Genomic DNA, 72089 nt, shown 5'->3' with positions numbered 1-72089 from the left:
AAATAAAAGAAATGGATCATAAAAGAAAGAGAGCTATTTGAATTCCATAATTGCTCACTCTATACAAGACACTAGCTTGGTGTACAGGTTACAAAGTTGTATAAGTTATGGACTCTGACCTCATTATCTACCAGAGATGATGACACTTGCACCAAACTATAACACCAGGTAGATAAGCCACAGAAGAGGCATAAAAAGATCTGTAGAAGAGTCAAAAATGGCAAGACTTCATCTGGTGACAGGAGTCAAGAAAAAATTCCTGAAAGAGCTTTCGTTTGAGTTGTTCAGGTCAAGGTGCAGGTATTTGAACATAAGGAATAAATCATATGTAGCATGGAGAGAGGAAATGAGTTCTGTCCAAGGAATACTGAGGCATTTCTTTTGGCTTGCTCAGAGAAATTTGTGTACGTAGAAGGGAAAAATAAGGGTAGAAAGGTAAGTTGGGATTATTTTTGAACAACTTTGAATTACATGAAATTTAAAGTTGGACAAAATAGTGTAAGGAGTTATTGAAAGTTTTTCTAAAGAATATATCAGAATAAAAAAATTAATCTAGAAACGGTACGTAGACACTATTGGAGTTGGGAGAGTTTAGGTATACGGAATCAGAAACATTTATTAAGATAAGTCTGGTTGAAAGGTAATGAGAATCTGCCCTGGATGGCAGTGGGAACTGAAATGAAAACACAGAGGTATTGTGCAAGCAGAATCTATAGGACTTAGGAATTCCCTGGCGGTCCAGTGGTTAGGACTCCACACTTTCACTGCCGAGGGCCCAGGTTCAATCCCTGGTCGGGGAACTAAGATGCCACAAGCCCCATGATGAGGCCAAAAAGAAAAATCTATAGGACTTGACCATTGCTTGTGTGTAGTAATGAGATTGGAGAATTGAAGAGATGGATTTCAACCAAAGATGGATAACAAATGTTGGTGCCAATATTAGTGATACAAAAAAATGAGAAAGTGGGGTTGGTTTGATGGGTTTAGTTAGGTACATTTAAAATTTGGACACTCCAACCCAAAAACTTATACAGCTTAGAAAGTTTAGTAGAAGGGAGATATATTGGGAGTTTAAGAATCAGCTGATGTAGAAAGGAGTGTGAGTCCCTTCCAGCAAGAATTTGGGGTTCTCATTCAACAAATATTTAATGAGCTCTTAATATGTGCCAGGCACTGTGCTGGGCATGATTAGGAAAACTTAACTATATAAAACAGAGGGTGGGCTTCCCTGGTGGCGCAGTGGTTGAGAGTCCGCCTGCCGATGCAGGGGACACGGGTTCGTGCCCTGGTCCGTCCAGGAAGATCCCACATGCCGCGGAGCGGCTGGGCCCGTGAGCCATGGCCGCTGAGCCTGCGCGTCTGGAGCCTGTGCTCCACAACGGAAGAGGCCACAGCAGTGAGAGGCCCGCGTACCGCAAAAAAAAAAAAAAAAACCAAAAACAGAGGGCTTAAAGTGTTCAGAATCTAGTAGTTTCCCACTCTGGTTTTTATCACTTATTTGCTGTATAACCTAAAGCAATTAACATTTCTGCAATACTTTGCTTATTTATATCTTAGGAAGATTGCAATGTACATATTAAACCACTTAGTGGTGGTTGTAGATTTTTAGGAGTCAAATTGTTTAGGATCATGAGGGAGTTAATGGGAAATGCTGTTACGAACAGTCATGAGGGCTAACGGAGGCAAGAGATGAGGTAAAAGCCAAAATCCCTGTCAGAGTGGAGGAGCACGACACATAGGAAATGTTTTAGTGAAGCCCCTGAGGTTAGAACCAAAGCCAAACTTTCCACTAGTGCGTCACTTTCCAACAGCGTGAGCCAGCTGTGGTTCTGAAGCACTCCCACGCCAAGTTCAAGCACTGGATCCAGAAGCCTGAGGAATGATATATAAAATTTCTGAAGAGGGACTCTGTACAGTGGGAGACAGTAGAGGAGTGTGAAGATTGTAGGAGTCTTCTTACAGTGATGGTGTTTAGTCATTCGGTTGATACTTATTGAGCGCCTACTCTGTGCGCTTGGTGCTACTTGCTGAGTGAGCAAAATAGCCATGGTCCTTGACATCATGAGGTTTGTAATCTAGGGAAGGAGACAAATATTAAATCTCTGGGCTGTGATAGGTGCTATATAAAAAGAAGTGCACAGTTCAGTGAACGTCTCTGATGGGAAGCCTTTCATTTAGATTGGGGAATCAAGATGGCTGCTCCAAGGGAATGACATTTGAACAAATGAGGGATAAAGCCAATAAAATCCTTTATTGGGGTGGGAGGTGGACCACTATTCAGACCTATTTCTGTTCCTGACTGGTAGAACATCCAATTGTAGAATCCTGAAAGAATAAAAGAGCAAAAGTTTAAAAACACCAAAGTTGAACCCAGTGACTGCAGTACAGAGAGAACAGGAAATATATAAGGTCTAGCCATGCTCATCACGGAAGCGCTATGTGGTAAAACCAGTGTCTGCCATCAAAATTCATGTGACATGAGGCAACTTATTGAGTCTGTGCGAGCCTCAGCTTCCTCCTCTGTAAGAGAGAAATAGTAAAAGTACATATTCCTGTGGTTGTTATGAGAATTAAATAAACTAATCCATAAAATTCACAGCATAGTCTCTAGCACTACCCCTTAATAAATGTTAGCTATTGGAAAGGATTTTTTTATTGAGATATAATTCACATATCATAAAATTCACCCCTTTAAAGTGTGCAATTTAGTGGTTTCAGTATAGACATATAGTTGTGCAACCATCACCACTATCTAATTCCAGAACATTTTGTCTTCCCGCAAAGAAATCCCATGCCTATTAGGAGTCATTCTCCATTCTTCCTTTCCACAGTCCACGGCAACCACTGATCTACTTTCTGTCTCTACAGATTTGTGTATTCTGGACATTTCATATAAGCAGAATCATATAATATGTGGCCTTCTGTGTCTGACTTCTTTCACTTAACATAATGTTTTCAGATTTCATATATGTTATAGCATGTATCAGTACTTCTTTCCTTTTTATGGCCAAATAGTATTCCATTGTGTGGATATACCATATACATTTTGTTTATCCATTTATCAGTTGATAGATATTTGGATTGTTTATAGTTTTTGGCTTTTATGAATAATGCTGCTATAAATATTAGTGTACAGGTTTTGTATGGACATGTTTCCAGTTCTCTTGAGTATATACCTAGGAGTAGAATTGCTGGAACAAATGTCAACTCTATGTTTAACTTTTTGGGGAACTGCCAAACTGTTTCCTAAAACCATTGCACCATTTTACATTTCCACCAGCAATGCATGAGGATTCCAATTTCCCCACATCCTCACAAACACTTATTATGTGTTTTTTTTTGTTTTCTGGGGTTTTTTTTTTTGCAGTACGCGGGCCTCTCACTGTTGTGGCCTCTCCCATTGTGGAGCACAGGCGTGGGACGCACAGGCTCAGCAGCCATGGCTCACGAGCCCAGCCGCTCCGCGGCATGTGGGATCCTCCCGGACCGGGGCACGAACCTACGTCCCCTGCATTGGCAGGCGGACTCTCAACCACTGCGCCACCAGGGAAGCCCCTTTTTGGGGTTTTTCTAGTTTAGCCATCCTAGTGAGTATGAAGTGGTATCTCATTGTGGTTTTAATTTGCATTTCCATGATGATAATATTGAGCATCTTCTCATGTGTTTAGCCATTAGTGTACTTTCTTAGGAGAACTGTCTAATCACAACACTGCCCATGGTTTAATTGGGTTATTCATCCTTTTGTTGTTGGGTTAGGTAAAGATTTTATTACAAGGTTTTATTCACTCCCATGGATCCTGGAAAAAAATCAGCTCTCTAAGATGGAGCAAGTCATTATTACTTGCTAGCTGCTACAGTAATAATTCTGAAGCAGAAGCTTCAGAATTAGCAGGCATGGAGGTTCTTTCATGGCTAGGAAAAAAAAAAAAAAAAAAGCAGGGTAGACATGTTCTCCTTACTGTTACCTCCCCTTCTCTAAACCCTTGCCCTCCTCCCTCTCCATGTTGAAACTCTATCTTACCCCCTCTTCCCCACCCCTGAGCACTCCCATTTCTGTCTCATGTGACATCTTGAACCATTTCTATATACAAGTATAGTCCAGAGAGGCAGGAAATTAAAGGGTTGCCTGTCTCATGACCCCTTCCAAGCACAGGGCCTGGAAGATGGTAAGAGTAAGATCAAACACCTTTCCTTTTCTGACCTCTTGTACTTAAGTCTGAACCTTGTCATTGCTGAGGCTGGCAGAGGCAGCATGAAGGTGGAGGTGGGGACGAGCGGGAGTCCAAGAACTAGTGACAGAAAGTGAATTCTTCTTCCTTAGGAACTCTGTGTCCTAAGGCAAGTTACTTACCTTCTCCAGAGTTTGGTTTTCCTCACCTGCAAAATAAGATGATATCTTGCAGATAATAAGTTAGGATTTCCTCTGTCTTACAAGAATTTTGTGAAGTTAAAATGAGCTAATGTATGTAAAAATGCCTCGTAAAATGTTATATAAATGAAAATATTATTGCCTAGGAGTGAGAACTCAACTTCTGTATAGTGTCACAATTGTAGTTGAATAAGCTTTAGAAAAGTGAATATCTTTATACAACACTTCTGGGTAGCTTCTGCAACATATAGTTTATATATGGAGTATAGTTTTTCATATGGGAGTTTTGTTTTGTAATTCCTAGTAGTTTGCAAAGGCTTTATTTGAAAATGAACTAAAATCCCCTACATTCAACTTATTCACCCAGAAGCATGTTAAATAAGAACTTATTTCTCTACACAGATATTTTATCTCCAAACTAAATTAAATACCATTATATACTTTAAGTCAAAATCTGAACTAGGATTTTTATCTAATTTAGGTTGAGCACTTATGAAGTTCCCAGTAGTATGATCAGCATTACTTCATTTAATCCTCAAACATTCAAATGGGAAAAAAAATTATTGTCCCCATTTTCAAGATAAGAAAACTGAGACTTCACAAAGTCATGATCACCCATAGTAAAAGACTAACCTGGAATTGGGAGTTTAGTCCATTTGGCCTCAGATCTCAGCCTTCGAACCCCCATGTTTGTGATATACCAAAGAGAAGAAGATTTCTGAAGAATTGGAGGGTGATTCTTCTGCATTCATTTGTTTTATTTATTTTCACATTTCATTAAAGGATTACTTTGGAGAGACTCCACAAAAGAAATCCAAAAAATTGGAGAAGATAATTGATTTATGGACAAAGGCTGATTGATTCCTATTTGAGCTTTAGTTAAGAAATGAGGGAAATTTTACTGAGTCAGAATTGTTAAAGATATGAATTACTAAAGGGAGTGGTAATGGGGTGGAGGTAGGGGGAATAAAGGGAGTTGCAATATCTACTTTTCTGAAGGGCTCCAAGCAGGTTAAATCTCATCTTCTAGAGACTCTACTAAATTCAATTAGGAAACTAGAGTCAAAGGAGTGAAAAAAGCTAGTTAAATGATAGCCGCCACAAGAATACTATAGCTTATGAATGTTTATAAAGGAAAAATTCAAGTACCAAAGAGAAAAAAGAAAAACTAAAAATACCTTAAAAACCAATAATGTTACTAAAAGGACAAAAAAGGACTAAAAAAATGTATGAGTTAAACGTAAATAAACCCACATAAACACACATTCATATACCCACTTTTAATTATATATATTATATATAATTATAAATATATATAAATATATAATTATATATATGTAATTTTAATTAGTTCTCAGCAGTAAGGGTAGAAATTTTGTTGTAGAAATAATCAAATCAATCCAAACTAAGTTCTATAAATGTACTTGCATGTCACATTCACACCATACTAAATCCTACCTCTTACATCTTTTAAAAATTTTGATTTTGGGGCTTCCCTGGTGGCGCAGTGGTTGAGAGTCCACCTGCCAGTGCAGGGGGCACGGGTTCGTGCCCCGGTCCGGGAGGATCCCACATGCCGCGGAGCAGCTGGGCCCGTGAGCCATGGCCGCTGAGCCTGCGCGTCCGGAGCCTGTGCTCCACAACGGGAGAGGCCACAACAGTGAGAGGCCCGCATACCGCAAAAAAAAAAAAAAAAAAAAATCTTGATTTTGTTCTTTTTACTTTATGTATGTCTCATCTTCTTGCCAATTAGAAACTTGCTGTTTTTAAATTGTTCAGTTGGTTCGGCCTTTAAAAGAAAGGACATGAACTATACTTCTACAAAGTATAAAATTAAAATATTTATTGCTTTTAAATTACCAGTTTAAAATAAAGCCCAGCACTGAGGATTTTTAAATTAAAAGCTTCATTCTGTTTCTCTTACTTTTTGCATGTACAATGCTGGACAGAACATAGATTCTAACGTGAACAATGAGTGAATAATGAAGGTAGAATTGAACCTCTAATGAGCAACATAATTCTTTTTCCAGAAGATTAGACTACCAGTTTGCCTAGCAAGCTGTAGAAAGAATTTTTCACAAATCCTGCCAACTCAATACTTCCTTTTTATCAAATGTAGTTTCTTATTTTCATTCCACTTGGAGAATTAAGTTTGAAATACTGTCTGGAGTATTCTGCCTCAAAGTGTGACATGCTACTTTGTTTGATGGATGTCAGGAGCCTATTAAATATCATCACAGAGTAATGTATTTACTATGGAAGCAGTTGAGTTATTCCAGCAGTCTCAACAAACCAAATGCTTCTGTGAATAACAGCTGAGTTCTATCAGTGCTTCAAACGGGCCTAGACTAACTTAGGATGTAAATATACAAGTAACTCCTGACTAATTATCAATGGAGTTTGGCTCAAAGAGTAGCCAACATTTTCATAGATGGTTTTCACTGTACTAAGACATGCACTTTGGGACACATACATGTGCGTGCACACACACACACACACACACACACGCACAAATGTGCACATGCCTGAATCAGGGATAAATCCATTCTAAAATAGTCCATTTTAATCACCCTTCCAGATATTTAGCTGTGGAAAGCTGTATGATGCCAAATTTTACATGGACATATCATTCCCCAAATACATTTTTTTTTAAACTGCAAGTTGTAGACTTTATTTGAACTCTAAGTCAAAGGAGCAAACTGGAAAACAAAATAATACTTATGAAGCAATTGGAAATTTGAGTACTAACTAGATTCTTTTTCTTTTTACATCTTTATTAGAGTATAATTGCTTTACAATGTTGTGTTAGTTACTGCTGTATAACAAAGTGAATCAGCTATATGTATCCATATATCCCCATATCCCCTCCCTCTCGCATCTCCCTCCCACCCTCCCTATCCCACCCCTCTAGGTGGTCACAAAGCACCAAGCTGATCTCCCTGTGCTATGTGGCTGCTTCCCACTAGCTATCTATTTTACATTTGGTAGTGTATATATGTCTATGCTACTCTATCACTTCTTCCCAAATTCCCCTTCCCCCCACCCTGTGCCTTCAAGTCCATTCTCTACGTCTGCATCTATATCCCTGTCCTACCACTAGGTTCATCAGAACCATTTTTTATATATTCCATATGTATATGTGCTAGCATACAGTATTTGCTTTTCTCTTTCTAACTTACTTCACTCTGTATGACAGACTCTAGGTCCATCCACCTCACTACAAATAACTCAATTTCATTTCTTCTTATGGGTGAGTAATAGTCCATTGTATATATGGGCCACATCTTCTTTATCCATTCATCCGTTGATGGACATTTAGGTTGCTTCCATGTCCTGGCTATTGTAAATAGTGCTGCAATGAACACTGTGGTGCATGTCTCTTTCTGAGTAATGGTTTTCTCAGGATATATGCCCAGTAGTGGTATTGCTGGGTCATGTGGTAGTTATATTTGTAGGTTTTTTTGTATTGTTTTTTGCAGTGCATGGGTCTCTCACTGTTGTGGCCTCTCCCATTGCGGAGCACAGGCTCCGGACGCACAGGCTCAGCGGCCATGGCTCACAGGCCTAGCCGCTCCGCGAGATGTGGGATCTTCCTGGACCGGGGCACGAACCTGTGTCCCCTGCATCGGCAGGCAGATTCTCAACCACTGCACCACCAGGGAAGCCCAGATTTTATTCTTTTTGTTACAATTGTAAATGGGAGTGTTTCCTTAATTTCTCTTTCAGATTTTTCATCGTTAGTGTATAGGAATGCAAGAGTTTTCTGTGCATTAATTTTGTATCCTGCTACTTTACCAAATTCATTGATTAGCTCTAGTACTTTTCTGCTAGCATCTTTAGGATTCTCTATGTATAGTATCATGTCATCTGCAAACAGCGACAGTTTTACTTCTTCTATTCCAATTTGGATTCCTTTTATTTCTTTTTCTTCTCTGATTGCTATGGCTAAAATTTCCAAAACTATGTTGAATAATAGTGGTGAGAGTGGGCAACCTTGTCTTGTTCCTGAGCTTAGAGGAAATGGTTTCAGTTTTTCACCATTGAGAATGATGTTGTCTGTGGGTTTGTCATATATGACCTTTATTATGTTGAGGTAGGTTCCCTCTATGCCCACTTTCTGTAGTGTTTTTATCAAAAATGTGTGTTGAATTTTGTCAAAAGCTTTTCCTGCACCTACTGAGATGATCATACGGTTTTTATCCTTCAGTTTGTTAATATGGTGTATCACATTGATTGATTTGCATATATTGAAGAACACTTACATTTCTGAGATAAACCCCACTTGATCATGGTGTATGATCCTTTTAATGTGCTGTTGGATTCTGTTTGCTAGTATTTTGTTGAGGATTTTTGCATCTATGTTCATCAGTGATATTGGCCTGTAGTTTTCTTTTTTATGACATCTTTGTCTGGTTTTGGTATCAGAGTGATGTTGCCCTCGTAGAATGAGTTTGGGAGTGTTTCTCCCTGTGCTATATTTTGGAAGAGTTTGAGAAGGATAGGTGTTTAGCTCTTCTCTAAATGTTTGATAGAATTCACCTGTGAAGCCATCTGCTCCTGGACTTTTGTTTGTTGGAAGATTTTTAATCACAATTTCAATTTCAGTGTTTGTGACTGGTCTGTTTATATTTTCTAATTTTTCCTGATTCAGTCTTGGAAGGTTATACTTTTCTAAGAATTTGTCCATTTCTTCCAGGTTGTCCATTTTTTTGGTATATAGTTGCTTGTAGTAGTCTCTCATGATCCTTTGTATTTCTATAGTGTTGGTTGTTACTTCTCCTTTTTTATTTCTAATTCTGTTAATTTGAGTTTTCTCCCTTTTTTTTTTTGATGAGTTTGGCTAATGGTTTATCAGTTTTGTTTATCTTCTCAGAGAACCAGCTTTTAATTTTATTGATGATTGCTATTGTTTCCTTCATTTCTTTTTCATTTATTTCTGATCTGATCTTTATGATTTCTTTTCTGCTAACTTTGGGATTTTCTTTGTTCTTCTTTTTCTAATTGTTTTAGGTGTAAGGTTAGGTTGTTTACTTGAGATTTTTCTTATTTCTCCGGTAGGATTGTATTGCTATAAACTTCGCTCTTAGAACTAATTTTGCTGCATCCCATAGGTTTTGGGTTGTCTTGTTTTCATTGTCATTTGTTTCTAGGTATTTTATGATTTCCTCTTTGATTTCTTCAGTGATCTCTTGGTTATTTAGTAGCATATTGTTTAGCCTCCATGCATTTGTATTTTTTACAGCTTTTTCCTGTAACTGATATCTAGTCTCAGAGCATTGTGGTCGGAAAAGATACTTGATACAATTTCAATTTTCTTAAACTTACCGAGGTTTGATTTGTGACCCAAGATATGATCTATCCTGGGGAATGTTCCATGGGCATTTGAGAAGAAAGTGTATTCTGTTGTTTTTGGATGGAATGTTCTATAAATATCAATTAAGACCATCTGGTCTAATGTGTCATTTAAAGCTTGTGTTTCCTAATTTATTTTCATTTTGGATGATCTGTCCATTGGTGTAAGTGGGGTGTTATTGTGTTACTGTCAATTTCCCCTTTTATGGCTGTTAGCATTGGCCTTATGTATTGCAGTGCTCCTATATTGGGTGCATAAATATTTACAATTGTTATATCTTCTTCTTGGATTGATCCCTCCATCCTTATGTAGTGTCCTTCTTTGTCTCTTGTAATAGTCTTTATTTTAAAGTCTATTTTGTCTGATATGAGTATTGCTACTCAAGCTTTCTTTTGATTTCCACTTGCATGCAATATCTTTTTCCATCCCCTCACTTTCACTCTGTATGTGTCCCTAGTTCTGAAGTGGGTCTCTTGTAGACAGCATACATACACGTCTTGTTTTTATATCCATTTAGCCAGTCTGTGTCTTTTGCTTGGGGCATTTAATCCATTTACATTTAGGGTAATTATCGATATGTATGTTCCTATTACCATTTTCTTAATTGTTTTGGGTTTGTTTTTGCATTCCTTTCCTTCTCTTATGTTTCCCACCTAGAGAAGTTCCTTTAGCATTTGTTGTAAAGCTGGTTTGGTGTGCTGAATTCTAACTTTTGCTTGTCTGTAAAGGCTTTAATTTCTCCATTGAATCTGAATGAGATCTTTGCTGGTAGAATAATCTTGGTTGTAGGTTTTTCCCTTTCTTCACTTTAAATATGTCCTGCCACTCCTGTCTGACTTTCAGAGTTTCTGCTGAAAGATCAGCTGTTAACCTTATGGGGATTCCCTTGCATGTTATTTATTGCTTTTCCCTTGCTGCTTTTAATATTTTTTCTTTGTATTCAATTTTTGATAGTTTGATTAATATGTGTCTTGGCATGTTTCTCCTTGGATTTATCCTGTATGGGACTCTCTGTGCTTCCTGGACTTGATTGACTATTTCCTTTCCCATGTTAGGGAAGTTTCAAGTATAATCTCTTCAAATATTTTCTCAGACTCTTTCTTTTTCTATTCTTCTTCTGGGACCCCAATAATTCGAATGTTTGTTTGTTTAATGTTGTCCCAGAAGTCTCTGAGACTGTCCTCAATTATTTTCATTCTTTTTTCTTTATTCTGCTCTGTGGCAGAATTTCCACTATTCTATCTTCCAGGTCCCTTATCCGTTCTTCTGCCTCAGTTATTCTGCTATTGAATCCTTCTTGAGTATTTTTAATTTCATTTATTGTGTTGTTCATCATTGTTTGTTTGCTCTTTAGTTCTTCTAAATCCTTGTTAAACATTTCTTGTATTTTCTGCATTCTATTTCCAAAATTTTGGATCATCTTTACTCTCATTACTCTGAATTCTTTTTCAGGTAGACTGCCTATTTCCTCTTCATTTGTTTGGTCTGGTGGGTTTTTACCTGCTGCGTAGTTCTCTGTCTTCCCTTTTTGTTTAACTTACTGTATTTGGGGTCTCCTTTTTGCAGCCTACAAGTTCGTAGTTCCTCTTATTTCTGATATCTGTCCCCAGCAGATGAAGTTGGTTCAATGGCTTGTGTACGCTTCCTGATGGTGGGACTGGTGCCTGTGTTCCACTGGGTGGGACTAGATCTTGTCCCTCTGGTGGGCAGGGCCACATGTGGTGGTGTGTTTTGGGGTGTCTGTGAACTTAGTCTGAGTTTAGGCAGCCTCTCTGCCAATGGGTGGGGTTGTGCTCCTGTCTTGCTAGTTGTTTGGCATGGGGCGTCCGGCAGTGGAGCTTGCTGATGGTTGGGTAGAGCTGGGTCTTAGTGTTGAGACAGAGATCTCTGGGAGAGCTCTTGCCAATTAATATTACATGGGTCCGGGTGTTATTTGGTGGTCCAACGTCCTGGACTCGGCTCTCCCACCTCGGAGGCTGAGGCCCAACACCTGGCCGGAGCACCAAGACCCTTTTTGGAAGTCTGAGGTCTTCTGCCAGCATTCAGTAGGTGTTCTGTAGGAGTTGTTCCATGTGTAGATGTATTTTTGATGTATTTGTGGGGAGGAAGGTGATCTCCATGTCTTACTCCTCTGCCACCTTGAAGGTCACCCCCTAGATTCTCAAGTTGGCTCCACAAGCTTCAGGTTTGTTTAGAAACTCCAGTCCCTCTTTTAGCGCTCCTCCACCCCAGCCTAATTGGCTCTGTAGTCTATGCATGAGAAGGCTCCAAATACATTTTTATAAAATAAAATTGATGCTATTGAAAGCATGGATTTAAATCTAGTACTTTAAGATAGTTTTGAAAAATAATCCATAAATTATTTTAAGAAAATATTTATGTTACCTATGTGTTCTCTATAATTTGGTTTACTCTTCATTTGAGCAGGGGTGGGGGGAGAGTATGTTACTTCAAAAGTATTTGTTAAGCACATGTGCACATGAGCTCCTTGAATAAGGAGAATTTAAGTGCTTTTTGGTGGGAAAATATTATCCTCACTGCTCTTTTCTCTTTCCTCTCCAAGACATGACTCATAGCTATTATAGTTCTCAGTTTCCAATGTGCTCATTTGAAATAAATGATGCTAGAATTCAGAGAATCATTTAGAGCCACTCAAAGCATTTATTAAAAGGGTTAACAAACCAAAATTTGTCATCACAAACTTTAATCAGAAAAAAATGAAACAACAAATGTCTTTGAAGAGACAGGAAGACACAGAGACCTGGAAAATTTGGCTTTGCTGCCTGATCATTTGGCTTTGCTGCTTCATGAGGGAGTGGAAAGAGAACTAGGCTAGCAATCACAGGAGCTGGGTTCTGGTCCTGGCTTCACTGCCTCTTAGTTCAGCAGACTTCAGACAGCCATTCATCCTTCCTAAGCCCCTATTTCTTCATTTGTTAAAAAGAAAAAGGGAGACAATAGTACCTGTTTTCCTTTCCTCTCTATGAATGGTAGTCCATAACCAGCAAACAATCCCCAATCCTGAATCTCTTCTCTCACTGCCCCTTTGCCACAGGCCTTAAATAAAGCCTCGATCTCCAATGAGGACATTTCTCTCAGAGTAGTCTTCCTCCAATCTTATCTTTAAAAAAAAAAAAACTTCTGTCTACTCCTATCTTTGCTCTTTTCATCAATTTTCCCCCTCTCTCACCATTATTCTCCCTCAGTCATCAAAGCTCTGGCCCTAGGCCGCCATGTTGCTCTCCAACTCAAGTCTTCCCATCCTTCAGGTAACTTCAGGTGCTGTATTCAAGAGTCATGCAGGGGCTTCCCTGGTGGCGCAGTGGTTGAGAGTCCACCTGCCGATGCAGGGGATGCGGGTTCGTGCCCCGGTCCGGGAAGACCCCACATGCCGCGGAGTGGCTGGGCCCGTGAGCCATGGCCGCTGAGCCTGCGCGTCCAGAGCCTGTGCTCCGCAATGGGAGAGGCCACAAGAGTGAGAGGCCCGAGTACCGCAAAAATAATAAATAAATAAATAAATAAATAAAAAAGAGTCAGGCAGGGTGGGGTGGGGTGGGGTGGGAGAGGGATACATTAGGGGTTTGGGATGGACATATGCACATTACTACACATAAAACAGATAACCAACAAGGTCCTACTGTATAGCACAGGAAACTCTACTCAATATTTTGTAATAACCTATAAGGGAAAAGAACCTAAAAAAGATTTATAATTTTTATGTATGTAAGAAAAGTTATACATATATATATATATGTATAATGGAATCACTGTGCTGTACACTTGAAACTAAACATTGTAAATCAACTATACTTCACTAATAAAAAAAGAGAAAAAAGAGTCCATTCAACATACTGTCCCCTTAGTTCCTTAATTTCCTCATCTGCAGTCACTTTCTCACAGGATAGCTTTATCATCACCCCTAGCTATCCCACCTCTACAATCTTTAATTCATATATCCCACACTTTAAACACAAATTTCCATTCTCCCAGCACCTTTGTTCAACACCTCCACCAAACCTGCCTCCTGACCTCACTGGAGCCTCAAGCCTTCAAGATGCCTCTACTCTCTTCCAACCCACTAGTCCTTTCCTTTCTTCACTTTCCCCTACATCCAGCTTGGATTGCTTTCTTTATCATTTCAATAACTCTTGTAAAAACCCTTGCCAAATACCTTGCGCTCCCCTATTTTCATCTTACACATTTTGCAACATGCTCATCTTAGATACAACCAATAATCCAGTTTCTCCAGGCCTGCATCTGAGGAGCCACATTTTTTTTTTCCAGAAAACCCCAAAACAGGGCAGATGGAAATGACTGAATTCATGACCACCAACCTCAAGAGGACTTTCAACCCTTCAGGGCAATTCTTTCATATTTCTTAGGCCATTTTTCTTTCCTACTCTCCACAAAGGCTATTTCATACTTCTCTGCTCTCAAGCCCACAACTTTCCTATTCTGAAAAGAGCCTCATCTCTTCCTTCAAAATAATTACAGAAGTTTTCAGCAAGGACTCCCTGATCTACTTTTAACCAAAACATAAGAAGCTACGTATAGGAACCTGACCTCCAGTTACTATATGTAGGGCCTCGATCAGTAGCATCAGCATCATCTATGGAGTTTTAGAAATGCAAATTCTTAGGTCCCACTTCAGACCCTCTGAATAAGAAACTCTGGGAGGGAGAGGGAGAGAAATCTGTATTTTAACAAGCCTTCCAGATGATTCAGGTATAAGCCCAGAGTTGGACTACTACTGTAGCAGAACTATTCCTCATCCTCTTAAAGGCCAACAATCAACCTAAGCTCTAGATCTCTTCCCCTCTTATGTTCTCAGGAATTTTTCACTGTCTAGAATCCCTTCTCTTTCCTGTATATTCAGCATCTCCCTCTCCATCTTTCTTACTGACATGAGACATGTTCAAATCTTCTGTACGAGTGATCACTTTACTGGGGATGTTTTACCGTATTGGCACCTTCCCAAAACAGTTCATGCCCTTGACTTCAAAGACATTATATTCTTTTGGGTTTTTCCCTACCTCTCTGGCTAGTTCTTCTCTTTCTCCTTTGCTGGCTCATCGCTTCTTCTCTGCCATTAAATGTTGGGAGTTTGCCTTTTCATTGTACACTAGCAATTTCACTAAGTAAATTTTTCTACTTTCATTGCTTTGAGTGCCATCTATATACAAATTTATATTAACACTTAATATAGACATTTGCCCAGTTCACATCATTTCTTAAGCATCCTAAAGGCATTCCAAATTCCACATGCTCAAAATTCAACTCATGATCCCTCTCCACTAAAACTAGGCACTCCGTAGTACCCATCTTTCCAATTAAAAAGTACCATCTTCCTCTTTGTCATTTCAAATATTCAATCCATTATAAAAATTCATCAATTTTACCTCTTAAATGGCTTACAATATCTGTTTAATTTTCTTGGTATTCACCACAAATACTCTAGACCAAACTTCTGTCCTCTTCCTTGTGGACTACTGAAATGGTTTCCTAAACAGGTCCTTTTCTCTTGCTTCCCTCTAATCCCTCTCCTAAAACACTTGAATGGCTTCCTATTAACCCTAGGATAAAAACTGAAGTCCTTTACTTGAATTACAGACCCTGCACAATGTATCCCTCATATGTGTCTCCAACCTCACTCCTGTCACACTCCCCACAGCTCTCCACCTGATCATCACACTGGCCTTCTTTCAGTTCCTGCAAATCTCCATCCCACCCAGAGCCCGCACTGCCCAAACTGCTCATCCTTTCCCCTTTACCTAATTAACTCCCACCCTTCCTTCAAATCTCAATTCAAACATTGTTTTTTCTAAGAAATTTTCCTGAACCAGCCTGATAACGGTTCACATTATAACTTCATATTTATTTGTGTGATGATTCAATTAATGCCCATCTCTCCCATTATAGTCTAAGCTACATGGAAACAAAGGCAATATCTGGTTTGTTAAGCATGATATCCCCAGTACTTTGCACAGTTCCCGGCACATAGTAGACACTCAATAAAATATGTTGCATATATAGTTATAAGATAATTTAATGATAAAGTGCTTATTTTGTGTCAGAATTAATGATCCTATATATTTTTTGTTTGGTTGGGGGTTTTTTGGTTTTTTTAATTGATTTATTTTTTTACTGAAGTATAGTTGATTTACAATGTTTTGTTAGTTTCAGGTGTGCAGAAAAGTGACTCAGCTATCTATCTATACATATATATAGATATAACTTTTTCAGATTCTTTTCCCATATAAGTTATTACAAAATATTGAGTATAGTTCCTTGTGCTATACAGTAGGTCTTTGTTATTTATCTATTTTATATATAGCAGTGTGTATATGTAACTTCCAAATTCCTAATTTATCAGTCCCACACACCTTTCCCCTTTGGTAACTATAAGTTTGTTTTCTATGTCTGTGAGTCTGTTCCTGTTTTGTAAATAAGTTTATTTGTATCACTTTTTTTAGATTCCACATATAAATGATATGATATTTGTCTTTGTCTGTCTGACTTACTTTACTTAGTATGATAATCTCTAGGTCCATCCATGTTGCTGCAAATGACATTATTTCATTCTCTGTTATGCCTGTGCAATATTCCATTGTATAGCACATCTTCTTTATACATTCATTTGTTGACAGACGTTTAGGTTGCTTCCATGTCTTAGCTATTACAAATAGTGCTGCTATGAACTTTGGGTGCATGTATCTTTTATTTTTAATTTTCATTGGAGTAGAGGTGATTTACAATGTCGTGTTAGTTTCTGATGTACAGCAAAGTCAACCAGTTATACATATACATATATCCACTCTTTTTTAGATTCTTTTCCCATATAGACCATAACAGTATTGAGTAGAATTCCCTGTACTATACAGTAGGTCCTTATTAAATATCGATTTTATATATAGTAGTGTGTATATGTCAATCCCAATCTCCCAATTTATCCCTCCCCCCCTTACCCCCGATAGCCATAAGTTTGTTTTCTACATCTGTAACTCCATTTCTGTTTTGTAGATAAGTTCATTTGTACCCTTTTTTTAGATTCCATATATAAGCAATATCATATGTTTGTCTTTGTCTAACTTCACTTAGTATGACAATCTCTAGGTCCATCCATGTTGCTGCAAATGGCATTATTTCATTCTTTTTTATGGCTGAGTAATATCCCATAGTATATATATACCACATCTTCTTTATCCATTCCTCTGTTGATGGACATTTAGGTTGCATTCATGTCCTGGCTATTGTAAATAGTGCTGCAATTAACATTGGGGTGCATGTATCTTTTCAAATTATGGTTTTCTCCAGATATATGCTCAGGAGTGGGATTGCTGGATCATATGGTAGCTCTATTTTTATTTTTTTTAAGGAACCTCCATACTGTTCTCCATAGTGGCTGTACCAATTTACATTCCCACCAACAGTGTAGGAAAGTTCCCTTTTCTCCACACCCTCTCCATCATTTATTATTTGTAGGCCTTTTGATGCCGTCTATTCTGACTGGTGTGAGGTAATACCTCATTGTAGTTCTGATTTGCATTTCTCTGATAATTAGTGACGTTGAGCATCTTTTCATGTACCTTTTGTCCATCTGTATGTCTTCTTTGGAGAAATGTCTATTTAGATCTTCTGACCATCTTTTATTGGATTGTTTGGGTTTTTTTGATATTGAGCTATATGAGCTGTTAAATTTTTTGAAGAAACCCAAGTCATCCTATAGACTTAGATAAGACCCAAATGTTCATTCTAAAAAAGAGACAATTATTAGAAAGTAGACTCATCTACATATGGATCACAGTCTTAATCAGAGGCCAATCTCACAAGGAGAAGGGGTCATCATTTGTTAAGTACAAGAAAGTAGAGGAGAGAAGCAAGAATAGCACTACACAGCTACTATAATATCCCACACTAATGCTGCTTAGATACTGTCCAAACAGAAAAGCTACATTCATGTCAGGCCTCAAAGCTTGGTTGTCACTGTGTGTGTACTGCTTCATGGCTACTCTCTCTGGGCCAAGTATAGTCAAGGCTTTCCACCATGAAAATATTAGAGCATCACTCTTGCATCTTTCCCTCTCACCCTGAAAATGCTTTTATATATTTTATATAGCAGAGAGATCACAGGCATATGAGAAAACACAGTATGCGGGGGGAGGGGGATTCCTTAAGCTTAGAAAGGCAAATCATCAAATTGTGCCAATTACTTATTTCTGTAATACTTCAGTGTATGAACCACAATTTATACACCACTACCATTAAAAACTACAATATCTGTATGCAATTATAAAAATAATTAAACTATGGATTTAGATAGAAACTAGTAGTGAGACAGGACCACTAACCTTAAGAAAGATCTATTTAGTCTACATGAACAATAAGTCAGAAATCTTTCTAACACTGTCAGGTAATCAGTATGTCACAGCTTTCCCCCATGAGGGGAGACAAAATCTAATGATCATTGACTCCATCTGAAAACAGCCAAAATCACATCAACAGATGGGTGACTCTCAATTAGCCATTTGTTAACCAATGTGGATGTCTTGGCAGCTCTCATGCAACTTCAACAAAATGAAGGAAGGAAGGCATGAACAAGGATGAAGGGATGAGTTCTCCTGGATCACATTTTTAATTTTTCATGACCACTTATATTCTTGATAGAAAAACAATTTGATGGAACAATAATAACAAGAGAAAAAGAGACTCTTAGCCAACACAAATGGGGGCCCTTTCTCCAAGATCTTTATGGGTTACTATGTTTCTCAGAAAAGTTAACTTTTTGACTTTAAATCTGCTAATATCAGAAATATTAAAGGAAGAGGATATAGCCCTGAGTAACGCTCTATAATTATTAAAATTATAAACAAATTATTAATTTATAATAAAATTTATTCAGTATTTTCCTTTTAATAGCATTGGTTTTCATGCCATTAGAAATTTACAAATGTTAATGTTCAAGGACACATCTCAAGGCTTAAAATAGAGAAAACTATCTCCAAAACAAAAGCTTACCACCTTTAGACCAAAATGTATAAGAATCACCAAGATGCTTGTTAACAATGTAGATTCCAAGGCATGTCTCCATAAATTTCAATTTAATAGAACTGAGGTATGGACAAGGAATGTGAATTTTAGTAAGTACTCCAGATGATTTATCTGAAGAGTACACCTTAAAAAAAACTGTCATGGAAAAAGAAATTTAGATTACTCTTATTCTTTAAATGTTAAAGAAAAGTAAAACCTTACCTCCTACAATTGCAGTGCAAGAGCAAGGTACAATATTTTAATATCCTCCGTTTTTCATATGACTTATTACCAGGACATGCCAGTAGATTCTAGATCCAGTGTTTCTCAAACTTTACTGTTCATAATAATCCCCTGGGGATCTTGTTAAAAATGTTGATTCTGATTCATTAGGTCTGGTGCAGGGCCCGTGGTTCTGTGCTTCTAATAACCTCCCAGGTGATGTTGATGTTGCCAGACTGCAGGTCACATGTTGAGTTGCAAGGTTCTAGACAGTGGTACTCAAACTTCAGCACGCATCAGAATTACCTAGTAAAAACACAAATGGCTATCCACACCCAAGTTTCTGATTCATATGACCACAGAGACAGAGATTGGACTGATGCAGCTGCAAGTCAAAGAATACTGGCAGCCACCAAAACTCCAAAACACACAAAAAGAAAGAAAGAAAAAATGTATTCTCCCCTAGATCCCACCCTGGAACCCAGCCCTACCAACACCTTGAGTCTGGAGTGGTGCTGGAGAATGTGCACTTTTAACAAATTCACAGGTGATAATGATACACTTTGTAAATTACTGTTCTAGGCCATAGTCTTGGGGAGGTATTATCCCTGAGAAACACCTTTCAGAACTTAGATTTTTCTCTTTTCTCAAACTCTTTAAAGAGTTCTGGCAATCAGCAAAACAAGGTATCTCCACAGATCCTAAAGAAGAGCACAATCACTGTCTCCTGTTATTTCCCTTCTCTGGTCTTTTGGGAAACAGAAAGGACATGAACAGTAAAGGAAAGTACATGTCTTCAATTTAAAACAGATGAATAGAGACTCATTTTAGGCAGAGATAAGAAGAGTTTGTGTACTTGGAATTTATAGCTTATTTTTACCCTAGTACAAAGCTTTGAAATGATGTCACTTTCCTCTAAAATCTATAACCTAATGACCGTCAGACAAAAATCCCTCTAGGGAGGCACTTATAGGATGGGGGCGGGTGACTCTGGGCTGACAAGCTCTTTCCATCACCTTCATGAGACTCCTATTAGCCCTTTTAGCCAGAAAGTGCTTTCTGTGATGGAACGTGCCAGCATCCGTATGGGGCTCGAGCTAGTCACCACCATGATGTGGCTGAGCAATGAGTGAAGTGGTACAGCTACGCTCAGGCTTCCCTGAAGAACCCGAAATGTCCACATTTTTTTTGTTTTTTTGAGTTAGAGAATGAAGGGTCTTATTAAAATGTGCTTTATCTTGTAGGGCTAACCTGTAGACATCACTAGTCTCCACCTTGGCTTGCATCCATGTAGTCAAAAAATAGCTTTGAGCATCTGCCATGGGCCAAACACGGGTCTAGGCACTGGAGATGCTTGTCACAAGAGTGACAAGATCTCAGCTCACATGGAGCTTACACTGAAAGTGGGGAGGGAGCTAGTAAATAAATAAGAGAACAAGGCCACTTCAGAGAGTAGTAAATGATGTGGAAAAAATAAAACAGTTTGAGATGATGTTAAAAAGGACTGCTGCTTTACACTGGATGATTAGGGAAAGTTTCTGTGAAAAGGTAGTTAGTAAGCTAAGATATGAGTGACAAGAAAAAGCCAACCATGGTGTTCATCAAATTACCTAGCCAAAGTCACTTACTATTTTAGTGTATTTTTAGGGCATAGGAGACAATTTTTGATGAGGGAGGAACAGGGAAAAATCAGGAAAGTCTAAAGAATTGGGTGCTGCTTTAGCAACAGGACTGGTGGGTGCGTGGGCTGCCATAGAGGCCTTGGGTTGCCAGAAACTACAGGAAGGCATGGGTTTTTCTGGATGGGTTATATTCTGAGCCACTCCTCTCAACTATTTCTGAAATCAATGCATTAAAAATAGTCAAGCTCCAATCTGGTGAGGTTCTAACCCCAACTGAGTCATTGCAGTGGTGAAATACTTAATTATTTTCAGGTTTGAGCAGCTGTGAGGGCCAGCCCCACAGGCACACACTTCAAAGACTTGGCAGTTGTTCTCAATCTTTCTATTTCTGAAGCAGCAAAGAGCAGCACTGAACTTTTGCCAGTCTGGACAATATGGTCCATCAAAGCTTACTGAAGACCCCGACTAGGCAGATCCATGTTTGAGGTTCTTCAGTGAATTCAGAAGAACAGGATACAGCATCCCAGCGTCCCAGCCCAAAGTGCACCCAGAAACCCATTCCCACCTCCTCCCCTGCAATGCCCCCCCAACTCCAGTTTCTTCCCATCTTTCATCTGGATAGATTCAACTTTAAAGGCAGGTAGAATTTTCTAGTCATTCAAGAATAATCATCGATTCACATCTTGCTGATTGGTTTGTCATTCTTAAAGTTTACTGTCAAAAGGTATGGCACTCAATGTTCTGAAGGGTTTCCATTCATAGGTGGAGAAAACAAGAAGGGCTTGGGTGGCAGTTGTCAGTACCAGCATTGGTCTTGGTTAAATATGTGAAGCGTGGACATTTTCGATGAGATCCTCTTCCATCTGCGTTCCTCTCTTGTTCTTCCTTCTCTCCCACATGCTTCCCAGGGCTTGCTTCTGGGTAACCTGCTTTTATATTGGTTCTCCATTACACCATTCCCAAATTCTGAAAAATTTTTCATTCTCCTTTCTGCATCACAATCGACCTCTTTCCCATTCCTTCAAATCCCCGTTAGGCAACTGGTTAATCTGAAAAGTTGATTCTAGAACAGTGCTACTCAAAGTGTAAAGCCCCTACCAGCAGCAGCAGCATAACATGGGAATTTACTAAAATGTAAAATATCTGCCCATCTCCAACCTAATGGATTCTGGGGGAGGGAAGTAGTCATCTGTGTTTTAGATGCACTTTACATGATCCTTACATATACTTATAATTGAGAAACACTGTTATGGGGTATAAATAAGAGATTGTGGATTATTGTCACTTCCAGATGTCGTGTGTCTGCTTTTTAAAGAGGCACTGGGAGCCTTCTCCTAAAAGCATAGCTATGTGAAAACTGGGGAGATGTCCTATTGTGTACCACTAACCATCCTACCTACGTAGGATGGAGCCACTGGCTTCTACGGCCCTGAGAACCACACTGATGACAGAGAGGCTAGTTTCAAACAGGGACCTCAGAATGGACACTCAGAAGCCATCAGAACATCTTGTTTGAAGCTCCTGACAGGTAGATTAGAATACCGTGGCACTCAGCCACAGCCCCAATGTTCGGAAGAGAAAGAAAAAGAGCTCCTAAAACATCCTCCCTCACGATGCTAATGGCCCACCTCTAATGACACATCATTTATTGAATGTGAAAGGAGGTCTGATATGGGCAAGGTGTGATGACCTGGCAATTTATTTTACTTACTGGTGTCACAGACATGTTTCTGTGGGCTCAGCAGGGTCAAAGAGCTTAAAACGTTATCTACAATAAGACAAACATGTAATTTTCCTCTTGCTTTATTCTTCTATTTTGCTCTTAATGATTAATTAAGAGACATTCCTCTACTTGAGAAATTTGAGATGAGGCTGTACCAACCATTATGGTCATTCATAATAGCTAACATCTACAAAATTAAGCTTGCTTGGGAACCCATGGGCCAGAATTTCCAGCTGAGGAAGAATTTTTATTAAGCCTTATGTGCCCCCCGCCAAATCTTTTCTGTACAGTAACATCCTCCCAGGCATAAATTTTCCATCAGGATTCAGCCTTCTCTGTAAAGTCTTTTAGGATGATGTGTCTTCTGGCTGGCAGTGTTTGAAAGTCAAGCAAACAAGCCTTCCAGGGCTCACATTGAGTTAAGAAAACATTTTCTGCATGACATTTAGGGCCAAATTAGGGACCAAAGTCCTCATTCTTTTACTCAAGACTAGGTTTATGTCTCCACAGGCAATGTGAAATGGAGTGTGGAGGAATGATCTCATGAAATAAATTAATTTAGACAGGATGCCTGGTTTGCTCATACCCCACAGAGTGTGTGTGTGTGTGTGTGTGTGCGCGCGCGCGCACGTGCAAGTGCCCGCGCCTGTGCATGTGGGTTTAAGAGCAGGTTAGGGAAACAGTAACAGTGAAGAGATGAAGGGAGAGCTCTACACAGCGGTAAGATCAGGCTTTTTCTCTAAGCTCCGCCACTTAGCAGTCATGAGACCTTAGGCAAGACTTCCTGAGCCTCTGTTTCCTCGACTGTTATATGATTTTATGAGACCCATTTGACTATTTCCCTCAGGGTTGTGAGGAACAGAAGGGTAATTAACAACAGTATTCCATACTGATATATCAAGTTCAGTGTTACCATCATTCACTGTCCCTTCTAATATCTGCACAATTAGAGACACATTTTCTGGGGTACGTGTTCACACACCACGGCTTTGAACTTTCATTCTTTCCCACCTGGACCTTGGAGCCACACACTTACCAACACCAGATGAACTCGCTGTCCCAGTAATGATCCCAATCATAGCTGCCTCCACAACAAGATATCAGAATAGGAAATTGAATCTGAGCTTCTCATATGGAAGGCCAGGGCATTAGTCATGGTGAGCACACTGGGGGTTTTTCATCTGTGTTTGACTGGTTAGGTTCAGTAAATCGCTTTCATTTTTCGTCAAGAGATTCCAAGTTTTATATATTTATTATCCCTCTCATTATTTCACAGCCAGCAGCGTATTTTACTTGTAGCAGTGCCTAACTTGGAATAATTTTGGAAACCACAGTGCTTATGAGGCATGGCTTACTGGGGCACCAGCAAGCAAACCTTGCTCTTTATTAACAGACTGGGTTAAATATTGCTTACATTTGCACCGTGGTGTGCCCTGCCATTTCACCTTCTTTTCCTGAACAACAGCTAGAGAACATGGGTATAATTCAACCTGGGCCTCCCCATCCCCCTATCTCCACCTTGTCACAGTTTCAAGGAAGCTGGTATAAATATAATTTATGTCACTTCCCGCATTCATACTGAAAGGTATTGACCATTGAGTGGCGATGGCAATACCGTTATTTTCACAGCAAATGGCTTCAGTGAAATATAGTACAGGGTTGCCTCTTCCTCCTTCAAGCCACAGTCTACTCTTAAAAAATTAGTGTCCATGGGTGGTTGTCAATATAGATCAACCTAAGGGGAAAAATATGTCCACCGAGAAGTTCTTTGGCCTGAGACTATAATGCACAAGGAACATGGTGATTACAGATGGATTTTTGCCTCTATATATGTTTTTGTTCTTTTCCCACACTGCCCCCTCTGTGAGTTCACTTGGCTCATATTTTACTAGTATGACCATAAAGGAGTGAGTTTAGGTCACCCAGTTTATTTAACAAAACACAATTTGAGTCTCTGCCTTCAGAAATCAAATGTCTATATGTTTCAGTTAGTGTTATTTTTATAAATTTATTGAGATTATTGAATTGACACATTTTTCACTAGTAAGGAAGATTTGGGTCATTCTTGTGAGTTCCCATTCAGACAATAAGATGAGATGGGAGGAGGAGGAGAGAGGTAGTATTAGAATAAGAGGAAAAGATAGAGGAGGAGGAGAAGACGGAGGGTAACATCCATGCTTATTCACTTTGGAATCAGGAGAGTAATAGAGAGTCTTACAGCAGGAAGTATCTAGAATGTCATTAATCGTATCTCAGTCTGGCTCTTGTGCATGCAAAGGACCTTAACAAATCAGTCACACTATTCTCTTTCTTCAGCTCACCTCAGAAATTCATGACAATACCACTGTTTTAAAAACTTAGGAAAAGACAGTCCTATAACTTTCTGAGTTTAAACTGGCCTGAAAATGGGGTTGTTGAACTGCTTTATCCCAGCACCTAGCACAATGCCCAGAACACTCAAAAAATCATTTTGGAGTGATGAGTGAGTGAACAGAGAATGTTTTCCTTGGATCTGTACTAACTAGCTCAGGTACAGTAGGGTAAAGTGGTTATGAACCGAGACTATGAAGCCAGATTTGGTTTCAAATCCCAGCTCTGCCATTTCTTTGACCTTGAACTTTTTTGTATCTCAGTTTCCTTACCTGTAAAGTTAAGATATTAGGATCTACTTCATAGGATTGTAGTGAAGATAAATTGAGTAGACTCTTCTTAAAATAGTGCATGACATAGTGAATCTATTGAAGTGTTTGCAGGGCAGCCATGTTGCATAACTCTATGGAACACTTTCCACACCACAATCTACATGAATAGCACCCCCTAGAGTTGTGCAGTGTACAACCTTCAAAGTCACACAGTGGCCCTGACCCTTTGCTATTATTAATTATTATACTCTGCTTAGACTCATTTTCTCTTATTCCTTTTTGCTCCAGTATCCAAAAGTTATGCAGAAAAATATGTGCATGTGTTATCTGAAGTGCAAAATAAGAAATACCTTTTGTACACATGTAAGAAAATTAAAGCATTTTCTGTACTATGTGCCTTTTTAAATATTTTCCTTCCCCAAGCATGTGGAAAAACCTTCCAAATGAAGAGAATAAGGTCTATTCATTCAGGTAATAGCAATACACTTGGCCCAGGACCAAATCAGTTTCTTTAGGTTGAGAACATGCATACTTGCCAGCCTCAGCATTATTCTGTGATAGCCTGGAAGAAAGGAACAGTATTGAGAGAGGTCAAAAAGGGCTGCCCAGAAGTATGTCTAGTGGAATGTCTAGATCCCATCTCCAGAAACCAGGAACCGCTAACCACCTAACAGATCAAAGCAGAGAAACCTCCATTGTGCCAGTCCCCTCTGATGGACCATAATTTTTGCCTCATCAGAAACACGCAAAGACAACTGCCTTAAGAGCATGGAGAAACCAGTTCCCACCCCTTGAGTTCTAGCTGCTCCTTCCTTCTCAGTGTTCAAATCAGTGTCCTTACGTGGCTTACAAGTACAACTTCACAAACAGAAAGATAGTTTTCTAAAAAAAATAAATAAAGGGGAACATATGTATATGTATAACTGATTCATTTTGTTATAAAGCAGAAACTAACACACCATTGTAAAGCAATTATACCCCAATAAAGATGTTTAAATAAATAAATAAATAAAGGACAAAAATTAACTTTGGAAACTCAGATTCTTTTCAGACGGAGAATTCCTTTCCTCCAAGAAACTTGCATTTAAAACTCAGTTAACAAAAATCCTCTCAGAAGCTGAAGTTTGTTTTTTAATATTTACCACAAGGTAATTAAATAGCCATTCACAAAAGTCCAGTGAGGAAATGAAGATGCATTACCAAAAAGAGGAAGGATTTGCGCTTTTTTTTTTTGCCATTCCTAGAGGTTAAAAGCAAAAGAATTGCTCCTCCCCCCAAGTTATTATATAAAGATGCCTGGATAAGTGAGGATTATAATCCCTAGAATTGCAAAGAAAAAAAGGAGAGTGGGAGTAGTTTCTTTCACGCTGTTGATTTCTCCTACCTCACCACCCTTTGGCCCAAACCTACTGAAATACGTGACAGAGGCGAACACTAAATTCTGGACTGATCTCAACTTGCCATTGTCTGAAGTTGAAAAATAAGAAAGGAAGAGACAAAGAGAGGGAGGAAGGAAAGAAGGAAGGAAGTGAAAGTGGAAGGAAGGAAGGGAATGGAATGGGAGGTAAGACATTCAGTGTATTTGCTTTCTGCAGCAAATAATAGAAAATACCACAAGAGATGAGCCCTCCAGGGTGGATGTATCCAGGTCCAGCAGAAGCTTTCCATCTTCCCACTTCTCATCCTTCGCATATAGACCTTTATCCTCAGGATAATGAGGTGACCAAGCACCTGAAGAAATCTCATTCACATTTGAGGCAAAAGTAAGGCAAATAGGCCCAAAGCTTTCTAGTTGATGGTCTTTGTCTTTTTATTTGCAAAAGGAAGCCAGTCTTAGAATACTTCCCTCTATATCTCACTGGTAGAACTGTACCTGGTGATCACCACTGGATGAGACAGGTCTAGGGAATTTCAGATTTCCACTTCTGAGTTAGAGGAAAGCAAGGAAGATGATTGGGAATAGGTGTAGATTTGGCCAACCCAGCTCAGCAAAATGGACTGCAACAAATGCATTTAAAATGAAAGTAATTGAATTAAATTAGAAACCTTCCAGAATGTCCTGAACTGTTTTAGAGCAGCATCTGTGGTTGTAATGAGAACCTGACAATTAAATGCCAAGTCAAACAACACACTTGTTCATTCTTTATGCAGAGTAAGTATTATGGCTCTAAGAAATCTGGAGAAAAGGAGTATTTGCAATTCATTTGACTGGGGTATATTCCAACTTTTGTTATACTGTATGGCGTAGAGAGTAAGAACATGGACTTTGGAGCCAAAGAGGCTTAGGTTCAAATTCTGACTCTATCACTTATAAGCTGTATGACCTTGGATAAGTAATGGGTTAGTTTCTATAAAATCCTATTTGTTCGGGCTTCCCTGGTGGCGCAGTGGTTGAGAGTCCGTCTGCCGATGCAGGGGACACAGGTTCGTGCCCCGGTCTGGGAAGATCCCACATGCCACGGAGCGGCTGGGCCCGCGAGCCATGGCCTCTGAGCCTGCGCATTCGGAGCCTGTGCTCCGCAACGGGAGAGGCCACGGCAGTGAGAGGCCCACGTACCGCAAAAAAAAAAAAAAAAAACAAAAAAAAAACCTATTTGTTCAGAGTAGTACTTAAATCCGATAATTATGTAAAACACCATGGCAGAACCTGCCAACTGTGCTCCACTTCTTTCTTGGTGGTAGAATTGTACTTGGGAAATACCTGCCCAGCCATTGACTACATTTCCCAGACCTTCTGGCAGCCAGGGGCAGCCAGCTGACTAAACCCCACCGAATAGAATTTAAGCAAAATGACACTTCTTAGACCATAAACACTGCACAACACAATCCGCCACACTGAATTTCCACTTCCTGCTGACTGGAATGGCCCCAGAGGGACTGTTGGAGACCACACAGACTACTGTGCGCCTGAGCCCCTGAGTGACTGGAACAACTAGTCCAGACTCTTACCTGAGAGAGAAATAAATTTCAACATTCCTTAAGCCAATAATTTATTGTTCAGTCTCATTATAGTAGCTTAACCTACCTTAACATTGATCCTGGCACACAGTAAGCCCTCAATAAATTGTAGCTACCCCTCAAATAATCAGGAAGAAGGAAATGTCATTGTGTATATTTTTTGCTTTTGCAATGAAATCACGGTATTAACACGAATAAGCAACTGAGTCCCTCTGTTTCCCTGTTCTAAAATCTATAAAGTTATCTTTTAACAGACTATTGCATGTTTATTAAATTAACCTTTTCAAAGACCATTGAGCACCTAAGGCTAAATTCTAATAGTTTAGTGAAAAATAATATAAGAGTGAGTGTTGATACAATTACCACGTTACTCTTACACAAGAATTCTTAAGCAAAGACTGTTGTTATTGAGGAAATAATAAGAATACACTAATCTAAGAAAGATAAAGGAATAAAACCCTTAGGGGAACTCTCTGATCATATAGTTTCAAATAAAACTCTAGTGATTCAGTCAGAGCCATATTGACTTTAAGAAAATAGTAACTTAAGTAATCGTAACTGAGTTCCATTCAAGTAAAAATATTTAACATGCTCAAGGTTCAAATATATATATATATTTGTGTGTGTGTGTGTGTGTGTGTGTGTGTGTGGTACGCGGGCCTCTCACTGTTGTGGCCTCTCCCGTGTGGAGCACAGGATCTGGACGTGCAGGCTCAGCGGCCATGGCTCACGGGCCCAGCCGCTGCACGGCATGTGGGATCCTCCTGGACCGGGGCACGAACCCGTGTCCCCTGCACTGGCAGGAGAACCCCCAACCACTGCGCCACCAGGGAAGCCCGGTTCAAATATTTTAAATCATAGAAATAAATTACCCAACTACACAATGATAGGAGAATTTGGGGTTTTGTACATCTTTCACTTGTTAGTTTTTTTAATTCCCGAAGACTTTCTTTTCAGTAAAAGAATTTATGTAAAGTATGCCTCCTCTCTTTTGACCTCTACTCTCACAACAAAGTAGGAGACCGCTTTATAGAAAGTGAGTCATTTATATATGCATACATATCCCTTTTTTCCTCATAATTTATAAATCTAAATTTAGCTCTCCTGGCTCTGGGGAGCATTGTAGAGCAATCCTGAAGGAACTAACTTACTTGAAACAGAGAGTCATGGATTCTTTTGATGTATAGCAATTAGACGGGGGCATTTGATTAAAAAGAAAAAATCGGTGTAGACAGTTACCTTCTTACAGAAATCAATATATAAAAGTATAGAATAAAGGACGCACCTAATAAGCAACTTATTGCCTCAAGTCCAATATGAATATACTTTTCTTTTTTAAAAAGAGAAGTTAATCACAGGTTCCCTATTTTAAAGTCTTTTTAAAAAATATTTTCATGTTTATTTTCCTTTTGGACACTTTTTTTTAGGCCGTGCTGCACAGTTTGCGGGAGTCACCCCCCCCCCCCGCAATCAGGGATTGAACCCACACCCTCGGCAGTGAAAGCACAGAGCCCTAACCACTGGACTGTCAGGGAATTCCCCAAGGATTCCCTATTTTCAAGAAGTATATTAGTTCCCTAAGAAATGATCACCAAATGGTTTTTTTCCCTTTGATCCCTAGATATCTATATTTTCTGCCTTTAATATTTAGGATTAATATCTAGATTCATAAATATGTGTTCTTTTAGTGTGACAGATTGCCTTAAACTTTGACTTTTTCATCTTACCCACACTTTTGAAGTGAATTTATAAACATGTATTTAAATTTTGGCTACATTTCGATACTTTCAATATTTAATTGAATATTAGATAAACTATGATATATTCACATACTTCTTTAGCATCTATTAAGTGTACAGCACTGGGGAAAGCACCCCTAGCCCCCTTTAAAAAGATAGAACTACAAGGTAGAGCAATGGGCAAGACCTTTGAAACCTCCTGGTTGACCATCCTCTATTTCTGAGGAGGGAAAAAAAGTTGGAAGCAATTTTTCCTATATCCAGGATCACAAACCCAAGTCACAAAAGCCTAGCTCTTCTCATTCCCAGTTCAATGCTCTTAGTGCCTCAAATATATCATTTATTCATTCAGCAAAAATGTTTATCAAATATCAACTATTTGCTATTTCAAGTGCCAAGCACTGAGGATAAAATGAGGTGGGAAGTTTTTAAATTGCTTTAACAGCTGTTCTCAAAATGCTTCTCAGAGAGAGAATGGTCTTGGTTTGTGAAAATGCCTTGATAGAGGCTGAGGGTAAAAAGTAATCTTTAGGAGACTTAGAATTGGCTGAGCCAAAGCTTCAGGAAGAAAAGCCTGTTGATGATGCTGTTCAGACTTGGCAGTCGTACGGAGGCACACAATGAATTGCAGTTTTCTTCATCACTGTAAACAAAATGGAAACAACCAAAATACCTATTAAAATTAGAATAGAACATGACTTTTTGATGGCTATGCCATAAAGTACTAAGGAACAGCTTATAATAATGAAGTCAATAATATGTACTAACAGGGAAAACTCTTCCAGACATATTACCAATTGAAAAAGCAAGCTATGGAATAGCTCAGCCATTTCATACCAGTTATGTTAAACATACTCCAAAATACTCTATACTTTGCAAAGGAAATATATATACAAAGAGCAGTTATCTGGAAGGATACACACTAAGCAGACAGCAATGCTCACATCATCTCCGTAGGAGACCTAGATTCCACATGCTAGTCAAAAAAACTTGACCCATATCTTCAGAGTTTTAATTTTTACCAGGAGAATATATTTTTTTAACATCTTTATTGGAGTATAATTGCTTTACAATGGTGTGAGAATATATTCTTTTGTTGCTTATATAATCAAACTTTAACTATTTTAAAAATAATTTTAAAATGAAATGAACTGAAACACATATTTATGGATTTATGAATTCTTATTTATGGATCCTAAATTTAAATATTTTTTTAAAAAATCAAATTTAACTTGAAATATTTTAATAGCATTAAAGCAAAATATAAAGGATATTGACATACTAGTTGAATTTTAAGATCCATAATAGAATAAGCAAGAATATTTAATAAATAAGAATGGTTATTAAAGGAGATATTTGATACTCTTAAATTTTCTTAAAATACAGTTTCATAAAATTACTCTCATAGGTCTCACTTTCATATTTTATTAATTTATTAATATTTTTAAAAGAATATTTACAACCTAAAATGGTTTTGACCATGAAAAGGATTAGCTGTTGTGGTCTAAATATTTATAGCGGCATGAGATAAGTAAGACCTTGTAAAATCTAGCCCCTTTTTAGCTTTAAGAAATAGCAGTAAACACAAGAAGGTGATCTAATATGCACCCCAGTGTGGATCAAGAAATTTTACTTAGTTTATATGTCTTGGGGAAAATATATTAAAGTACAATTTTAATGAGAATTTTCAAAGCTATTTGATTTCCTTCCTCTTGATAATCAAGACTAAAACTGCAAGTCCCTTCTTCCTGTATAACAAAAGTATTCTGATCCTGTGAGAGTTTGTGGTCACTTCAGCACCACCTCTCTAACTATGAGTTTTACCTATAATCTTATCTGTATGAGATTATCTTGACTCAGTCTTAAGAAAGTTGTATTTAAAATTCTGAGATAGTAACTTCTGTGAATTACCTGTCACTGTGGGAAACATGGGGAATGAAGGACTAGATCAAGGCTGTTGAGATTTTTTAACTTGTTTTTCCAGAAATATCAGATCTGAACTTAACAATTATCCACGTAAATAGAAGGGAACAGCCAAAAGTTATTTCTATTTTAATGTGGAAGGCATTAGATAATTTCTGAAGTAAATTTGCCTCCTTAATTATGTTTGTTTACATTGACTCTAAAATGAGTGTGGTTTGTATTCCTGAGCATGTATGGATTGATTTTCAGAGAAGGTGCTCAGAAGTAAGACAGGAATACACATGGTTTTAATAATGACTGTGGATACCCTAGGAAGTACGTAATCCACACAAGGATAATAAAAGACCTTTTAGTTCACTCAATTATCTGGTTAGATAAATATAGACTAGCCAGGCTTCCCTTGTCCTTTTAGCACACTTTTGCGGGGCCTCCTTCCAGGTCCACAAGTATAGGCTCTAGGAATACATACTCATTGTCATTCCAGGTAAAATATTTTTTACAATCAGTGAATCATTAAACCCAGCGAAGGTCACTCACACTGTTAATATTTTCTTCAAGATATTCTTACACAAGACCCAGGAAAATAGGCAGACAAGAATTCAGTCTATGTGAGTAAGGACAATTACGAATCCTCAGAACCAAAGCTCCCACTATCTCTGTCCTTCCTGCCTTCATTTTTATCCTTTCTTCTTCTTTCATCCAGGTCTGAAGTATTCCCCACAAGGACCCAGGGCAGATCCCAGTTCTCCTAGGACATGACATGTTGGTTTTTCAAGGGAAATGCCTTCTCCTGAAGTTTTTTAAGGTTCCCCACCCCCCTGAAAAAAAAGATAGAATAAAAACTAAAGACGTTGAGAGACCACCTTTCTCCTTTCAACTTTAATTCAACTTCAGATTATTCACAAAGGCTCAAAGTCAAATAGTGTTATATAAGTGTTATATACAGTTAAAGGTAGGAGTGTGGGTAGATGGCAATCATCTAATTCAGAACAGTCATTTGTAAATGGGAAATGGAAATGGAGTCCCACAGAGAATGAGTGATTTGTTGTCTAAATGCACATTGTGAGTTGATGGCCAACTCTGATCACCTGGACCCAAGACCTTAAGACTTCCAGGGAAACCCTAACCAGAAAAATAAAATTAAGAACTATATTTAATATCTTATAATAACCTTAATGAAAAAGAATCTGAAAAAGCATATATATGTAAGTATATATATGTGTGTGTGTATATATATATATATATATATATATAAAATATATATGTAAAACTGAATCACTTTGCTGTACACCAGAAACTAACACAACATTGTAAGTCAACTGTACTTCAATTAAAAATAAGTTAAATCTCCTTCAGAAAATATTATATACTTCAGTATGAACCCTAAGACAAGTAGCTTGAGAACTATGTCTAATTTGGGTTTTTCTGTAGTGCAACTAGAAGACTACCTGGGGTTGACAATATTTCAAAATTTCTTTCCTAATTATGAACATCTATTTATCTGGATGACCTAGTCTCGTATTTTTCCAGTATATTCAAACTGAGTGTGTGAATCTTTGCAAAAGTAGTATTTCTTGAGTTATTTTTCCGGGCCCTTTTAAAAGTCCCACTGTGAAAACTATTCAAGCTAGAATATGCTAATAAAGAATGGAACTCTTTCTGCTGATAACATGGTTTCCATTAGAGCATAGTCTACATTTGTAGTTGAAAACCTTATTAGTTGAGTTACTATTGTATGATCAAAAATCCTTCACATTTGCAAAAAGAAGAAAAATATATTAGAATAAGGTCAGTTTGACAAAAGGGTGATATTTGCAAAGAGAGCCAAGGGTTATCCATCTAAAAGGCCAAGTTAAATAAGATACAATTAGACCTCATTTGGCCCCCTACCTCTCAGGATTAGTAAACTCACATTTCAGCTATCTTGGGGGTATGAGTTTCGCCTTAATTATCTTGTTTCCGTTGGCCCATCCACATTATTCAGACTTTTCTGACAGGCACTTTCAGCAAATATCACACTTCCTTGTGTCTTGCTGACCTTTTTTTCAAACTGGCTTTTCCTTTTCCTTCTTAAATGTTTTTGAAGAGATATCATATTTTATTTTGCTTAGAAAGATAAAATAAAGGATGAAAATGTATTCATCTACGTGGCCATGAGAAGAAAACAGACATCAACAACGGAATTTTTAGAAAAACATACTCCCAACCAGTTCTGAAGATGCAGTCTCGTCTACAAGATGTACATGGCCACTAAACCTATGGTCTCCTGCTACACAGTGTGATCTCAAAGACGAAAAAATTCAGAGAAAAATATCTGAAATGCCAAAAATTAGCACAATGGAAAAATTTAGACCAAAAATTTAAATTTCAAAGGTGCTGAATGTGAACTAACTTGAAGTGACATAACACATTACTACACTTCAAGAGGATCTGAAGTTACCAGAAGTCTCCAGCATTTCTACCCGTTACCTCCACATCAGTTTCCCACTCTGGATGCCTCTTACCATCTATTTTTTCTGCTCTCAAGTTGCCAAGACTCACACGAGAAAGGCATAAAGTGTGCTGACTACTACAGGTTCATTCTTTGTTAATACCTTCAGGGTGTAGAAACACATGGACTTTGACAAAAGACAGGCCCTCATCTCCACCCTATCTAGAGTCTCTTTCTGGTGGTCTTATTCCTTCTCACAGCCTGAAATGTCATCTCTTGGTGCCCTGTGTCACCACTACCTGTGCTGGACTGGGAAGCTCCCCAGATTTCACAACACCTGAATTTGTGTATAAGTTCCACCACTGACTAGCTGAATAACCATGAGCAAATTACTTGAATTCTCTGCTTCTCATTTTCCTCCTCAGTTAAATCAGGGTAATCATCTTTATCATGGAAAGTCACTGTGAGGAAAGGTATATAATGTCCATAGTATAGTGTCTGGTACATAAGTGGGTCATAATCATAATACTTCACTGTGACTCAGCAATTTTTCCTTTCTTTCTGTTTGACTTTATTGCATTCCTCACAGGAGGTACTCTAGACAGCTCCCACAGCCCTAAGATTCCCAGCTCTCCTTCTCACTCTTGGCCACCTTGATGTCTATACAACAAGGAAATCAAAGCCATCCTGCCAATGGTTCATGGCCCCCTCTCCAGCTGTCCCAACACCCTACCGAGCTCAGAGTTTCTCAGTACTTCACTCAGACTTTCCTTCGGACTGTCTCACAGGGAGAGGCACCTCCACCCCTTACCCAGGCATACTGCTTTACTGTGGTCTTGTCTCATACTTGCTTTTTCTATCACCTCTTATTCCCTTTCTCTCTCATGTGTTAGGGATTGAATAAATGTTTATTAAAAGTAGGTTTTCTTCCTACTCCACCAGTTCCTTCTTCTCTCTCTACAGTTGTCCAGGTATCCTAATTCAAAAATTAAATTCCTGAACTCTGCTCTCTTCTTGAGATAGTCCTCCCTCTGATCTTTTACCAAGTCCTCACTGTAGCAACATTTAGGGACTCAGGAGCCAGGCTGCCTCGTCCACTTACTAACTGTGGGTTGTCCTTAGACAACCAACTTAACCTGTGTGAACCTCAGTTTCTTTATCTCTAAGTGGAGGGGAAATAGAGTTGTTTTGAAGATAAGTGAGTTAAACCATCTAAAGCTCTTAAAACAGTGCTTGGTACATAGTAAGTGCTCAATAAATATGAGGTGTTAAACTTCCTCACCAACCACATACACCCCTTGCCTTCCAGCCATGCTTCCTCCATCCTCAGACTACCAGAGGCTTGAAATTTATTTCTTAAAGGTATTAATGGCCTCCTCATCTCCAAATGAAATATTATTTCTCATTTTGCCCCTCATTCTCCTTAAACTTTGTACAGTTTCACCCCACCCTCCTCTGGGATATCCCTTGTCTTGGGATAAGGGAGGAATTAACTGTATGCTTTTCCTATGACTCTCTCCTATTCAGGTATGAGACTTGAGAGTAGCTCTGCTCCAAGGGGGCAGAATGGAAGTGTGAGGAAGGAAGTAAAGACAGACACCCTAGGGTTTTTGGGTTTTTGTGGGTATTTTTGCCCTTCAGTCAAAAGTGTTGGTAGAAAGGCTGTGTGATCCTCCCCCTCCCTTGCCTGGATTGGGTTCTCAGAGTTGGGGAGAGGAGGAGCTCTAAAGAGAAATGTAAGATGATTAGGTGCAGCAGCCCTTTGGAAGGAGACATGGAACATATCCCGCACCTGCAGCCATCAAGGCTAAATCTACAGGGAGCAATAGAGTGAATGAAGCCACAGTAGGCTGACACAGCCCCCACCAAAGTTTCCTTTGGGCCCCTGAATGACTCAATAAGACAACAGTGCTCAACATTCCCATTCCCCAGAGAGATGAGGAAGTACTAATGGAAGACCATAAGATTCAAAGTGGTCTTATGGTCATGTTGAAAGGACTCAGCTGTGAAGGGCAGCATGGACCGTGGGACTGGAAACCCAGTGGGATCACAAACATCTCAGAGGACACTAGTGAGCTTGGAAGCTGGCAACTAAAACCTTGATCACAAGGCTAGGGCAAAACCCTACCAGGCCAGCCACACACCTCTCCCAGTGCTCCATAGACTACATGCCACACAGAGGAGAAAAGACAAGGAGTAACACAGCCTCCCTAGCACAGAAATTGTCCTGTAGTTCTTTGTTTACCTTAGTACTGTACACACAATCATCAACAAATTTGTGTTGAATTGAGTTAATGCATTTCTTTGCTTCCTTTTGTTTTAAATTAAAATGGCACAGAAATCATCCCCCCATCTTTTTTTTTTTCACCTTCACCTTAAATGACACATTAAAAAACAATATTGGTTCTGGATAGATGAAGAAAGGCTATGAGAGGACAAATTTAAGCATCAGTGCAGTACAGCTAAGCAACTAATTTGGTCTGGAATGTTCAATAAACCACTAGAGGGAGTGTGTAAAGGTGTGATTGAAATAGGATAAAAATTGCACTATGATGTTTAACTGGCAACCATGAATGCATGGTTGCCAGAAACAATCCTCTCTCCATTATTGAAAAAAAAATGTAAATACTTAAAGTTAGAGGGTGTGTAGAATATCTACATATTTATTTCAGATCACACAAAAGTGTAGTTCAGTCACTAGTTTATGTAGACACTGAATTTTTTAAAATATGAAATGTAGGAATTTATAGCCACTCTATGCTATTCAGCCTTAAATAGAAACTTAATATGAGTTAACTCCCAGTCCTAATGTTATATTTTAGAACCATTCAATTCAAAAATTATATGTTAAATCTCATCTCTCATTTCAAAATTGCAGAAGGAACTTTAGTGATCATTTTACAGTTGAAGAAAAAGAGGTCCAGAGTAGTTATCAATTATCCAAGTTCACATACCTAGCTAGTGGATAAACTCATACTAAAAACTTTGAGTCTAAATGAATAGAACATTTTAACAAGAAGGAAAGTTACACAGCAGATTTCCTATGTAAGATCCCAAGTAACAAAGTTTTCTTAGAACTTAGTGCATCCAGAAAATGCAAAATAAAATAATAATTTTATTCCTTACCGCTCAAGCTAAAAGAGAATTGGAATTTTTAAAATGATAATATACAGTATTGGGAAAGATACAGGGACATGGTTTTTCTCATTTATCTTGGTAGAAGTATAAACTGGTAAAATTTTTTTGGAATGTAATTTAACAGAAAGAATTTAAAATTTTGAAACATAGATTCACATAAAGATTTATATTCAGTCATGGTCATTGCCACATTTTATATAATAATGAAGTAATGGAAACTTTATAAATGTCTAACAATCAAGGAATAAATATATAATGTGCATCCAAAAGATGGCGTTCTATACAACCATGAAAAGTCATTATTCTGAAAACTGTTTAGTAACATAGGGAAATACATTGAGTATAAAATATATTACTTATATAGAAATACAAGTGTGTGTGTGTGTGTGTGTGTGTGTGTGTGTGTGTGTGTGTAGAATGAAAGAGAATTATTTTTAGCAATATAACTCCAAGTAATTTTCTCTTTATAATTCTTAGTGTTCTGGGTCACTGTAAGCAAGACAATTACAAGTCTTTGATTCTCAGTTAGAGAAAGTGACAGGAACGACTGCCACCTGGCTACTTCCTACTCATCTCACTGAAATTTTTTTAAATTTATTTTATTAAAGTATAGTTGATTTAAAATGCGTTAATTTCTGCTGTACAGCAAAGTGATTCAGTTTTATATATATATATATATATATATATACATTCTTGTTCACATTCTTTTCCATTATAGTTTATCACAGGATATTAAATATAGTTCCCTGTGCTGTTTTTTATCCATTCTATATGTAATAGTTTGTCAGTGGACATTTAGTTTGCTTCTATGTCCTGGCTATTGTAAACAGTGCTGCTATGAACATCAGGTACATGTATCTTTTCAAATTAGAGTTTTTGTCTTTTCTGGATATATGCCCAGGAGTGGAGTTGCTGGATCATATGGTAGGTCTATTTTTAGTTTTTAAGGAACCTCCATACTGTTTTCCATAGTAGCTGCACCAACTTACATTCCCACCAACAGTGTAGGAGGGTTTAAACTTGCTCTTGAAAAATTCTGTTGGTTTACCAGTGAAATCACTCTGCTTTGCTTGAAAATTACACTAATGCTTCAATGGTTTCATGTCACTGTATAAAAGTTTCATAACTGGCCTTGTACCAAAAATTAGGGGCATGTTGACTGCCAGTCCGATTAAATCCAATGTTCAGATATTTAATTCTTTACTCCTGATTCATCTTTTCCTATTTCAGCTGCCTGTGTGAAATCTTCAAAGTGCTAATTCATTTGTCTCAGACCATGAGAGTCACGTTTTTTAGTGACATGAAGTTGGAGCCTTTGTGTTTGATCTATTGATGCATTCTTGTGAACTATATATTTTAAAATATATAATAATAGCAACTATAAAAGCAAATTTCACACATGGATGTTAAATTTCAAAATTTGGAAAAATGTATGTAAACAGAATTGTTCCATTTTTCCCTCTGAAACCAGCTAGAGCTCTCCAGGAATAGCAAGGAGCTTCTAGGGAACAACAAAAAAAAAGAGTCCTTTTAGGAGGTATTCACTGAAATCATCAATGGTAATCTGCCTAGGATTCCACAAAAGAGATTGTGCACTGAGGAGACAGGTGGGGCAATCTTTAAACCCTTTCCAAATCTAAGATTCAGTTACAGGCAGAAAGCAAAGTAAGCTCTCTGTTGTAGCACAGGACTCTATAAAGTTTCCATGAATAACAAAAATTATCATAGAACTGATTGTAATCAAACCAGCAAAGCACCATCATTTCTATCTAATGGATCATGAAAAACGTATTGATCCAAAAATATTAATACTCCATGTATTAAAATAAAATCCTAACTGTATATAAAAAAGGAGCCCCAGTGGCTAAGGCACCTGAATAATCTCTAACAAGAAACATATTGCCTTAATTATTAACCTCTAGCAATAAAAATATGAGAGGAGCCAATTGGTCTTTTTTCTCCAACAGCTTTATCTAGTTCTCTAAAGGATGGCTGAAATCATCTAAGTAATATAAAAACTGGTGAAATCCTAAAAGGAAATTAGCAAATTTTAAGGTCAATATAAATTTCTTTCTTTTGGACTCAGTATATTTTGGTTTGTTTCGCTTTAGATGCTCTCTTTATATTTCCAAGTTTAAGTTATGGCTGTGAATAATAAATAGAGCACAGAAAAAGTGTTCCGCACTAATTTTTTTCCTCAAACACCTAAGATACTCTGTGTCCTAACATTGTAACTCTAACCTCTAATAATCCAGTCAAATTTTATTACAACATTTTTGGTTTTAAGAAATGTTAGAAACCAAGAAAGGGCAGAAAGAATCAATGAATATAATGATAAATAATGGTGAGTAATGAATATAATGGTAGGAATATTTAACAAAACCTTCCTTTTGGTAACACATTACCAACCAATATAGCAAATTTACTTAGATAAAAACAAAATATCTGAATTTTTAAAGTCCATACTATAGTTTTGAGATAACATGAATTTTCTACCATATACAAATACTATTTACTTCTTAAATGGCTCTAAGCAGTGTTGAGGAAAGTGAGTGAAAAACCTCATGGATGAATTCCCAAAGACCTCCTGGCTGGATACATTTCACCAAATTTATGGGCATAATTTCCCTTTCTTGTAGAGTTCTTCCCTTAGACGAAGTATGTAGTTCCAGCTTCGTGAAAGAGTGTTCCCTTTTCTCCACACCCTCTCCAGCATTTATTGTTTGTAGATATTTTGATGATGGCCATTCTGACCCGTGTGAGGTGATACCTCATTGTAGTTTTGAGTTGCATTTCTCAAATGATTAGCGATGGTGAGCATCCTTTCATGTGTTTGTTGGCAATCTGTATATCTTCTTTGGAGAAATGTCTATTTAGGTCTTCTGCCCATTTTTGGATTGGATTGTTTCTTTATTTGATATTGAGCTGCGTGAGCTGCTTGTATATTTTGGAGATTAATCCTTTGCCAGGTGCTTCTTTAGCAAATATTTTCTCCCATTCTGAGGGTTGTCTCTTCGTCTTGTTTATGGTTTCCTATGCTCTACAAAAGCTTTGAAGTTTCATTAGGTCCCATTTGTTTATTTTTGTTTTTATTTCCATTACTCCAGGAGGTGGGTCAAAAAGGATCTTGCTGTGATTTATGTCAAAGAGTGCTCTGCCTATGTTTTCCTCTAAGAGTTTGATAGTGTCTAGCCTTACATTTAGGTCTTTAATCCATTTTGGGTGTATTTTTGTGTACAGTGTTAGGGAGTGTTCTAATTTCATTCTTTTACATGTAGCTGTCCAGTTTTCCCAGCACAACTTATTGAAGAGGCTGTCTTTTCTCCATTGTATATTCTTGCCTCCTTTGTCAAAGAAAAGGTGACCATATGTGCGTGGGCTTATCTCTGGCTTTCTATCCTGTTCCATTGATCTATATTTCTGTTTTTGTGCCAGTACCATTCTGTCTTGATTACTGTAGCTTTGTAGTAGAGTCTGAAGTCTGGGAACCTGATTCCTCCAGCTCCATTTTTCTTTCTCAAGATTGCTTTGGCTATTCATGGCCTTTTGTGTTTCCATACAAATTGTGAAATTTTTTGTTCTAGTTCTATGAAAAATGCCATTGGTAGTTTGACAGGGATTGCATTGAATCTGTAGATTGCTTTGGGTAGGATAGTCATTTTCACAATGTTGATTCTTCCAATCCAAGAACATGGTATATCTCTCCATCTGTTTGTATCATCTTTAATTTCTTTCATCAGTGTCTTATAGTTTTCTGCATACAGGTCTTTTGTCTCCTTAGGTAGGTTTATTCCTAGGTATTTTTTTGTTGTTGTTGCAATGGTAAATGGGAGTGTTTCCTTAATTTCTCTTTCATATTTTTCATCATTAGTGTATAGGAATGCAAGAGATTTCTTTTCATTAATTTTGTATCCTGCTACTGTACCAAATTCATTGATTAGCTGTAGTAGTTTTCTGGTAGCATCTTTAGGATTCTCTATGTGCAGTATCATGTCATCTGCAAACAGTGACAGTTTTACTTTTTCTTTTTGAATTTGGATTCCTTTTATTTCTTTTCCTTCTCTGATTGCTGTGGCTAAAATTTCCAAAACTATGTTGAATGATAGTGGTGAGAGTGGGAAACCTTGTCTTGTTCCTGATCTTAGTGTAAATGGTTTCAGTTTTTAACCATTGAGAACATTGGCTGTGGGTTTGTCATATATGGCCTTTATTATGTTGAGGTAGGTTCCCTCTATGCCTACTTTCTGGAGGGTTTTTATCATAAATGGGTGTTGAATTTTGTCGAAAGCTTTTTCTGCATCTACTGAGATGATCATATGGTTTTTCTCCTTCAGTTTGTTAATATGGTGTATCACATTGATTGATTTGCATATATTGAAGAATGCTTGCATTCCTGGGGTAAACCCCACCTGATAATGGTGTATGATCCTTTTAATGTGCTGTTGAATTTTGAATTCTGTCTGCTAATATTTTGTTGAGGATTTTTGCACCTATGTTCATCAGTGATATTGACCTGTAGTTTTCTTTTTTTGTGACATCCTTGTCTGGTTGTGGTATCAGGGTGATGGTGGTCTCATACAATGAGTTTGGGAGTGTTCCTCCCTCTGCTATATTTTGGAAGAGTTTGAGAGGGTTTGGGGTTAGCTCTTCTCTAAATGTTTGATAGAATTCGCCTGTGAAACCATCTGTTCCTGCCGAGAGCCCTGTTTCTTGATAGATGTTTTACCCCTACAAATGCAGTTTACTTAAGTCCCTAATTCGTTACTCACATTTTCAGGGTGACTTAATAGATGCCAAAGCTTCTGTTAAAATTAGGTCTATGACAAGCAACAATTGTGCATTTGTAATTTAAAATAACTGTTTTGAAGTTTGGTTTCTAATAGGTTAAAATTTTGCCATTTTCAGGCATTATGTAGACGTTGAAATAGTACTACCTATTGAATGCCAGTGAGGATGTATATTTGTTACATAGAACTTTTTTTACGTAGCTCCATAGAACTATTTTAGAAACATGAAGACAAACATGTACTCAAGGCCAAAATAATTCCAAAAGGCCTAAGAATCAGGCCAGAGACCTATTAGAAATTAATCAATTATGTTTTTTTGTTTATGGGGCTGAGTATACTTTATTGTTTGGTGGTTTTTTTGTTTTTGTTTTTAGTTTTCAAAGAAATCTGATCCTAGAAGTAGCAAAACACCTATGTGATTTGCCAGGAATATTTATGCTGTTAAATGCATCAAAGAGTAAAAGCCAGATAGAATCTGTTAGAGATTTCCCAGGATTACCTGACGATTTGGGGATCATGGCATTCTAGAGCAATCACGAACTCTAAATTTTGTAAACAAAGTTTAAAGTGATATTTTTCTAGGTGTTGTGTAATCTTTGAACCTCACTTTACTCATCCCCAAAAGGGATATCCTAAAGCCTCAAAAGATTAGAGATAATATATTTAAAATGCATAGCATGTGGTGGCCACTGTACTGTATATGAATGGGGAAAAGGACATAACAAAAGCTGCTGAGGGAGACATCAAAATTCTCATTCACAAACTGTTTTGAAGTCAGATCTTACGGTAATGAAAAAAAAAAGTAAGTAAAAAATCATGTAAATTAGGATAATCCATTGGGGAGGAGGAGGAGAGGGAAAAATAGTCCAAGCCCTCTCTGACAAAATTTTAAATCTCTATTCTGTAGTAATCTGGAGGTTTGATCTTAAAGTCATATTTGCAGACCTCCAAGAGCGTAGATCCAGTATGGTGTTGTAGCCAAAAGTTAAATAAAACCCCAGGCCTTGTCAGGAAAGGATATTGGATACAGAAGAGTATCTCATCTCAGAACTGCCTTATATGGAATAATGCATAGAGTTCTGGTTGCTAAACTAAACTATAATATAGAGTCAAGAAAAATAAAAATCCAGAGAAGGATATATAAGAAGCTTGTGACATACAAGTTTTGATTAAAAAGTATACATATCAGAATGCTTTCGAAGTTCAACTCAATCACCTTTAATGGGAGGAAGTACCCAAGCAATGCCTATGATCACCTCTTAAGTCTTATTACCATTTTCTTCCTTTTTAAAAATGTTTATTTTGAAATAATTTTAGACTTAGGGAAAAAGTTGCAAAAGGCTTCCAGTATACCCTCACCCAGCTTCCCCAAATGTTAATATCTTACATAACCATAGTATAATTATAAAAACCAGAAAATTAACATTAATATTATACAATTAACTCATCTATGGTACTTATTCAAATTTCACCAGTTGTCCCACTAATACTTTTTTCTGGGTCCCATCCAGTAGCTCACATTGCATTTAGATGTCATATCCCATTTTCTCCTCCAATCTGGACAGTTCTGTACTCTTTTCTTATCTTTCTTAACCTTGACATTTTTGAAGAGTATTGGCTAGTTGGTAGCATGTTTCTTAATTTTGGTTTGTCTGGTATTTCTTCATGATGAAATTCAGGTTATGCAATTTTTGGCAAGAGTAGCACAGAATTTATGTTGTGACCTTCTCAGAGCCCCTTATCAGGAGGAACTTGATGTAATAAGGCTCATTCCTGATGATGTTCACTTTGATCTCTTTGTTAAGGTCAGGTCTACCAAGTTCCCCCACTGCATTAATTCCTCACTGTAACTAATCAGTATTTCATGGAGAGATACTTCTGAGCCTCTGCAAATATCCTGTTTCTCATCAAATTTTCACCCACTAATTTTAGCATCCATTAATGATCCTTGCCTAAAATGGCTATTACTGAGGTGTCTGTCAAATGGTGATTCTCTATTTCCTTCAGTGCTTCTACATTCAGTCATTAGAATTGTACTATAAGGAAGAACTTATATTTGATTTTTTTTTTTTTAACTTTTTGGCCTCACCACACGGCATGCGGGATCTTAGTTCCCTGACCAGGGATGGAACCCGCACCCCCTGCAGTGGAAGCACAGAGTCTCAACGGCTGGATGGCTAGGGAAGTCCCTATTTGATTATTTATATCAATATGGACTCATGAATATTTATTTTATCTTATGGGTTGTAATTAATTACTTTAAATTTTTTTGCTCAACTGTTTCAGATTTGACCATTAAGTTACTCCTTCCAGTCGGTTCCTGTGTCTTTTTTTTTTTTGCATTTAAAAAAATTTTTTTAATTGAAGTATAGTTGATTTATAATATTCCTGTGTCCTTTTGACATGACTGCACATCACTTTCTGAGCACCTCCTTACTTTCTGGCACCACAAGATATTTCAAGCTGATCTTGTGCTTTTCCTGCTCCTGCCCTAGAATCAACCACTTCTCCAAATAACCATTCTCTGTACAGAAAGGGAGAGAGTTAAACAGAATATTTCTAACTGTAGAGTTAGTCCTGAGTTTTTCTTATGTTTAAGCTTCTTTCTGATTGTAATACTTGCAGATTGTGTAGATTAATTTTATGTGTCAACTTGACTGGACTAAGGGATGACCAAATAGCTGAAAAAACATTCTTCTGGGTGTGTCTGGGAGGATGATTCTGGAAAAGATTAACATGTGAATCAGTAGACTAAGTAAAGAAGATCCCCCTCACCAATGTGGGTAGGCATCATCTAATTCATTGAGGGCCCCAGTAGAGGAAGAGTGAATTTGCTGCCTCTGCTTGAGCTGGGACATCAGTGCTTCTGGTTCTTGAGCCTTCAAACTTGGATGGAATTACACCATGGCTCTCCTGGTTCTCCAACTCACAGATGGCAGATTGTAGGACTTCTCCATCTTTATAATTATGTGAGCCAGTTCCTTATTAAATATATATAATATGTATATACACACACACAAACACACACACACACAGGTGTGTGTATACATATATAAAATATTGGTTCTATTTCTAAGGAGAACCCTTACTTTCTGGCAAGGATACCAAGATCCTTGCCAGAAAGTAAGTTATTTGAAAAAAAAAATTTTTTTAAATCTTACAGGACCATTTTAAACTTTGGCTGAGGCAAACTTTGTTGCAATTTCCCCAGCTAACTTCTGGCCTCCTTGTTATTATATTTCCTCATACATCAAGAAATAAGGTTTCCTTGGAGACCAGCAGTTTCCATCTACCATTTCAACAAAATATTGAATTATGTGATTCTTGGTAGAGAGTAACAAAAGCTCTCTTTTTAAGGGATTATTTTCAACATTCAGAGAGTTCCAAAGGGTTAGCTAAATCTCTAGTCTGAGTATTTTGGAGGATAACATATTTCAGACCCAATGAAGAAAACTGAGGAGCCAACATAACTCATTACTGTAGGGTTACAGACTTCAGATTTTTAAAGAAATATGATTTAGATTCAAGTAATGTAGCAAAAATTGCTAGCTCTTTCCAACATCCATTCTACTCTTCTTTCTTAATTGGTGGAGCCCCAATATGTTAACTGGGCACATAGCCACCCAGAATAAAGCTATACTTTCTAAGCTCCTTTAAATTTAGGTGTGACAGTGTGACCAAGTTCTGGCCAATGGGTTATGAGTAAAAGTCACACTTACAGCTCCCTGTTTATATTCAAAAAGAAATGGGTCATGCTCTTCATGTCCCCTTTTTCTTCTTCCTGATGGCTGGGACATGTACATTCCAGCAAGAGCTAGAGAAGCCATCTTGGGCAAAAACATGAAAGTCATATGTTAAAGAAGTCACATATTAAAGTCAACATGATAGAAGGGACCTAGGCCTTAACATCATAGAGGTGCCATATTAGGTATGATCAGCTTACACAGGCTGCAACATGAGAAAGAAATAAACTTCTTCTTTCTTAAGCCACTGGTATTTGGTGACCTTTGTTTCAGCAGTTAAACCTATATTTAACTAATATAGAGTTACTATCTAAAAGTGGTACTGCTATAACAAAAGACATATGTGATATTAACTTATCACTTGGGTATAAAGCAGTAAAAACTCAGATAATCCAGGGTGGAAAGTTGGTGACTCTTGTTATGCTGGCACAAATATTTGGTTAAACTGTGGCCTGCCATACTTTGGGAGATAAGCCACAAACTCTTAGAGCCTATACCTTTAAGAGAATTAGTTAGAAAAACTGAGAATCTTTCTGTGTATTGGCTACTCCTTGCCACATTAAGGAAAGTTTTAAAAAAGAGATGATGAAGTCAGAGATGGTTTCCCATCAGAAAGAAGAAAAATCAATTTCATTAAAAGAGCCCTTCTCGGGACTTCCCTGGTGGCACAGGGGTTAAGAATCCACCTGCCAATGCAGGGGACATGGGTTCAAGACCTTGTCCGGGAAGATCCCACATGCCACAGAGCAACTAAGCCCGTGCACCACAACTACTGAGCCTGCGCTCTAGAGCCCATGAGGCACAACTACTGAAGCCTGCATGCCTAGAGCCCATGCTCTGCAACAAGAGAAGCCACCACAATGAGAAGCCCACGCACCACAACGAAGAGGAGCCCCTGTTCACCCAACTAGAGAAAGCCCATGCACAGCAACGAAGACCCAACATAGCCAAAAATTAAAAATAATTAATTTTTTAAAAGAGGCCTTCTCTGTTTTGTCTGAATTCTAAGTTGAGTAGAGTATGGTAAGTGGGCCCTCAAATGGTTGGAAAAGCTAACTCTTCTGTACCAAACACTGAAACAATAATAAGAGTTAGCTCTAAAGAACAGCTGTAAGAGGAAGTTAGAATGTGGTCCCCAACTTTCTTAAGCATAGGACTGCACACCCAAAACCAAGGCCCCCACAGCTACTTCTGAGCCCAGATTCATCCCTGTCTCCAGTGACTAGCCTGAACCACTGGGCTTGCCTACAGCTGGCCCCTCCATCTATGCACCTGCATGCTCTCAGCCAAACTTCCAACAGTGGCTTCCACTGCTGTGCACCTATGGTGATTCCCTGCAGCTAGGTCTCCCATAGCTGTTTGTGAAAGAAACTGCCAACCAAGAACACTTTACCTAGTAAAGTTTTCCTTCAGAAACGAAAGCAAGATAAAGATTTTCCCAGACAAATGAAAGTTGAGGGAATTCATCACCATTAGACCTGCCTTACAGGAAATGCAGAAAGGAGTTCTTCAAGCTGAAAGGAAAGGATGCTAAGTAATAACATGAAAACATATGAAAATATACAACACACTGGTAAAGGTAAGCATATAGTCAGATTCAAAATACTCTAATATTATAATATGGTGATGTGTTAACCACTTAAGTATAAAGGTTAAATAACAAACGTTTTACAAATAACTATAGCTACAATAATTTGTTAGCAGATGCACAATATAAAAATATGTAAATTGTGGCATCAAAAACATAACATGGTTGAGGGGTTGTTAGTAAAAATGTAGAGTTTGTGTATGTGATCATAGTTAAGTTGTTATCAGTTGAAAATAGACTTGTATCTATAAGATGTTTCAAGTAAGCCTCATGTTAACCACAAAACAAAAACCTATACTAGATACACACAAGATAAAGAGAAAGAAACAAAGTATATCCCTACGGAAAATTATAAATTCACAAAGGAAGGTGGTGTGGAAAAAAAGGAACAGAGGAACTACTAAAAGGCCTGAAATTGACAAGATGGCCATAATAAGTCCATACCTACCAATAATTATTTTAAATGTAAATGGATTAAATTTTCCAATCAAAAGACATACAGTGGCAGGTGAAAAAAAAAAAAAACCCAGCTATATGCTGCCTACAAGAGATTCACTTCAGCTTCAAGGACACACATTGGGGGAATTCCCTGGCAGTCCAGTGATTAGTACTTCATGCTTTCACTGCCAAGGGCTCAGGTTCTTTCCTTGGTCGGGGAACTAACATCCCACAAACCAAAAAAAAAAGAAGGACAAACATTATGTCAAAGTGAAGTTATGGGGAGAGATATTCCCCACACATGGAAAACAAAAGAAAGCAGATGTAGCTATAACTATATCAGACAAAATAGAATTTAAGTCAAAAACTGTAACACAAGGCAAAGAAGGTCATTATATAATGATAAGAGGGTCAATTTATCAGGAGGATATAACAATTGTAAATATATATGCACCCAGCATCAGAACACTTAAATATATTAAGTAAATATTAACAGATCTGAAGGAATTAATAGACAGCAATACAGTAATTGTAAGGAAGTTCAATACTCTACTTTCAGTAATGGATAGATCCTCCAGACAGAAAATCAATAAGAAAACATTGGACCTAAAGGATACTTTAGACCAAATTGACCAAACAGATCTAATAGAGATACATAGAACATTCCACCCAACAGCAGCAGAATGCACATTCTTCTAAAGCATACATGGAACTTTCTCCAAAATAGATCATACATTAGATCACAAAATAAGTCTTAGCAAATTTTAAAAGATTGAAATCATACCAAGCATCTCTTTTGACCACAATCAATAAGAGGAGAAAAACTGGAAAGTTTTCAAATATGAGGAAATTTAACAACACACTCCTGAGCAACGGACAAGTCAAAGATAAAATTAAATGGGAAATCAAAAAATATCTTGATACAAACAAAAATGAAAACATATGGGCTGAAGCAAAAGAAGTTCTATGAGGAAAGTTTATAGTCTCTGTTAAGAAAAAAAGAAAGATCTCAAATAAACAGCCTTTATACATCAAGGAACTAGTAAAACAAGAACAAACACATCCCAAAGTTAGCAGAAGGGAGGAGATAAAGATCAGATCCGAAATAAATGAAATAGAGACCAGAAAAGATAGAAAATATCAGCAAAGCCAGGAGTTGATTTTTTGAAAAAGATAATAAAACTGACAAAACTTCAGCTAGACTTACCAAGAAAAAAAGAACAAGAACTCAAAATAAAATTATAAATGGAAAATGAAACATTGCAGCCAATACCATAGAAGTACAAAAGATCATAAGAGACTGCAATGAAGTATACATCAACAAATTGGACAACCTAGGGAAAAAATGGAAAAATTATTAGAAACATACACCCAATCTACCAAATCTGAATCATGAAGAAATAGAACATCTAAACAGACCAATAACAAGTAAGGTGATTGAATCAGTAATTAAAAACCTCCCAAAAAAGAAAAGTGCAGGACCAAATGGCTTCACTGGTGAATTCTACCAAACACTTAAAGAAGAATGAATCCCAATTCTTCTCAAACTCTCCCCAAAAATAGAAGAAGAGACAACATTCCCAAACTCATTTTACAAGGCCAGCATTACCCTGATACCAAAGCCAGCAAAGGACACTACAAGAAAAGAAATCTACAGGCCAATATCCCTGATAAATATAGATGTAAAAATTCTCTATAAAATACTAACATACCACATTCAACAGCATATTAAAAGGACCATACACCATGGTCAAGTAGGATTTATCCCTGGGATGCAAGGATGGCTCAACATACATAAATCAATAAATGTGATACACCTATTAATAGAATGAAAGACAAAAATTATCTGATCATCTCAATAGATGCAGAAAAAGCATTTGACAAAATCAACATCTTTCTGTGATAAAAGCTCTCAACAAATTGAGTATAGAAGAAACATACTTGGGAATTCCCTGGTGGTTCAGTGGTTAGGACTCTGCACTCTCACTGCCAGGGACCTGGGTTTGATCCCTGGTTGGAGAACTAAGATCCTGCAAGCCACACAGTGCAGCCAAGAAAAAAGATGTAACATACTTCAACATAATAAAAGCCATACACGGCAAACCCACAGCTTACATCATACTCATTGTGAAAGACTGAAAGACTTTCCTCTAAGATCAGGAACAAAACATGGAGGCCCACTTTCACCACTCTTATTCAACATAGTATTGGAAGTCCTAGCCAGACCAGTTAGGCACCAAAAAGAAATCATAGGCCTCCAAATCAGAAAAGAAGTAAAATTGTTTCTCTTTACTGATGATATGATCTTGTACATAGAAAATCCTAAAGATGTCACCAAAAAAATTGTTAGAACTAATAAATTCAGTAAAATTTCAGCATACAAAATCAGCATGCAAAAATCAGTTGAGTTTCTACACAGTAACAATGAACTATCTGAAAAATAGAGAAAACAACACTATTTACAATAGCATCAAAAACAATGAAATATGGGTAAATTTAACCAAAGAAGTGAAAGATCTATACACTGAAGACTATGAGACACTGATAAAAGAAATTAAAGAAGACATAAATAAGTGGAAAGCTATTCATGTTCATGGGTCAGAAGAGTTAATATTGTTAAAATGTCCATACTACCCAAAGCCATCTATAGATTGAATGCAATCCCTATCAAAATTCCAATGGCATTTTTCAATTCTCAAATTGTATGGAACCACAAAAGACCCCTAATATCTAAAACAATCTTGAGAAAGAATGAAGCTAGAAGCATCACACTTCCTTATATCACAAAGTAATAGTTGTCAAAACAGTATGGTAGGAGACCTTCAAGATGGAGGAGGAGTAAGATGTGGAGATCACCTTCCTCCACACAAATACATCAGAAATACATCTACATGTGGAACAACTCCTACAGAACACATACTGAATGCTGGCAGAAGACCTCAGATTTCCCCAAACCAAGAAACTCCCCACGTACCTGGGTAGGGCAAAAGAATAAAGAAAAGACAGAGACAAAAGAATAGGGACAGGACCTGTACCTCTGGGAGGGAGCTGTGAAGGAGGAAAAGTTTCCACACACTAGGAAGCCCCTTCACTGGAGGAAACAGGGGGTGGCTGGGGGGGAAGCTTCAGAAACATGGAGGAGAGCACAACAACCGGGGTGCAGAGGGCAAAGTGGAGAGATCCACACACAGAGGGACGGTGATTACCAGCATTCAGCAGCCTGAGAAGCTTGTCTGCTCACCCACCAGGGCGGGTGGGGGCTGAGAGCTGAGGCTCTGGCTTGGAGGTCAGATCCCAGGGAGAGGATTGGGGTTGTCTGCATGAACACAGCCTGAAGGAGGCTAACGTGCCACAGCTAGCCAGGAGGGAGTCCGGGAAAAAGTCTAGAACTGCCTAAGAGGCAAGAGACCATTGTTTCAGGGTGCGCGAGGAGAGGGGGTCCAGAGCACCACCTAAATGAGCTCCAGAGACCAGCGCAAGCCGTGGCTATCAGCACAGACACCAGAGGTGGGCATGAAATGCTAAGGCTGCTGCTACAGCCACCAAGAAGCCTGTGTGCAAGCACAGGTCACCATCCACACCTCCCCTCCTGAGAGCCTGTGCAGCCCGCCACTGTCAGGGTCCCGTGATCCAGGGACAACTTCCCAGGGAGAACACATGGCATGTCTCAGGCTGTTGCAAAGTCATGCTGGCCTCTGCCGCTGCAGGCTCGCCCCACATTCTGTACCCCTCCCTCCCCATGGCCTGAGTGAGCCAGAGCCCCCTAATCAGCTGCTACTTTAACCCTGTCCTGTCTGAACGAAGAACAGACGCCCTCCAGGCAACGTACACGCAGAGGCGGGGCCAAATCAAAAGCTGAACCCCAGGAGCTATGCAAACAAAGAAGAGAAAGGGAAATCTCTCCCAGCAGCCTCAGGAGCAGCAGATTAAATCTCCACAATCAACTTGATGTTCCCTGAATCTCTGGAATACCTGAATAGACAACAGGTCATCCCAAAATTGAGGTGGTAGACTTTGGGAGCAACTGTGGTCTCGGGGTTTGCTTTTTGCATCTAATTTGTTTCTGGTTTTATGTTTATCATAGTTGAGTATTTAGAGATTATTATCACTGGTAGTTTTGTTCATTAATTTGTTTGTGCTCTTCCTTTATTTTTTTATATATAAATATATTTTTTTTCCTTTTTCTCTTCTTTTGACTGTGTATGTGTATGCTTCTTTGTGTGATTTTGTCTGTATAGCACTGCTTTTACCATTTGTCCTATGGGTTCTGTCTGTCTGTTTTTTGTTGTTGTTGTTTTGTTTTATTTTTCTGTGTAGGTTTTAGGTCTTGTTATCTTAGTGAATTTGTTTTTTGGTTTGGTTGCTCTCTTCTTTCTTCCTTTTATTACTTTTTAATTTTTTTATTTTTAATAATTTATTTTTATTTTCTTTTTTTTTCTTTATTTCTTTCTTGTTTTCTCCCTTTTATCCTGAGCTGTGTGGCTGACAGGACCTTGGTGCTCTGGCTAGGGGTAAACCCTGAGCCTCTGAGGTGGGAGAGCCAAGTTCAGGACATTGGTCCACCAGAGACCTCCTGGTTACACATAATATCAAATGGCAAAAGCTCTCCCAGAGACCTCCATCTCAACACTAAAACCCAGCTCCACTCAATGACCAGCAAGCTACAGTGCTGGACACCCTATGCCAAACAACTAGCAAGACAGGGACACAACCCCACCCATTAGCAGACGGGCTGCCTAAAATCATAATAGGCTCACAGACACCCCAAACACACCTCCAGATGTGGTCCTGCCCACCAGAAAGACAAGATCCAGCCTCATCCATCAGAACACAGGCACCAGTCCCCTCCACCAAGAAGCCTACACAACCCACTTAACAAACCTTAGCCAGTGGGGGCAAACACCAAAAATAATGGGAACTACAAACCTGCAGCCTGTGAAAGGAGACCCCAAACACAGTAAGTTAAGCAAAATGAGAAGACAGAGAAATACTCAGCAGATGAAGGAGCAAGATAAAAACCCACCAGACCAAACAAATGAAGAGGAAATAGGCAGTCTACCTGAAAAAGAATTCAGAGTAATGATAGTAAAGATGATCCAAAATCTTCTAAATAGAATGGAGAAAATACAAGAAACGGTTAACAAGGACCTAGAAGAACTAAAGAGCAAACAAACAATGATGAACAACACAATAAATGGAATTAAAAATTCTCTACATGGACTCAATAGCAGAGTAACTGAGGCAGAAGAACAGATAAGTGACCTGGAAGATAATATTAGTGGAAATAACTACTGCAGAGCAGAATAAAGAAAAAAGAATGAAAAGAATTAAGGACAGTCTCAGGACCTCTGGGACAACATTAAAAGCACCAACATTCAAATTATAGGGGTCCCAGAAGAAGAAGAGAAAAAAAAGGGACCCAGAAAATATTTGAGGAGATTATAGTTGAAAACTTCCCTAACATGGGGAAGGAAATAGTCAATCAACTCCAGGAAGCACAGAGAGTCCCATCCAGGATAAATCCAAGGAGAAACATGGTAAGACACATATTCATCAAACTATCAAAAATTAAATACAAAGAAAAATTATTAAAAGCAGCAAGGGAAAAGGAACAAATAACATACAAGTGAATCCCCATAAGGTTAACAGCTGATATTTAAGCAGAAACTCTGCAAGCCAGAAGGGACTGGCAGGACATAATTAAAGTGATGAAAGGGAAGAACCTACAACCAAGATTACTCTACTCAGCAAGGATCTCATTCAGATTGGAGACAGAAATTACAACCTTTACAGACAAGCAAAAGCTAAGGGAATCCAGCACCACCAAACTAGCTTTACAACAAATGCTAAGGGAACTTCTCTAGGCACCAACAATAACAGACCCAAAACAATTAAGAAAATGGTAATATGAACACACATATCGATAATTACCTTAAACGTAAATGGATTAAATGCTCCAACCAAAAGACACAGACTGGCTGAATGGATACAAAAACAAGACCCGTATATATGCTGTCTACAAGAGACTCACTTCAGACCTAGGGACACATACAGACTGAAAGTGAAGAGATGGAAAAAAATATTCCATGCAAATGAAAATCTAAAGAAAGCTGGAGTAGCAATGCTCATATCAGACAAAATAGACTTTAAAATAAAGACTATTACAAGAGACAAAGAAGGACACTACATAATGATCAAGGGATCAATCCAAGGAGAAGATATAACAATTGTAAATATTTATGCACCCAACATAGGAGCACCTCAATACATAAGGCAAATGCTAACAGCCAAAAAAGGGGAAATCAACATTAACACAATCATAGTAAGGGACTTTAACACCCCACTTACACCAATGGACACATCATCCAAAATGAAAATAAATAAGGAAACACAAACCTTAAATAATACATTAAACAAGATGGACTTAATTGATATTTATAGGACCTTCCATCCAAAAACAACAGAATACACTTTCTTCTCAAGTGCACGTGGAACATTCTCAAGGATATATCATATCGTGGGTCACAAATCAAGCCTTGGTAAATTTAAGAAAATTGAAATCATATCAAGTATCATTTTGGACCACAATGCTATGAGACTAGATATCAATTACAGGAAAAAATTAGTAAAAAATACAAACACATGGAGGCTAAACAATACACTACTAAATAACCAAGAGATCACTGAAGACATCAAAGAGGAAATCAAAAAATACCTAGAAACAAATGACAATGAAAACACGACAACCCAAAACCTATGGGATGCTGCAAAAGCAGTTCCAAGAGTGAAGTTAATAGCAATACAATCCTATCTCAATAAACAGGAAACATCTCAAATAAACAACCTAACCTTACACTGAAAGCAATTAAAGAAATAAGACCACCACCAACAACAAAAAAAAAACCCAAAGTTAGCAGAAGGAAATAAATCATAAGGATCAGATCCAAAATAGATGAAAAAGAAATGAAGGGAACAATAGCAAAGATCAAGAAAACTAAAAGCTGCTTCTTTGAGAAGATAAACAATATTGATAAACCATTAGCCAGACTCATCAAGAAAAAAAGGGAAAAGACTCAAAATCAACAGAATTTTAATTAAAAAAGAGAACTAACAACTGACATTGAAGAAATACAAAGGATTATGAGAGATTACTACGAGCAACTATATGCCAATAAAATGGACAACCTGGAAGAAATTGACGAATTCTTAGAAAAGCACAACCTTCTGAAACTGAACCAGGAAGAAAAAGAAAATATAAACAGACCAATCACAAGCACTGAAATGGAAACTGTGATTAAATATCTTCCAACAAAAGTCCAGCAACAGATCATTTCACAGGTGAATTCTGTCAAACATTTAGAGAAGAGCTAACACCTATCCTTCTCAAACTCTTCCAAAATATAGCAGAGAGAGGAATACTCCCAAACTCATTCTACAAGGCCACCATCACCCTGAATCAAAAACCACACAAATATGTCACAAAAAAGAAAACTACAGGACAATATCTCTGTTGAACATAAATGCAAAAATCCTCAACAAAATACTAGCAGACAGAATTCAACAGCACATTAAAAGGATCATACACCATGATCAAGTAGGGTTTATTCCAGGAATGCAAGGATTCTTCAATATATGCAAATCAATCAATGTGATACACTATATTAACAAATTGAAGGAGCAAAACCATATGATCATCTCAATAGATGCAGAAAAAGCTTTTGACAAAATTCAACACCCATTTCTGATAAAAACCCTCCAGAAAGTGGGCATAGAGGGAACTTACCTCAACATAATAAAGGCCATACATGACAAACCCACAGCCAACATCATTCTCAATGGTGAAAAACTGAACCATTTCCTCTAATATAAGGAACAAGACAAGGTTGCCCATTCTCACCACTATTATTCAACATAGTTTTGGAAGTTTTAGGCATAGCAATCAGAGAAGAAAAAGAAATAAAAGGAATCCAAATCAGAAAAGAAGAAGTAAAACTGTCACTGTTTGCAGATACATGATACTATGCATAGAGGAACCTAAAGATGCTACCAGCAAACTACTAGAGCTAATCAATGAATTCGTTAAATTAGCAGGATACAAAATTAATGCACAGAAATCTCTTGCATTCCTATACACTAATGATAAAAAGTGTGAAAGAGAAATTAAGGAACTAATCCCATTTACCATCGCAACAAAAAGAATAAAATACCTAGGCATAAACCTACCTGAGGAGACAGAAGACCTGTATGCAGAAAACTATAAGACACTGATGAAAGAAATTAAAGATGATACAAACAGATGGAGAGATATACCATGCTCTTGGATTGGAAGAATCAACATTGTGAAAATGACTATCCTACCCAAAGCAATCTACAGATTCAATGCAATCCCCATCAAACTACCAATGGCATTTTTCACAGAACTAGAACTAAAAATTTCACAATTTGTATGTAAACACAAAAGACCCCGAATAGCCAAAGCAATCTTGAGAAAGAAAAATGGAGCTGGAGGAATCAGGCTCCTAGACTTCAGACTCTACTACAAAGCTACAGTAATCAAGACAGTATGGTACTGGCACAAAAACAGAAATATAGATCAATGGAACAGGATAGAAAGCCCAGAGATAAACCATGCACATATGGTCACCTTTTTTTGATAAAGGAGGCAAGAATATACAATGGAGAAAAGACAGCCTCTTCAATAAGTGGTGCTGGGAAACCTGGACAGCTACATGTAAAAGAATGAAATTAGAACACTCCTTAACACCACACACAAAAATAAACTCAAAATGGATTAAAGACCTAAACATAAGACCAGACACTATCAAACTCTTAGAGGAAAGCATAGGCAGAACACTCTATGACATAAATCACGGCAAGATCCTTTTTGACCCACCTCCTAGAGAAATGGAAATAAAAACAAAAATAAACAAATGGGACCTAATGAAACTTAAAAGCTTTTGCACAGCAAAGGAAGCCATAAACAAGATGAAAAGACAACCCTCAGAATGGGAGAAAATATTTGCAAATGAAGCAACTGACAAAGGCTTAATCTCCCATATTTATAAGCAGCTCATGCAGCTCAATATCAAAAAAAGAAACAACCCAATCCAAAACTGGGCAGAAGACCTAAATAGACATTTCTCCAAAGAAGATATACAGATTGCCAACAAACACATGAAAGAATCCTCACCATCACTAATCATTAGAGAAATGCAACTCAAAACTACAATGAGGTATCACCTCACACCAGTCAGCATGGCCATCATCAAAAAATCTACACACTATAAATGCTGGAGAGGGTATGGAGTAAAGGGAACCCTGTTGCACTGTTGGTGGGAATGTAAGTTGATGCAGCCACTATGGAGAACAGTATGGAGGTTCCTTAAAAAACTAAAAATAGAACTACCATATAACCCAGCAATCCCACTACTGGGCATATATCCTAAGAAAACCATAATTCAAAAAGAGTCATGTACCACAATGTTCATTGCAGCTCTATTTACAATAGCCAGGACATGGAAGCAACCTAAGTGTCCATCAACAGATGAATGGATAAAGAAGATGTGGCACATATATAAATGGAATATTACTCAGCCATAAAAAGAAATGAAATTCAGTTATTTGTAGTGAGACCTAGAGTCTGTCATACAGAGTGAAGTAAGTCAGAAGAAGAAAAACAAATATTATATGCTAACACATATATATGGAATCTAAAAAAAAGAAAAAGTGCCTCTGAAGAACCTAGGGACAGGACAGGAATAAGGACACAGATGTAGAGAATGGACTTGAGGACATGGGCAGTGGGAAGTGTAAGCTGGGACGAAGTGAGAGAGTGACATGGACATATATATACTACCAAATGTGAAAAAGATAGCTAGTGGAAGCAGCCGCATAGCACAGGGAGATCAGCTCAGTGCTTTGTGACCACCTAGAGGGGTGGGATAGGGAGGGTGGGAGGGAGATGCAAGAAGGAGGAGATATGGGGATATATGTATATGTATAGCTGATTCACTTTGTTATAAAGCAGAAACTAACACACCATTGTAAAGCAATTATACTCCAATAAAGATGTTAAAAAAAAAAAAAGAAAACAGTATGGTACTGGCATAGAAACATAGACCAATGGAAGAGAATCAAGAGCCCAGGAATAAACCCATGCATACATGGTTAACTAATATTTGATAAGGGAACCAATAAGAGTCAATGCGGAAAGGATAGTTTCTTCAATAAATGGTGTTAGGAAAACTGTATAACCACATGTAAGAGAATGAAACTGGAACCCAGTCTTACACCACTCACAGAAATTAACTCAAAGTAGATTAAGTACTTAAACATTAGACCTAAAACTATAAACTCCTACAAGAAAACATGTGGCGAAAGCTCCTTGACATTGGTCTTAGTACACAAGCAACAAAATCAACAACTCGGACTAATTCAAACAGAAAACTTCTGAACAACAAAAGAAACAGAATGAAAAGGCACCTATGGAATCAGAGTAAATATTTGCAAACCATCCATCTGATAAGGGGTTAATATCCAAAAATTATAAAGAACTCATGCCACTCAATAAAAAATCTAATTAAAAATGGGCAGAGGGCTTGAATAGACATTTTTCAAAAGAAGACATACAAATGGCCAACAAGTACAAGAAACGGTGCTCAACATCACTAATCATCAAGGAAATGCAACTCATAACCACAATGAAATATCACCTCACACCTGTTAGAATCAAGAAAAACAAGATATAACGAGTGCTGGGGAGGGTGTGGAGAAAAGGGAACCCTTGGGCACTGTTGGTGGGAATGTAAATTGGTGTAGCCACTGTGGAAAACAGTATGGAGTTTCCTCAAAAAATTAAGAATAGCTACCATATGATCAGCTATCTCAATAAAGCTGAAATTAAAAAAGAAAAAAGAATTACTTGGGCAAACAACAAATTCTCCCTTTGAGGAGACAAAAAAAAATTCTGATGGAAGAGCATAGAGGTAGGAAAAAACCTACTTGGAAATGAGAAAAGTACTTACTAAGATTAGAGAAAATAGTGGGAAGCCCATGGCAAGGAAAGAGTCTCTAAAATGACTGGTGATTGGGGAAGGGGAAGGAAGAAAAGGAGAGCAAGGCTGTTCCTAAGAGGGAGTCGTGGTGGAAGCTCATTAAGAGAGCCGAGCCAGCTACATAATTGAAACCAGAACTGGTTGGGATAAAAGTAGAGGTTTAAAAAGTGAGATCATAAAACCAATCCCAAGTAGGCACAGTGTTTATACATAGAGATGGAATGTGTCCTAAGAGACTTCAGAGGTCTCTTGCCTGTTTTCTAAGCAGGACTTGAGCTATAATGCCCAGAAGGGAGACTTCAGGGTAACAAGTAAGCACATTCCCATTTCACAGTCCTCTTAGATGGGAAACTCCTGTGTGCTTTATATATGGGAAGCTTTCTTTTAAAATGCAACAATGTAAATGAAATTAGGATGAAAAGCAGCTATTAAAGCTCCTGCAATAGAAACATTAAGTTCTACTTGATTAGGGAGTTTGTTTAAATAATGTAATTTGTACTTACCTTAAAAACACATGGGGCTTCCCTGGTGGCGCAGTGGTTGAGAGTCCACCTGCCGATGCAGAGGACAAGGGTTCGTGCCCCGGTCCGGGAGGATCCCACATGCCGCAGAGCGGCTAGGCCTGTAAGCCATGGCCGCTGGCCCTGCGCGTCCAGAGCCTGTGCTCCGCAACAGGAGAGGCCACAGCAGTGAGAGGCCCGCGTACCACAAAAAACAAACAAACAAACAAACAAAAACACATGAAGCAATATGGTCCCTTCATGGACTTACAGGCCTGTTATCTGTTCACAAACTGAACTAAAACTAGATATTCACCATATTGGTAAATATTTCTTTCTTCTTATTCCCTTGAAACTCTTCACCTGCTGAGCAGAGTCCGTTACTCATTTTAAACAATACTTATTGCCAATATCCTAAATGTAATATTATTTAAAAATGAAAAGAGGCAGTAATTAAAACAATGGTTATAAAATAAAATTGAATTATTATTTTCACTTATTTTCTTAACTGAATTTTAAGAATATAAAATGGAGTAGTCTAGGTAAATTTTGTATATTGATTTCTAAAAATATTTTCTTACCAATGTATGCTTCTCAGTTTTAAGTTTCAGCGTCCTTTTCTCTATAGTAACTGGGGAATTAGCATAGTCAATTTACGTATTGCAATATGAATTTTGAAAATGATCACCATAATTAGGTCAGAAATCCTGGCTTTGTGATTTGCTCACCAGAAATTAATTCTAAGACCACTTCCTCTCTATATGACCTTGCACAAGCCACTTCTCTGTTTTATCACTTTTAAAATGAGAATAAAAATATCATTTTTACCTACCCACAGAATTTGCGGAAGCAGAACTGAGAGAATATTTGTGAAACTGGACTATAAACTGTCAAGTACTTGTGAGCTCCAGGGTTTCAGTTTAGGTAAAGCTGCTTCTAAGAGCTTGCGATCTCCAGTTCTTTTCCTTGCTCAGTCCTGTTCCAATAATGCCAGGCTCCCTTTTGCCTTCTGGGTTCTTACATTTTATCTCCCTCAACTCTGTGTGAAAAATGGGGATTCTATTATCTACCTTTTGGAATTAGTATAAAGACAACCTGGAAAGTCCCTCGTGCAGTGCTTAGCACATGGTAGACTCAAGAAACTCAACTAGAGATGGCCAGGAGCCTCAGAGACCATGTAATCCACTTACCTCTTTTGCACTTACCTCTTTTTGCATTCACTTCTGGAAAGTGAAGTCCAGAGAAGTAAGGAAATTGCCCAGAGTTATACATTGAGCTGTGGATTTAGATTCGATCCCAGGTCTCTGGAGTCTCAGAGCTCTTTCCACAGCAGAAAGCACCTGCAGACTGTGGCAGCGTAAAAACAAATGCATGACAAGGGGCAATCATCAAGGAACATATCCTACTGGAGTCTTCCAGTGAAACTAGTATGATAAATTAGAGAGGTGGGGGAGAAGAAGAGACATAAAATAATCTCCTTTACCCATGTATTCAGTGATATATTATAGGTCCCCTCCTGCCCAAGTCTTTTAATTAAGGGTTTTATTTTTTGGTAAAATATATTCTGATACATTCGCATAACAGAAAAGTATGCAACCACCAAAAAGAATGAGGTAGAACTGAATGGGAAAAATATTTACAAATGATATGACCAACAAGGGGTTAATATCCAAAATATATAAACAGCTCATACAACCCAACATCAAAGAAACAAACAACCCAATTAAAGGATGGGCAGAAGACCTGAATCGACATTTTTCCAAAGAAGACATGCAGATGACCAACAGGCACAAGTAAAGATGCTCAACATTGTAAATCATCAGAGAAATGCAAATCAAAACCACAATGAGGGCTTCCCTCGTGGCGCAGTGGTTGAGAGTCCGCCTGCCGATGCAGGCGTGCCCCGGTCCGGGAAGATCCCACATGCTGCGGAGCGGCTAGGCCCGTCAGCCATGGCCGCTGAGCCTGCGTATCTGGAGCCTGTGCTCCGCAACGGGAGAGGCCACAACAGTATAGGCCCATGTACCGCAAAAAAAAAAACCACAATGAGGTATCACAAATAAAAATGTTGGCGAGAATGTGGACAAAAGGGAACCCTTGTACACTGTTGGTGGGCATATAAATTGATTCAGCCACTGTGGAATGGAGGTTCCTCAAAATACTAAAAATTGAACTACAACATTATCCAATAATTCCACTCCTGTATATATATCTGAAGAAAATGAAGACATTAATTTGAAAAGATACATGCACCCCAACGTTTATGGCAGCATTGTTTACAACAGCCAAGATATGGAAGCAACCTAAGCGTCCCTTAGCAGATGAATGGATAAAGAAGATGCAGTATATATAGCCAATAGAATACTACTCAGCCATAAAAAAAGAATGAAATTTTGTCATTTGCAACAATATGGGTAGACTTGGAGGGTATTATGCTTAATGAGATAAGTCAGACAGATACGAGTACTACATGATATCACTTATATGTGGAATCTAAAAAATAAAACAAGCTACTGAATATAACAAAAAAGAAACACATTTACAGATATAGAGAACAAACTAGTGGTTACCAGTGGGGAGAAAGAAGGAGGGAGAGGCAAGACAGGAATAAGGGATTAAGAGGCACAAACTACTAAAAACAACATAAATAAGCCTCAAGTATATATTGTACAGCACAGGGAATATAGGCAATGCCTTATTATAACTATAAATGGAGTGTAACCTTTAAAAATTATGAATATCTATGTTGTACACCTGAAACTTATGAAATATTATACATCAACTATACCTCAATAAAAAAAGAAAAAGAAAGAAAAAAGAGCTAGATCAACAAGCACTAGCATAGAAAGCTGTGCCTAATATATTTAGGGAAAAAAGAAAACAGCTGCATAGTATCCACAATCCTGGTCCTATTTTTGTTTTATGTGTATATAAACATGGTAATAAGTCTGGAAGGACATCTTCCAGACCATTAGTAGTGGTTATCCTTCCACATTTTAAAGACTTTTCCCCTTTTATTTTATCTCTGTATTGTTTAAATTCTCAGGAGTATCTATGATTTTGATCATTAGGGAAAAATAAAGCTTTTATTTAAAATTTTAAAATGCTATTGAAACAAATTAATGATTAATTGCATAAAAGTTCAATTATCCATATTTACACTAAACCAGAATGGAAATGAAATTAAAAAGTACAATGAAAGATTAGAGCTTTAAGAAAAATAGAAATATTCAGCCCCTTCCTTTCTTAAAGATGATTGCTATCTAATAGCATTTCCTTTATATGAGAGAAAATTAAACAACAGACGAAGCACATTTAATACTTCTAGTGGAACATCTTTTCCCCATATCTCTGATTTAACAAAAAAAAAGCAAAGCAGGCTATCTTGGAAGCAGATATGAAAACTCTCTCTGGCCCCAGATCTAAAAAGGAAATAAACCCAAATTATGCCCCACAGCACATGCACAGCTGCCCCGCAGTGTTTTCATCTACTGTTATTCTGTGTCTTAGTGCTAAGGCTCTTTAGCTCGTCTGGAAATCCCTTGAAATGGTCGTCCAAAGAGTGTACATAAGTGCATGCATACATTTTTCTGTGGAGAAGGACTGTAACCTTCACCAGTTTTGCAAAGTAATCTTTTTACATTTTTTTCACACCCACAAATATTAACCACAACATTTATCTATTCATACATATCCAAATATTCAACAGACATTGAGAGTTTTCCCTTCCATTTATTGTTATACATGTAGTAGGAATGTTATTACCCAAATTACATGGCTCATTTCTTACTCTCACAACAATACTGTAAGTAAAGATTATCCCTGTTTTCCCAGTGAGGAATATGGAGACTAAAAGGTGATCACATTTTTTTATATTCCTGCCATTGAGAGTTGGGGGTCTATGCCCCTTCCCCTTGAATCTAGATGGGCACTCTGACTATGTTGACTAATTGAATATGATGGAAATGATACTGTGTCTTAAGAGGAAAGCAGCTTCCATTTCTTGTCCTTTGGAATCATAGTCCTTATAAAGCCAGCCACCATGTTGTGAGGAAGCCAATGCCGCTCCATAGGGAAGCCCACGTGGAGAGGAACTGAGCTCCCAGTTGACGCTCAGCACCAACCTGCCGGCCACATGAGTGAGCTGTCATGAAGTGGACCCTCCAGACCCAGTCCATCTGCCCCAGCTAATGCTGTGTGGAGCAGAGATGGGCCATCATCTCCATTGAGCCTATAGTAAGCAGAATGATGGAGAAGTATTTACTTCCTAATGTTCAGAACTTATGAGTATGTTGTCTTACGTGGCAAAGAGGAATTAAGGTTGCAGATGGAATTCAGATTTCTAATCAGCTGACCTTAAACTAGAGAGATTCATCCTGGATTTTTTTAGGTGGTCCAGTGTAATCACAAGGATCCTTGAAAGAGAGAAGCAGAGAAGGTCAGAGTGATTCACTGGGAGAATGACTTGACCTGCTGTTGCTGGCTTTGAAGATGGAGGAAGGGTCTTGAGCCAAGGAGGGCAGGCGGTCTCTAGAAGCTGGAAAAGGCAAAGAAACGGATTCCCTCTTAGGGATTCCAGAAGGGAATACAGCCCTGCAACACTTGATCTTACCCTAGTGAGAACTGTGTTGCATCTAACCTCCAGAACTGTGAGATAGTAAATTTGTGTTGTTTTAAGCCATCAAATGTGTGATAACTTGTTATAGCAGACATAGAAAACTAATACAGACCCCCTCCCAAACTGCACCTTTGTGAACAAAATAATGTTTAAATCTAAACATATAATTTCTTTAAAATGATGACTATTTTAACAGTTAATAGTGCATAAGAGAGCAACTAAAGACTCTTTAGTAGGCTATTGAACATTTTTATGGATGCCCAGGCATTTTTTTTTAACCTGTTTGAAGATGGTTTATAGATTTAATTTTCTATGTTTAAGTATCTTTTTTCAATGTGGCCGTAAATGCCCTTTTAAATTAGTGACAGTGAAAATAGTTATCCTGGAGATAATTATATCTAGTGATTAGGTTTTACAATAAAGCTATTTTAATCAGTTTAAATAACACTCTTTACTGATCATTATAGTACCAGATAAGAAGAGTTAAGTTTTTCAGGTGGAGATGAGACGCAAGAGGGAAGAGATATGGGAACATATGTATATGTATAACTGATTCACTTTGTTATAAAGCAGAAATTAATACACCATTGTAAAAAAAAAAAAAAAAGAAAGAAAGTCAATGGAAACACCCCATTCCAAGAACAGTTGGGGAAAACTATCATTATACAAAGATGTAAAATTCACTGGGTAACAGAGTGACTGGTCTTTGTTTCCCTAGAGGCTGCCCATCAAAATAGCTTCAGGAGCAAGTTAATAAGGACACATTTAAGTCACAGGAAGAACTTCCATTGTAACCCAAAAAGAACTTACAACTGTGATGATTTAAAATCATTCTATAAGTTAGGAGTCTTTCCATTGCATATGATGGAAAAGCCAACTCAAACTTAATTAAGAAAAGGAATTTGTTGGTTCATTTGTTTGCAGGCTCAGGGACTGTCTAGCTTCAGGGATAACTTGCTCCAAGGGGTTATGCAATGTTCTGTATGCTCAGTTCATCTCCAAATGTTAATTCTGTCCTCATCTGTGTTTTGGCTCCATCCTGAGGTTATCTCCCAGGATATAATGGAACAGGGGAAATGGTCCTTCCAATAAAATAAGGCTGAGCAGAGGGGAGAGGCCCTAGATAGGGCAGGAACGTACATTGGGCAGCATTGTGTTCACTATGATAGTACTGGCATAACATGTTAGTAAGAGACATTTTGAATATTGTTTATATTTTTTTAAACATAGAATCATTTAGGCTCATAAGCATTTATGGTCTGATATACAAGTATATAAAATATCAAGCCCAGCCATTTGGATACCTAATGAGATAATGATTTCAGTCCTCTGTAAGTCAGTTTATGTTCTTTCCAACCTTGTCTCCCACATCTGTCCAGGCAAACTTTGCTCCAGCCTCACAAATTGGCTCTTCCAGATTGCTTATCTCTATTCCGTGATCTTCCAGATTCCTACTACCTGGAATGTCCCTTCCCTCTTCATTCTTTGGATCTAAATTCTCCTTTTCCAAGGCTAATTCATAGTTATTTCTTCTGTGAAACAGTTGAGAAATAATGATCCTTTCTCCTAAATTTTCTCGTAATTTTTATATTAAAATTTGCAATTTTACCACCAATTTCCACTCTCCAGACTATGGAAGATATCACTTTGATGGTGGCAGCTCTGTCTGCTGACCTTTAATGGGGCCCTAGATTTCTTTTCCATATAGTACTCCTGGAAGTCCTAAATAACCAATCCAAGTTTGTCATAAAATGAAACTAATTGGCTATTTTGATTGAACACTGGTTACTATATCGTCACTCTTTCACATTTGTAACTCTACCAACTCATATCTTATGAGCATAAAGCTTTGCCTCTAGAAAATATTCAATAAATGTTTGGGAAATAGAACTTAACTGAATCGAGGGCAAACCCTAAAAGCAAGTTGACAGCGGTAACTGGTCAAAGCTAATATGAGTTAAGAATACACACTTCTAACATGAACATTTAAAATGTGAGAACTCAGTCTCCTTTCTCCAAAAAGTATGTTTTCACAAAATGTGAAATAAAATCTTACTATATAGAAAAGTTTTCCCGGAGGAAATGGTTGAAAACCATTTAAAGCAAAATACTGGCATTTAACTATTCCCAATCCTAAGAAATAAAATATTGTAATAGATTTGCTTATTTAGAAAATATAATATGTGGCAGGTGATGCTTTTAAAGAGCGGGGGAAATCCATTCTCATAACTAGAGCTTGCTGGGAATAATTTCTGGAGTTGTGGAAAGTTATTGTGTATATTTTTAGCCATAATTTTAGATGACCTTATAGCTTTGGGAAATGCACCATTTTATAGCCCAGAAGTGATTACATAAAATCGTATTAAAGTGATTACAATAAGAACTACATAGGCAGTAATGTTTGCTGCTTTGCAAAACACTTAGCCCAGGAGACTCTTTAAAGCTGAATGGAACAGAAAGTGCCGGTAGTCATATTAGACCTATTCATCCAGTAAACAACAGCACTCACTGGCAACTACAATCCAGCACTATTTTCTCTGAATCTCACATCTCATTCACCACTGAACATCAAAGCAGCCAGTTGCATCCTTGAAAAACAGAACAGATTGTTTAGCATCATTTCATAAATATCCCCTCACCTTACCCCCATGTCATTTTAATTTTAAATGTTCTAGTTTGAAGGCACTAATTTCTAATTCATTTAGGCCAACTATGAAGGAGATATAAAAACAACATAAATATTTAAAAAATTTAAATGTCTCTTAATTTAGCCTGCATAAAACTTCCAAGTTTTTAAGAATCTCAACTAATAAATACGGAAGAAATTATATGCAACCCTCAATAAAATAATAAATCTAGTCAGTGAACATCAATGACCATTAATACCATTAGGTGAAATATTCATGGAGAACTTTATAATGGATAGGTCAGGTTGACAACACCTGAAACCATTGATCAATCTTAGCGTCATTAAAGGTATGTCAAGCAAACTGTGACACATTGGTGATTTTTTTTCTTCTATTACTGTATAACATATTACTGCAAAGCTTAGTGGCTTAAAACAACAGTAAACATTTATCATCTCACACAGTTTCTCTGATCGAGAATTCAGCAGTGGCTTAGCTGGGAAGTTCTAGCTCAAGGAATCTTGAGGTTGTAGTCAAGACATTAGCTAAGGTAACAGTCATCTGAGTGCCCGCCTGGGGCTGGAGGGTCCACTTCCATGATGCCTCACTCACATGGCTGTTGGCTGTTAGGGCCACTGGAGTGTGTGCATCTGCCTTAACATCTGGCTGCCCCCAGATTGATTGAGTCATCCAAAAGGAAGAGAAGAAGACTCTACAAAATCTTTTATGTCACATAGCATCACTTCTGCTGTGTCCCATTGGCTCACAAGTCAGTTCTTCTATTCAGTGTGGGAGAGAACTGACTACACAAGGACATTAATATGAAAAAGTAGGGGTCAATGGGGGCCATCTTTGTGGTCAGGTACCACAAATGCGAAGCAATCCTCTAAAGTATTCTTGCCGCCTCCCCTGTAAAACCATTCCAGAATCTAATCAAATATCTAGGTCTAACTACTAATTTATAGGAAATTAGGGAGGGGTGAGGAATGGACAGAGGAACAAATTAAACAACACAACAAGGGAACAATCAGTCAATTCCAGAATGTGGGACAATCTAAAGAACAAGATTTGATTTCTTCAGTCAATAAGTGGTGTAGGGGTAGAGTTACAAATTAAAAGAGATGAGATATCCTCTCACACCAGTCAGAATGGCCATCATCAAAAAATCTAGAAACAATAAATGCTGGAGGGGGTGTGGAGAAAAGGGAACACTCTTGCACTGTTGGTGGGAATGTAAATTGATACAGCCACTATGGAAAACAGTATGGAGGTTCCTTAAAAAACTAAAAATAGAACTACCATATGACCCACCAATCCCACTACTGGGCATATACCCTGAAAAAACCATAATTCAGAAAGAGTCATGTACCAAAATGTTCATTGCAGCTCTATTTACAATAACCAGGACATGAAAGCAACCTAAGTGTCCATCAACAGATGAATGGATAAAGAAGATGTGGCACATATATACAATGGAATATTACTCAGCCATAAAAATAAATGAAATTGAGTTATTTGTAGTGAGGTGGATGGACCTAGAGACTGTCATACAGAGTGAAGTAAGTCAGAAAGAGAAAAACAAATACCGTATGCTAACACATATATATGGAATCTAAGGAAAAAAAATGGTCATGAAGAACCTAGGGGCAAGACGGGAATAAAGACACAGACCTACTAGAGAATGGACTTGAGGATATGGGGAGGGGAAAGGGTAAGCTGTGACAAAGTGAGAGAGTGGCATGGACATATATACAGTACCAAACGTAAAACAGATAGCTAGTGGGAAGCAGCTGCATAGCACAGGGAGATCAGCTCGGTGCTTTGTGACCACCTAGAGAGGTGGGATAGGGAGGGTGGGAGAGAGGGAGATGCAAGAGGGAAGAGATATGGGAACATATGTATATGTATAACTGATTTACTTTGTTATAAAGCAGAAACTAACATACCATTGTAAAGCAATTATACTCCAATAAAGATGTTTAAAAAAAAGAGAGATTAGAGAGATGTTAAAACTAAATGATAATGATTCCAACATATCAATTGTAAAAAGACTTTTTCCACAGCTGTGAAAATTTCAAGGACTGGGTATTAGGTGATATTAAAGAATCGTTGTTAGGCACATTCAGTGGGACAATGGCACTGTGGGTGAGTATGTGTATGCCCTTATTTCTTACAGTTACATGTTAAAGTATTTACAATTGAAATGCTATGGTATCTGGGATTTGTTTTTATTTTTTAATTTTTTTGTTTTGCTTTTTTAAATTTTTATTTTTATTGGACTATAGTTGATTTACAATGTTGTGTTAGTTTGTACAGTAAAGTGGTTCAGTTATACATATACATATATCTATTCTTTTTCAAATTCTTTTCTCATTTAAGTTAATACAGAATATTGAGCAGAGTTCCCTGTGCTATACAGTAGGTCCTTGTTGGTTATCTATTTTAAATATAGTAGTGTGCATAAATAATCGAACAAAAGTAACCAAAAGTTGGGGGGATAGATAAAGCAACATTGGTGAAAAAGTTGAAAATTGCTGATACTAACTGTTGGGGTTATGGGAAGGAAGGAAGGAAGGGAGGGAGGGAGGGAGGGAGGGAGGGAGGGAGGGAGGAAGGAAGGAAGGAAGGAAGGAAGGAAGGAAGGAAAAAGGTAGCAAGCTTCAGTCTCCATAACTGAAATAAAGTTAATCACATAGCCAACTATTCAGAACATAGAAAAACACTTCATTATGTATATAATGCTTTTGTTTGGGGAATTTCTTTAATTTCTTTCTATACCCTCTACTTAGGGATGTCACAGTGATTTCAAATGAAGAAGTCAAAACCTGCACCTCTAATGAAAAAAAAACACATTAATTGTGAAACTTAAAATTCTGTCAAACTGATCACTTGGGGTTATGTAGAACCATATAACCTGATTTAATTAAAACGTGGTGTTCAATAAGGAATAATTAAGTAAAAGAACACATGTTTTCTTACCAAAGGGGCCATGTTTCCTAACCCATTAGTGAGCTCAAATATGTGTGTTCATGTAAGACCAATGGCTGGCTTCTTTCTAGGCTGCAACAAGGATTGCATCTGTCTCTTGATACTCCCAATATGGCCCCCAGCACCTTCTGTACTGACTGGCAGCTTGTCACATATGCAGACTTTCAGGCCCTACCCAATATCTACTGAATCAGAAACTATATTTTAACAGGATTCCCAGGTGATTGATATGAACAGTATGTGTGTGTGTGTGTGTGTGTGTGTGTGTGGTGTATGTATGTATATATATATCACACTCCGCAGCATGTGGGATCTTAGTTCCCTGCCCAGGGGTCAAACCTGTGCCCCCTGCAGTGGAAGCACAGAGTCTTCACCGCAGGACTGCCAGGGAAATCCCTAAACAGTATATTTTGAGAACCACTGCTCTAGAATTCATGAGAATGCTTCAGATTCCTATTCTCATCTTTCACGTCAAATCTTACCACTGGATGTTTTCCTCTCCATATCTGACCTAGGCTTTCAGGATGTCAGATATAGCATCCTGGCACAGACCCTAGCACCTCAAAACTGTAAGTCCCTCAAGGGCAGGAAACGGGTCCAAAATCATGTCTATATCCCCTTTAATTCTTGCCACATAGTAAGGACTCTAGTACTTTTTGGAAAATGAATAAAATGGATGGCTAAAAATCTGTCTTTTGATATCAAATGAAGGAAGTATGAAGCTTGACTCCTCCACTTACTAGCTGCACTAAAAAGGAATCACAATCCCTATCTCAAAGAATTATTTTGAAGATTAAATGAAATTAAATGTACCTGGCATTATGTATGCATTCCATTATAAGGGCTCTGGGGCTTTTTAATGTATTAATAAAAATAGTACTGTATCTTTTCCATTTTTAAGTATTGTCCTCTGTCTTAGTCAGCTTGGGCTACCATAGAAAATGCTGTAGGCTAGGTGACTTAAACAACAGAAACTTATTTTCTCACAGTTCTGGAGGCCGGAAGTCCAAGATCTACATTCCAGCAGGGTTTGGTTTCTGGTGAAGACTCCTTTCCTGACTTGGGGACAGCCACCTTCTCACTGTGTCCTCACATGGTAGAGAGAGAGCTCTCTGGTATCTCTTCCTCCTTTTATGAGAATAAGAATCCCATCAGGTAAGGAATGCACACTTCTGACCTCATTTAACCTTAATTACCTCTAAAAGGCTCCCATCTCCAAATACAGTCACATACGGTTTAGGGTTTCAACATACAAATTCTGGAGGGACATAGTTCAGTCCATAGCATCCCCAATACATGGCATTGCAGTATTCATAACAAATATTTTCCATGTTAGGTATATCTACATTGATTATGGCAACATGATTTCTGTTTCTTTGGCTCTATAATGTTTTAATGTTTCCCTCATTCTAATTTTTGTGTTTACTTAGTGTTATTTGGATCTCTTCTCTAATAATTACTCTTTCTGCTAGGTTCCTCAGAGTTCTAATAACACAATTCAGCTATTTATGCTTCTTAAAACTTTAAATCTTGGATTAAGTAATCAGATGTCATAAGTGCAAGTAATATTATACACATTTTCCTATCCTACATCAAGATAAAAAGTTTAAATATGTAATTAAGACATTCTAAAATTTTACTTTCATAAAGAATATACAAACTAGCATTCCTCCTTTAATTTTTGAATTCATCTCTGACTATTCTTCTGCTCCCTATTCTGATCTAAAAAATCATAAAATTCTTTAAAAAGAGCTACTATCCATCTGTAACTGGCAACATTTATTTTTCAAATGGACAAGCTTTTCACCTAATCTCTAAATACTGATGTGTTCTATAACTGCTGTGATCATATGAAAACCATTCCCAGTTGAACTATTAAATATTCCCCAAAACTGCATAGAAATAGATAAAACTCAGAGAAACACTTAATGAAAGATGGTTATTATTCAATAAACCTCTATTTCATGCATTGTGCTTGGCAAGAAAAGAAAGATAAGAAAAACAGGTTCTTCTCTCTGGGAGCTGGTTGGCTAGTAGGAAAGGCATACATATAAACAAAAATTAAATAAAATGTCATCCTTGATTCTTTAATGAAAATGTCTATAAGATACAAATGATTCATGGTGTTTTAAGTATACATTGACTGTGGTTATAAATCAATATTAATGAAAGGAAAACTCCTCAAGAGCATTGTCAAGGTTTGCTATCTTTTTTTTTCCTATTTTACCACACATTTATTCAATACTTGAAGCAAAGCAGTGTGTGCTGATTATGGGATGTACAATGGTGAGTAACAGCAGTCTTATCTCTGAAGGATAAGGAGATAAAAAAGTGTGTCCAAATATTCACAACCCAAGGCACTGTGGGTTACCTGCCACAATGATGGTCTGAAAAAGAATGTGTAGGGGAAGAGAGCTTACCTGAATTCATCTCTAAGGGAAGCTTTCCTAGAGAAGGTAGACTTCATTTTTTTTAAATTGAAGTATAGCTGATTTACAACACTGTGTTACTTTCAGGTGTACAGCAAAATGATTCAGCTATACATATACCTATATACATAAATATATATATACATAAATATGTATATACATAAATATAT

At 37.8% G+C, this 72089-nt stretch overlaps 1 long non-coding RNA gene across 1 annotated transcript; it reads right to left on the bottom strand.

Moving 5' to 3' along the window:
• Positions 1-29998: 29998 nt before the first annotated feature.
• On the bottom strand, positions 29999-59307 carry LOC113616097 (uncharacterized). The gene is made up of 4 exons (XR_003431219.1): positions 59261-59307; positions 44710-44891; positions 39664-39819; positions 29999-30298 (listed from the first exon to the last, which is right to left on the bottom strand). It is a non-coding gene; the product is annotated as an uncharacterized LOC113616097 (long non-coding RNA).
• Between the last annotated feature and the right edge of the window lie 12782 nt (positions 59308-72089).

This window comes from Aethalodelphis obliquidens, unplaced genomic scaffold (genome assembly GCF_003676395.1).
Source record: "Aethalodelphis obliquidens isolate GAN/ISIS:26980383/991018 unplaced genomic scaffold, ASM367639v1 scaffold4, whole genome shotgun sequence".
Lineage (NCBI taxonomy): Eukaryota > Metazoa > Chordata > Mammalia > Artiodactyla > Delphinidae > Aethalodelphis > Aethalodelphis obliquidens.
This window is presented reverse-complemented; position numbering and strand designations above follow the sequence as displayed.